This window comes from Triturus cristatus, chromosome 6 (genome assembly GCF_964204655.1).
Source record: "Triturus cristatus chromosome 6, aTriCri1.1, whole genome shotgun sequence".
NCBI lineage: Eukaryota > Metazoa > Chordata > Amphibia > Caudata > Salamandridae > Triturus > Triturus cristatus.
Window position 1 is genome coordinate 970,704,061 of NC_140589.1, and position 72,089 is coordinate 970,776,149.

Consider the following 72,089-nt stretch of genomic DNA (forward strand, 5'->3'; position numbering starts at 1 on the left):
GGCCGGGGGCGGGGTGCTGGCAGCGGGAGCGGCCGGGACGGTGTCTCTTCCTCGTCCCTGGCCTCCTCCACCTCCTCGGGGACGGTGCTGACCTTGGTGGTTCCGGTTCTGTTCGTGTGGCCCTCTCCGGCCCACTCGGGTGCTTTCCCACCGGTCAGCTTCGGCGGCGAGTTGCCGTGGGTCAGTCAATTTACTGTCGAGGAGGTGCTGCCTGAGCTCGACGAAGCAGTTGTTAGAGAGGTGCTCCCACACCATGAGATTAAAAAGTTGCTCGTAGGTCGTTACGTGGCTTCCCTTGATCCAACCCTCGAAGGCTCGGCTGAAATAGTTGACATATTCCACCCAAGTTGTACCCGGGATCCGGGTGCAGTCTCGAAACCTCTGGCGGTACATTTCGGGTGTGAGCCCATATCGGGTGAGTAGGGCAGCCTTCATGTGGTCATAGGATGACATCTGATGGTCTGGGAGCTGTAGCAGGGCATCGCGGCCTTCGTTGACGAACCTCCCCCACAGGCCGGCTCCCCAGTCACTTCGATCGATCCGGTGGGAGGTCATGGCGATCTCGTAGGCCTTGAACCACTGTTGTATGTCGTCCTCTCGGACATATTCTCGAATGACATCCTTGGGGATGTGGACTTTCTTTTCTGTCGCTCCCGGGGTGCGCGGTCGCTCGGGCACCTCCGGTTCTTTGTTCTGCTTCCGTAGGTCTATTTCTGCCAGTTTGCGCTCGTGTTCGTATGCTAACCTCTTTTCTTCGAGCTCTCTCTGTCTCTGTTTTTCTTCCCGTTCCTCTCGGAGCCGCAGATGTTCTAGGTTCAGTTTTTGTTCGGCTAATTTTAGTTCACCGTCCATTTTGAGCCGTGCCATTTCTAACTCATGTAGCCTGTTTTTCTCTCTTTCTTGGATCTCTTCCTGCGAGAGGCTCGTTCCTCGCTCCTCGGGAGCCGTGGCGTTCCTCTCAGATGCGGCCATGTTTCGGTCTGGGGATCTGGCGACCCCGGTTTCTGCCCACGACTCAATGGCGTGCTTGAAATCGTCCTTGGTACTCAGGCCGGTGGTAGCAATGCCTAGTTCCATGCAGAATTGTTTCAGTTCACGATGGCTGTATTCTTCCAATTTCTCCATCTGGAATTTCTCGGTGGATCCGCTCTCTTTGGTTGACATTGTGGTTTTGTCGTGGGGTGAGCTACTCTCTGTACGATTACGCGTTGATTCGGATCGCGCCGCTGGCCACCAATGTTAGACGGACCGGGAGGGTCGGCCGAGGACAAGGGGAGAGGTCTCCGGGGAGAGCCGTCTCCAGCGATCGTACAGACGAGTAACTTCCCCCCCACAGATGTACACCACACAAGGATAGGATTTAACGTTCTTTATAAGCAGTTTCTTAAGGTACGGTGGAATGGTACAAGGAGGTCTGGACTCAGGGGTCCCCTCGATACTAGTCTCTTGGTTTGGGAAAGGGGGGTAGCGGGACAGTCTGGTTACCAATCTGGTAGATGCGATGATGAATAGCTCACAATCCTCGAGCTTGGTGTTCTAGCTGAGATGGGCCGCGGCAGCGCCAGCAGGTCCCGGTGAAGATGGTCGTTACACGGTCCGCGGCAGCGCCAGCAGGTCCTGATGAAGATGGTCGGTACACGGTCCGCGGCAGCGCCAGCAGGTCCCGATGAAGATGGTCGGTACACGGTCCGCGGCAGCGCCAGCAGGTCCCGATGAAGGTGGTGGTTACAACGGTCCGCGGCAGCGCCAGCAGGTCCCAACAAAGGTAGTAGTTACAACGGTCCGCGGCAGCGCCAGCAGGTCCCAACGAGTATGGAGGATGTAGAAGGCCGCGGCAGCGCCAGCAGGCAGGACGACAGTTCACAAGGCAGGGCTACGGCAGCGCCGGTAGTCCGTCAAGGATGAGTTCTTCTCTGTGTCTCTCGACTCCAGGATACAACTGCCTTCCTGCTCTGGAGCTGCCCTAGTTATAGGTCTGGCGCCCTTTGATGTCCGGACCCTCGCACTTGGAGGTCGGGAGGTCCGGGATGAGGGAGTCCAGACACCCAGCAGGGGGGTGGAGCCAGCGCCCGGGGGAGCTGGAGGGCGATCGGCACCTGGCGGGGGAGAGCCATCGACACTTCTTTCTCCCATCGACCTGCCAAGTGGTCCGTTCACCTCCTGGGTGGATGGTGGTGCCGGGATGTCGGGGCCTGGCCAGGCCCAGGGTTAGGGTCGAGCTGAGGCCATGCGGCCTCGTGGTGCAGTGTCCAAGATGGCGGCTGGTCCGGCCGGGGGAGCCGGTAGTGGTTCGGCCCCATGATACATAGATGTCCGGGGGCAGGAGTTCCGTCGGGAGACGGGGTGCGGGTGATTTCTGTGGGTAACACCTGGAGGGCCGGGGCTTGGGCCCTGTCATGCAGGGAGGAAGCAAGCCCTTCATGTGGCCTGTCCAACAGGGATGGTGGGTTGAGTCGCCCGGGGTGTGGCATTAATTCATTCTTTCATCCATTATTCAGTCTTTCACCATTCATTCTGTCCTTCCATCTGTGTGCCCATCCATATCCAAACCTTTTCAACCATTTCCAAACCTATCCATCATCTATCCTTCCATCCATCATTTCACTCATCCATTCCTCCATCCACCCTTTCACTCATTCATCCATCATTCATCCATCTTCTCACCCATCCATCCATTCACTCATCCAACCGTTTACCCTCTCACCCATCCAGCCATCCTTTCACTTACTCATCCATCCATTCACCCAGTCACTCATCTGTCCATTCGTCCACCCATTCACCATTTCACTCATACATCCACCCTTTTATCCAACCATCTACCCTTTTACACATACACCCACCATTCCACCCATAAATCTAATTATTTACCCTTTCTCTCATGCATCCTTCCACTTGCTCATCCATCCATACTTTCTCTCATTATCCATACATTCACCCTTTCACTTACCCAATCATCCCTTCACTAATCCATCCAGCCATTTACCCATTCCTTCACTTACCTGCTCACCCCCCATTTCCCATTAATTATGAGCTGAGCCTATGTCTGCAGAGTTGCAGGCAAAAGAGGCCCATCAGAAAACTTCACCCTTGCTGTTGTTCCCAAAGCAAGACTAGGGCGGGTTCACTATGCCCCTGCACATGAATATATAAGTTTAGTACGCATGCTTTACATCGCATGCCATTACAACTACAGCAAGTCATTGTAATGATGTTCGATGTAATGGTTTGTGTTATAACACCACGGTCGTTGTAACGACCGCGTTGTAATGGCATGTGATGTAAAGCATATGATCTAAAGGCTTTTCGGCAATCTGAAAACATGGAAGTCATGCATGATGCCCAGTGCTGAGACCTGAGGTGACTGTGACATGATGCTGTTTCCAGGGCTTTAAGTGGTTTGAAAAAAACGAGGGGGTCTCTCCAAAGGGCATGTCTGATGTAATTAAGGGCGTGGCTTAAAACAGGTAGCTAAAAATCTTCGCTTAGCATAGTGTGCTGCCCAACTGGTATTCTGCTACTTCTGTTATTGAATCCAGATATATAATACATCACACCTACAACAAGCCAGGACTATTGTCTTTGTCAATGGCTGTTAGTTGCATAAAATAAAAAAACAGCAACTATGGCTTTGTTGTATATATAAAATTGAAAATGCTTCAGTTCTAAAATGATGAGACTGTGAAAGGCCCATAACCCCTTCTTTTTAACTTCTTTTGCTTGCTTCTTTACATGAACTGGATTCTGTAGATTACTTTCATTTCGTGAGGTGCAACATTTTTCTTTATGTACTGTTAAAACAGACTGCCCTTCCCTAGACCGAGGCAGGAGGAGGCCAACACATGCTTTAACAGCCCAGACTGGCCCATTGTCATTCTGTATGTGACAATCAGTCGGAAGACAGAATGACAATGGGCAGGGTGGGGCTGCTCATGTGCTCCGAGGATGTGTGCGAGGTGGCCCCATCAGGGAGCTGAGGCTTCTCGCAGGGGAACAGTGCTGCTCCCCCAATGCCCAAAATTACAGACAAAAGGCGTCTGTAAAAGGGATCATCACGGACAACGGACGTGAGATCCAAATCACGGATGGTGCGTGAAATTTATGGACAGTTGGTCACCCTACTTGAAGGTCATGCTGGCAGGCGGCAGCTGACGGGGGTTGGGGGTGCTGAAGCCTGTTCTGCCCAATGGGTGTTGCGCGCCTGATGTGTCCTCATGTAAGTAGTTTCTCAGACGCAGGGCATTTTTCAGTACCGCAATAGAAAGTTGTGCCTGTTGGAGAACTTTGATAACCTGTAAATCTGGTTCTCTGGTATTGGACTGAGAGCCTTGAATGCTAGCGCTCTTGCAGCGAGTGGCAGGCTTTATTGTGTTCCAATCTACACCAGTGCTAAAATAACAATTTCAGGCAGGCTTGAATCACACTAAAGGGTCGTCATTGTTGAGGCACCCCAATAAACAGAACACATGCACATCTTAAATAAATGAGATTAAATGGAGAAATGTTTACATCTAATAGGTTTGGGCACCAATTCTAAATGTTCCTCCAAATTTCGCAGATTTTTGGCTGCAGAGTCAACACGTTTTGATAGTAGTGCTTGATTAAATTGGTAATTTGTGTCCTCCTCAATTGGCTGCAAAACACACTGTATTTCATTCTTCAGTGCTGGGGTTACACTAGCGTTGAGACTGGAATGATTTACATTATGGACAAGCATCCAGTCCTCGTTAATAAAATTAGATAAAATGAGTTAATTAGAGGTTGCCTATAGATGCTGTTCCATGCTAGTGATTTCGTCATTGATAGCCCCTTTCAACGTCAGCAAGAAAATTGTCAAGCCATGAATAACACCTCAGCTTTTTACCGGTACCCAACACAGGGAGAGTTGCAACTTTCCTCATGGCTAAAAGAAGTGAAAAGCCAGATGAAAGAGGCCAAGCCCAGCCTCTTCCGGCCATTGACAGGCTGCGAACGACCGTTTCTTGGTTCGGGCACATCCCAGCCAGCAGGTATTGTTGGCACTATATGTAGCGCATTGATAGGCGAGTCTCCTTTCCTACTCCTCTGCTTGTGGGACACTGGTAAACGGAATGTCCAGGCAGCACCCCGCCAGATAAAAGCGCGCAGAGGGTGTCATTGGTGCTATATGTAGCACGTTGGTAGGAGAGTGGTCCATTCCCCGACCTCAGCTCAAGGGACACTGGTAAATTGAGCCGCAGGCAATCTAGCAGACAAGTGCCCATCCCCTTTAATGGATGTCATTGGTGCTACATGTAACGCATTGGTAGGGGAGTGATATTCCCCCCTTGTCCTCTGCCCGAATAACACTTGTAAATTGAGACCCAAGGCAGTCTACCAGCAGGCAAATGTGTGACCCAGGCAGTGGGCGTCATTGGGGCTAGAATAGGCAGGTTGGTAGGGCAGTGGTCCGCTTCCCCTTTCCTCTGGCCAAGGTACAGTGGTAAATGGAGTTGCAAAGCAGCCGCCTACAGACAGATGTGTGTACTCCTAGGAGACTCGCCTAGCCAGTGCTGGGGTTTTCTATAGCGCCAGCAGGAGGCAACAGTCCCCACCCCCCCACATTAGCATGCATGTTCTTACGCATAAATAAAACACACCACACACATTATTGTTTGGGTAAGAATCTGCTGCAGGTTTATTACATACCCCGATATGTAATATGGTGGGTTATCTTACGGGCGATCCAAGGGCAGGCAACCAACTGGGCCGCCTGCCTGCCTGATGAGCCAAGCAGCACTGGGGCGAACCCCGTCTGTGCTGCCCCTTCGGTGATCCTCTTCCCAGATCACGGTCCCTTATTACTCATGCCCCTTTCAGGTCGGAGCGTAGCAAGACAAGCCCCCGGTTGTTCAGGCCCACAACCGCCCGAAGGACTAACGGGGCGCCGACACGGTTTTCCAGGAACCTCCCATGAGGCTCCTGGCTCTGGCACCCCCTATGGTGCCGCGCAGAGGTACCCTTCGGTACCCATTTGCTTCCAAATCGCCCTGTAACTCCGCCTGCAACGAAAAAAAGAACAACATTACAACATTCTATGCCTCCCTCGCTGCTTCCACGCCGGGTAAGTGGTAGGGTGGGAGATGGCGTGTCCAGGGCGCCAAAAGAGGAAGGTAAGAGGGTGGGGGAGGCCTATATATCCCCCTGTTCCTCCCGCCCCAGAAGTGACGCGCCCTGCACGCCGCAGCCACTGGCTGCAGAGATGGGGGACTCCTCCCCCAAGGGGTGCCCTAGTAGAAGGGGGGTGGGCTGGTGCCTTCCTGGCACTAGAGGCCCGCCCTTCTAGGGCACCTTGCGAGCGCCAGGGCAGCAGCATTTTTTTCTCTTCCCTACTGCAGCTTCATCTGCATTCACCATCCTGTCAGTGGGGAGCTATGAGTAGTCGTCTGAAGAGTTCTCTCCATGACTGGCAGAGTCACATTTAAGGGAACATGTATTCCTGTCCTGTGCCAAGTACTGTCTGTATGAACACCCCTTAACTTTAGCCCTAAATCGTTTTCAGTGTTGTAGGAGAAACACTAGACTCTTGCAGTGAAAAATTACTTATTTGATGAAGCACTTTAGTAAAAATAGATTTTACGACCAACCAGACATATGAATGCATTTACTTGGAATCACTTTTCAATAACAACACATCACTAGTGTACAAACTTCCCCTCTCTGTACATCATGAATAGGAGGGGTGGCCCAGCTCTAGCCCAACTGACCTCTTACCCTTTAAATAGGACACAGAATCAGCCTATAACCTAAAAAAAGATTGTTAAATACATTGGGCCGTACAATTGCATCCATGAACACCCTATACTTGTGAAGATTGTTAGGATTCCTTCTTGTAGATAGATTTCTATGTGGTGGAGATCAAGTGTAACAATAAGGCAAAGATCTGCACGACAAAGAATATGCATGTGGAGAATACCAAAAGACAACAAAAGCTCAGTGATTAGAGCTTAAAAACACAACTACAAATAAATCCAGTCCTCATAACACATCATCAATTTACACAAAAGTATGTATAGGCTTTTGCACACCTGATGGTTCACATGTAGGCAGAAACAACTACAACAACGAAGTACAAAGGAAAATAACGGAATCATGAGCACTGTGCACAGGCAAATTACCTCACAACCACATACAGGGTAGTCATTACTTCAGTAATAAACAACATAGTTCAGGTAAGTCAGAAGAGGGTGACAACCATGAAGTCAGCCCTATGGTACTCTGCAGAGCTAAATTATGAAAGGAAATCTACAGGGTCAAATAAATATAAATAGCACCAAAACCCTCCTATATCTCCGCTATATAACATGCACGCAGGAGATTGTTCGTGGCCAATACACCAATCACAAATAAATTATCTGAGACAATACTCTCCCAAAAATTTGTTTTGAAACTGTCAACTAAGTAACAAACACACTACTTTATGAATCATCTCAGAACCCCATGGCAAATGTGCTTCCTAAGATTTTATGAAATGCTAAGGTGCCACCATAGAAACAAGCATTAACAACACCAATAGAACTTGCTTTTGGAACCTATTGGCTTTCCCTATGGTTTGTAGTTATGCTGGACGTCATTATTGAAGCTGTGTACTATAGCTAAAGAATAAAAATATAATCCTTTGCCTCGGACACCCACTTCATTATGCAGACACGTCACACGTGCACCAAGCATGCGCGTGCCTAAACAAGCATTTGCAATGCAATCGGTCTGGCATTTGCGAGAGTTTAAGCTATTGGCATTGTAAATGACAATGCCATTTATTTATCTGTTTTGATAATTAAAACGTAAATAAAAGGAATTGTCATTTACAATGCCAATAGCTCAAAAAAGCATTGGAAAAACCAATAGGTTGGCTTTTTAGAGCCAAGACCTATTGGCTTTGCCAATACTTGCTTTGTATTGAAATAATTTCCTTCTGGCGCATGATGTTTTTTAATAAATTAAATGCTGAACGTCAACTCGGCCTCTTTTTTTCTACTTACCGAATGTTAATGGCACTATCTCTACAAAAGGCCATGTCAGTGTGTTCTACAATCCTGTGATGTCACTTTAGAAAATAACATATTCATATCAGCACGCATGAGAACGTAGTGAAACCCTATAGGTATAATAACGTGCTTCCATTTTAACTAACCAAACCATAAGAAGGAGACAAAGTTGGAATGAGACCGCTCGTGGGTCCTGACACTCTACCCACCTGCTAAGGAGTCTTGCTTATTCGGAGCCCACTGACCTGTGGGGAAGTCGCTGCTGTTGTACGTGCTGGGGCGCTGGACGCTAAGGGAGACAGTTTGCCGGGACTGCGAGGACCAGGGTGCAGTCGGCGGACATCGCTGGGCGCACCTGGAAGCTCTTCTCGGCCCCGCCTCCCTCATTGATTGACACTGACACTCCCATATAGACACTTTCCCACCCGCGCTAGCGGGACGCGCACCGGGGCGAAGACCGGGCAAAGAGCGGGCCGTTTTAGGCCGTTAGAGGCCGGCAGAGACCGGACCGGGCCCCCTCTCTAACGTTGTCTTTGTCCCAAGGCTCATTTCCTTACTCCATCAGCCTGTGGCTTTGACTGTCCCGCTCGCCATGGCCACTAGAGTATCCAGGAGTAAGGCTGCCCAACAGTGCTCTAGCACACTGGACAAATTCTTTCCTAAGACTATTGCCGCGGCTAGTAAAGGCCGCACACCATCAGTCACTCTCCCTGAGGTAAATTTGGAAAATGTGTCAGTCTCAATGGTCCCCTCGGACTCTTCATCCATTGATATTAGTACTCCAACACCATTTGACGCCACCCATCTATCTCTCATGGATAGTATCGATCAGACAATCGAGACAGTCCTCCAACAACTTAGGACCCCGTCCAATCTATTGAGGGATAGTGAGTCTCTGTGCCCCTCGGGGGTGGTGGAGACCACTCCGTATATCAACTGTGCGGAAATGTCTAAGGTGCAGGATGAAGGGCAGGTTGCAGCGCCAACAGATCCCGTAGGCAGGAGAGTCTACCACCCTTCGAAAAGGAAAAGGTTAAGGAAACTAAGAGGGGCAAAAAGGGCCAAAGTGGATAAAATCAACCCAACATTAGATGCTAGCTCTGGCATTCCGGCTTCTCCCGTGGTTACCTCTCCGGGAATTGGCTCTGATCATTCAGACTCGCCATTAGCCAAAGTGGTACCTGGGTGTTCTGGCCCGTTTGTATTCGGTGGAAATCCTCTAAATGCAACAGAGGCTCTGATTGGCTCTTTTAGGGATATCCTTGGGAGCCTGTTGGAGCCTCTGTCTGCAAAATTGGATTCCATAGTTGCTAGACTTAAAGCTATAGAAGATGCATATAATAGGAATAGTCCTAGCAGGGGGTTGGGTCCAGGTGCACAGACGGCTCCCCGGGATTCTGCAGGGTTTAGACTGTCTACTGCTGGAACAAGCATACAGGTCCCGGTTGGGGCACAAGATAGTGTTACAGGTAGTCATGCTCCCCCACTGCCCCCTTTACAAATGTCTAGGCCCCCTGTCCCGGCACCCAGAAGATCTAAACAACCAACACCACCCCTCCCAATGAGTGGGGGGCGAGCCAATAATGAATATACTGATCGCCCCATGAGTCCTAACAGCAGGCGTAGGGTGGTTAATTTGCCCCCCGAGGCTGTGCCTTACACAGCGATTATGGTGGGAGTCCCTGAGCTCACTGGTGACATCAGAGAGCCACAGGACTCACTTCGTAATAAAGTAATTAGTTGGCTTAATATTAATAGGCCCCTCCCTTCTAACATCAAAGGTGATGTGCTGATGGTCAGAAGGATCCCATGGATTGGAATTACCCCCAAAAATAGGGCAGGGGACTGTATCATAATTAGTTTTAAAAGCCCACTAGTTGCCCCTTACATTTGCAACTGGCTGGTAAGGCCGGATAAATCCAACATAGACGTAGTGTCTCTCTCGCATTTCTATCCAAATGTTCCCAATTTAGGAGTGGGGAGGGAACAGAGTTGGACTAGAGTGGGCTTTGCCGTAGACGGTTCACGGTACAGACCCAAGTATAATTCATTGCCTGTCCATGGTAATTTTGTCCTTCAGAATAGATACTCCTGTCTGGACCTAGTAGATTGACCAATAAGGGGGGTCATTCCGCAACACCTGATAAATTCTGCCTATGGGTCTACATTCAGGGGGGAAGGTACGTCCGTTCCCGTAAACAAAAAAAGGTCCCTGGCCCCTGCAAAAGACGGAGGGACCACATTGGGAAGCACTCAAGTGTTAGATGAGGAGCCACCAAATACATTAACTGTTGCTGCAACGCAATTGGTGGAGCTTGTTGAACCACCCACTCGGACGCCCATTACCACTGGCTTGGGTGACTTGGGTAATTCTGCATATGACATTCCGTCTGCACTAAGTGAAGTTGGTCCCCAATTCCAAGGTCCAGGTTTGACCATCCTGTCCTGGAATGTAGCTGGCATTTCAAGTAAGGTGGATACCCCAGAGTGGGAAACTTTGGTTAACAAAAGTGACATACTCCTCTTTCAAGAGACATGGGCTAGGGCACCACAGGTCAGGAGGGGATATGACATTTTTGAAATCGCGGCAAAGTCGAATGGGAGAGGGAGACCCTCGGGAGGTTTGGCAATCTGGGTGGCGAGCCACATTGGGTGTCAGGTGGTTGGTATGGATACACTTTCACCGGACATTCAGTGTGTGCTCCTCAGATGGCCTGACAAAAGTGTGTGGGCTATTGTTAATGTCTACTCTCGACCAGTCGCTGTGGGTAAAGAATCTCCCACCCTAGCTGATCTCTCATCTTTTCTAGGGCAATTGACAGGTAACCTGAAAATAGTGATGGGAGGAGATTTTAACTGCCACTTTGAACCCCTGGAGGGCCTAATGGAGGGTGCTTTTACTGCCGAGGATGACCATTGGGGAGTCCCTCCTTCTTCATCACCTCACCCCAAAACTTGGTCCCCGTTGGCAGTACAACTTACTTCTCTCACCCTGAATTTTGCACTGAGGGCGTGTAATGGGCGCACCCCTTCTGACACTCCTTCGGTGTGCACCTTCAACAAAAAGGGCCATGAGTCAAGGCTGGACTACATTTTTATAGATATTTCCCTGTGGCCCAAAGTTCTAGATTTTAGAGTGATCCCGAGGATAGACAGTGACCACAATGCCCTTTCCTTGGAGATCCAGCACCCAGCCCCTGCCTTAGGGACGCCAACTACCGATTTTGTAACCGACCAGGGAGACATATTACTCACCACAAGCAGGCGCCGAGTGAAATGGGGGAAGCTAGTTGAGAAAGAAGAAGCTTTAAAAAACCTTTATGGTATAGCACTCCCTAGGTTCCAGGAGGTGGATGCCCTCATCAACCAATCTAGACCCTCAGATTACAATGAGAGACTATCTGGCATTCACCAGGCCCTAGCAAGGGACCTTGCAGATGTCTTCAATCCGGCCCTGCCTATTAGAAGGAAAAAGATTCGTGCTCCGACTTGGTACACCTCCACTTGTAGGAAAACTAAGTCTGAGCTTCTTTCTGCAATTAAAGAGGGTAGTGATAAGGTGAAGATCGCTGCCCTTAGGAGGGGGTACAAGGTAGCATTGGCCAACGCAAGGGCAGAGTGGGATTGGAACCACTGGCATGACCTGTCTGGAGCCCTTAAATCTAAAGACTTTAGAAAATGTTGGGCTCTGGTAAACAATGGAACCGGGGATCTGTTGTCTGCAGTAGAACCCAATATTGCCCCCTCTGTTTGGGAGGCTCATTTTGGGTCACTATATCAAGAATCCACTCTCTGGCCGGAAGGGATGGTGGTAGAGTCCCCCTGCCTGCCAGATGTGGCCTTGAAATTTTCTTTGGGGGAGGTGAAGCTGGCACTGGAGGGCTTAGCGCTGGGGAAGGCACCGGGGCTGGACAAGCTACCCGGTGATTTGTTCAGATATCACCCTGACATTTGGGCCCCGTACTTTCTTGTCCTTTTCAATGCCATTTTGGGAGGTATGGCGATCCCTTCCTCTTGGTTAGGGGCTGAAATAGTTCCGATTTATAAGAAAGGGTCCCCCTTGAGTCCTGCAAATTATAGGCCTATCAGCCTGATAGATGTTCCCCAAAAGCTTTTTGCGCGCCTTATTTTGAACCATCTATTAGACTGGGTGGAGGAAAATGACATCTTGAGTCCCCTGCAGGCTGGCTTCAGGAGAAACACATCGACCATGGACCAGATCTTCCGCCTAGTTCTCCTCTACTGGAAGACGGTGAGGATCGAGGGCGGGAGATTGTACATGGTCTTCGTGGATCTGAGGTCAGCCTTTGACCTAGTCCCGCGCAGGAAACTCTGGGAGGTATTGGAAAAGTTAGGAATTCCCCCCCAGCTACTTAACATCTTGGCCAGGCTGCATGAGAACAACTATGCGCAAGTTAGGTGTGGGAAGGACGGTAGACTTTCATCCAGGTTTCCTGTGCGCCGAGGTGTGAGGCAGGGTTGTGTCTTGGCACCGACCCTGTTTTGTTTATTCATCAATAATGTCATCTCACATCTGGAAAACGTCAAGGACAACGACGCCCCCTGTTTGGCAGGTAGGAGGGTACCGGCAATCATGTTCGCCGATGATACCCTCCTCCTTTCAAAATCCCCAATGGGGATCCAGAGGATCCTGGATGGTTTTGGTCTCTTCTGCCATCAGCATGGGTTGGAGGTGAATACAGAAAAGACCAAGTTTATGATCTTCAACCCACCAACTAAAACTAGGCCTAATCCTACCCTGGGGACCGCTAGCCTTGAGAGGGTGTCCACCTTCATATATCTGGGGGTTACACTGCAGGAAAACTTGGCATGGGATCGACAGATAGTACGATCCAAGGCCAAACTATCCCAACTCTCGGGTGCAATCCTGAAAGTGGCTAACACTTCTTCCTTTAAGCCCATAAGCCCGGCCCTTGAAACCTACAAGACCCAGGCCAAGGCTGCGGCCATGTATGGTAGTGAGCTATGGGGACATAAAACGGTGAAGGGCCTATCAATAGTGGAAAATAGCTTTCTAAGGCGCCTTCTAGCCCTTCCAAGTGCCACGCCACTCCAGCCTCTGAGAATGGACATGGGTCTCCCCCCTATTGCAGAGGAGCTTGTGTCAAAGCCAGTGAAGTTCTGGCACAGGCTCTGGTCTACGGACGAACTCCATCATTATAGGGAGGATCTCACCCATGTCATGAGCTTAAACTCTAGCGGTAAAATCCCCTGGCTCACCTTTGTGGAAAACGAACTGTCTGCCATTAATCTCCGTGTCCTGTGGGAGGACCCTGCACGAGGCTGCCGTGCAATCTCGCGCAGGGCTCTGGCACAAATCTACAAAGCCAGGTCCCTTGCACATTTGACGGCTGCTCAAAATAGTGGCACCTTAACCTTGCAATTTTTAGAATCCAAAAATTCTTATGTTTTTGAACCTTTCATGGATTTTATTTTTCCCATCCTGGCAAGGAAACTGTATGTTCAACGGAGGTATAGCACACTACCTATCAATTCATACACTTCGAAGTGGACAAATGGGGGCGACAAAATATGTCCCTGCTGTAACAACCATGTGGAAGACGACCCCCATATCTTGTTTGTGTGCCCTGCATACCAAAGGCCCAGAAAATATTGGATAGCGCCACTCTGTAAGAACCTGGGGTTCAGAGAGTATGCACAAGCATACAGGATTTTGAAAACTAGTACCTTGGGCCACATTGTGTTTGCTGTTTCCAAATTTCTTATGGCCATATGGCTGATTAGAAGAAAAAAAATTGTTGTCTGAAGCTCCTTGAACTTTTTAAAGAACTTTCTAAATGCAATTTTAACCCATTCCTCGCTGGGAGAGTCGTTTTTATTCAAATGTATTTTAATAATGTTTTAATGTCTGTAATGTTTTCATTGCATCTTTTATGGTCTATACGACCGAAATAAAGAATTTTTGGAATTGGAATTGGAATTGGAATGAGACAAAGTTGAAATTGTTGAGCAAGACGTTCTCCCAAACAAACAGGAACGTATTATTAACATACCCTAATGCAAAGTATTGAACAACAGTTCAAAGTATTGTGTTCACCTGTGATTTGGCAAAGGCAGGGAAATACAGACACCAATATTGGCATAGATTAGTTGAATAATGTGTTTATATAGCGCATAATTTTTCCAATCATTGTAAATAACATATGTTATTATTATGCAATGTAATGGCATGCTCTTGGCTGGAAGTGCCCCCCCCCTGTCAGATATCGTACCCTCGCGCGTCATGTCACAGCAGATATCAAAAGCAACCTTAAGATTAAACTTTATGTTTAAGCAAATGATGATGAAATCAAAAATCTGGCCTAATTTTCATGTGAGAAATGAATGCCATTCATTTATCACCAGTAATAAGAAACAGGCTTCATTCAGCGGCGTAATCTAAAATGATGGGGCCCCCTGCAGAATGTGAGAAGGGCCCTTGTTTCTCCTATAGCTCACAGATATTCATTGGCCTTGGGCAGAACGGGGCCACTCCAAAGGGTTTCCGGCCCATGAAGGGTCGCCTTCTTCCCCTACACCACAGCGGCAGCAGGTGCCTTCATTAAGCCCCGGGCTTCATTCCTTTGTTGCGATAATTCATTGCAGTGACTTGTGATGTCATTGAGTGTACAAGTGGAACCTGAAAGACTGATCTTGGCGCAGCTGCTGCAAATAAAGGGATAAGGAGACCTTTACGCAGCATCTTTAGCTCTTGCACTGCTGGAGTTCAAGTATTCCTAACAGAGGCTGCCCCCGAAGGGGTCCTCGAGGGCCGGCGCCATAACGGCCGCCCGAGCCCGCAAAGAACGGATCCAGTTTGCGCTGGTTAGCACCTCCGAGAATTGCAGCGGGGCTAAAAGCGCCCGAGACCCTCTCCGCCCCCTCCCCAGGAACAAAGGGAAGAAGGAATGGGGGAGGGGATATAAGGCGACGCTCCCCCAGGGCAGATCACCTTTTACATCAGGGAGCTGGGGGAGCGGCACCAACTTTTTTTTAGTCCGACCCACCCACACCTACAACAGCAGCGTCGCAGTGCTGACAGGGACGAGAAGAACTAAGGGTGCAACGATTGGCAACGGTGTGAGGGAGTAAACCCACTCACTTTTGGATGCCGCACAACTGAGTGAAGTGACGGCGCCGCTCACTTTGGGATGCCTCACGGTTGAGTGAAGTGGTCAAACAAAAGGGGGTAGCAAACGGTGACGGCACTCGCAGCCCAGCCCCCGTCAGACGGCAGGGCACAAAAGAGTCCAACATGGTAGCAAGCTGAGGCCTAACTCCGGGAAGAGGCTACAACATTGTAGCGAGCTGAGGCCTAACTCCGGGAAGAGGCTACCCCCATGGGATGACAGCGCACAGAGAGCGCAAAACCAACCAAAAGGGGCAGAGACAAAGGTGTATTGGTTTGGTTATGGAAACACACCGACAGGGCAGTGTGTAGAAGGAGGGCCACTCACTCTGGGATGCCTTATGGCTGGGTGAGTACGCCTGACAAAAATCGGGGTAGCAAACGGAGATGGCACTCGCAGCCCAGCCCCCGCCAGACGGCAGGGCGCAGGAGAGACTAGCAAGGTAGCGAGTTGTGGCCTGGCTCCGGGAAATGCTAGCCCCCACACGCAAAGGGGCGTGGAAAACAACAAAGAACAAGCTACAAGCTGTCAGGGTGATTTATGACCCTAGGATATGCAAATGAGCAAAAGACAAACCATTGATTTATGGCAAGCCAATGATTTATGGCTGATGAGTTATGATGCCCATGCAGAATGATTTATGACAACCAAATGACGACAGATTTGTGACAGAATGATTTATGACATCCCGATGATTTATGACCATGATTTATGGCTGCTGATTTATGATGATCAAGCATATGACAACAGAATGATGACAGATTTGTGTCAGAATGATTTATGATACCCGATGATTTATGACCCATGATTTATGATGTCCAAATGACACTGAGTGATAACCAATTGTGATAATGTATGATAATGATTTATGACCCCAGCACGAGAAGGTGTCCAGGGGAGTTGTACAAATATGACGTATGTAATGAGTAATAAAACTGCGGCCAACAACCACCACAAAAACAATGTCTGTTGGCTGTGTGTAGTATTACAGATACACAGGAATGGTACAGTTCCTGGAATGGGCGCAGTGCGGCGGTTAATGAAAACAGGAATATTTTTGCCTGTTACAGCAGACTCTAACCCAAGGCCAGCTTTGAAAGTTATGTACTTCAACTTGGGTTGTTTTCAAGAGCCGTGACCTGGGCAGGTAAGAGCTGTGGAGCAGTGGGGCAGTTTTCAAAAAATTAAAAACGCTCTATAAGCATGTGTTTAAGTTTACAGAACAGTGTATACATTTTACGTTTACTCCACATAACTGCAGATGATCTCTTTCATGAGGAGGAAGAGTCCGAGGGTTCAAAGGACATAGGTTTGGGGGACAGTTGATTTCTGTCGATGTAATACAGAGAATTACATACCCACTACCACATTGAAAGACACCTCCGAGTTCTGTGGCCTTGTAACTCAACTCCTCGGTCACTTGGAGTATTCCTATGATGGAATGCACTTTTAACCCACTGAGGATATCTGTTGACACATTGACACCCAAGACTGAAGGTTGGCTGATGATTACGTCACTAAACCCTAGAGACCACACTGCCAGCAATATACTACAATGTATATAATGAATGTTATAGATTTTGTGTATAGTACAGGTGTTTTTTCTTCTTATTTTATAAGATAGTTTTTACAGATACAATGTCATCCCTTTAATTGCCAATTCAAAACATTGCCAAAGGTAAAATACTTTTTTGGGGGGGAATGTAGTATGTAAATGCCAGTCACTCAGTCACTCTGTGCAACCATTAGCTGGGTTGTGGATGGCAGAGACAGAAATAGCATCAACCAAGTATGGGTGCATCTTAGGATGGTTTGCAGTCAGCAAAAATCAATTCACTTCATTCAAGTCAGCTGAATACCATGAAATGAAGTCACAAAGCATCCATGATGAGAACAAAAGGAACGTAGATAAAGAGAGCGAAGTGGTGCGTGAAATCAAGTCATGCCAGCCAGGATGCTGCCGAGAGAGTTCAGCGGCTGGGAGAGTGGAACTGCAACGTGTAATGATGATACGACCTCAGCCACTAGTCCCTTCTCTACTTCCATAGCCCACAGGGCTGAGGTCAAACGTGTCTTATCTCTACATTATAGGCGACACCTCAATCCGCAGCCATAACGTGACAGGAGTCATATCGCCTTTGTGTGTCATTCACTCAGGAGCGACAGTGCTCACTAACGTAGAACTCTGCAGTGGAAGCGCTGCTTGCACTGGCAGAAAGCAGCTGATAGCCCTGCCGCTGGTTGATGGCTTAGCAAAAAAAGAAAAACACGTTAGCTATGCCGTTCCGTTTACCCTTCATCGTAAGAGCTATGTTCCACGTTCACCTGTCTTCCAGTCTCATGGGCGCCTGACTTCCGGGTCGCGCTGTTTTCTCCAGTTCCAAAGTACGGGGTGGGCTCCCTCCTTAAGGCACACAAAATGTGGGGTGGGCTCCTGCTCAACCACAATGCGAGGTAGGCTCCCTCTGACAGAGTGGTACAAAGTGCGAGGTGGGCGTGCTTGTCACTGCGCACTACTTTAAAACAAGCATCTGCAATGCAACGGGAGTGGAGGGGATGATGGGGGGCGAGAAGTGACGAACTACGGGAGGGGGTGGGGGGGGACACAAGGCAGAAAATAGTGTTGGAGTAAAGGGGCCAATAGCCAGGGAAGGATACAAATGACGAGATGGCCATCAGGAGGAGGGACTAACAAGCCAAAAACCAATCAGAAGCCAATCCAAAAGATGGGCGGACAGTGGGTAGAGCTTAAACAAAGCTTCCCCCCCTATAGTGTATACTGCATGCCTTGCAAAGCGATTGCAGTGCATTCACGCTGCAACGCTAGGCGAGACCTAAAAAATTACCCAGGTGCTTTTTTTTTCTGTTTAGTTACCGATCTGAGTTGATAAGGTAACTAAAAAGAAATGACGTTTCATGAAAATCAGTGAATTGCTTATTCCAAGTAGTGATCCTTTATACTCAATGAATAGTGTGTTGTTGGGTTGTCACTTTCTTATAGTCGAGGCAATGTTATATCATTAGTTCGCACTATTCTTCTCCTGGGATAGTGTCATCCGCAGCACTACCTTTTGCCCTAAATCAGTTTTTCATATCCTTGTCTCTTTTTGCTTCAATTTGTTTAATCCTTCATTAAACATTTTTATCCTCAATGAACAATAAATAATCCAAAATTAATTTCCTTAATATTTCACGTTTATTCATATTCTTGAAAATGTATCCTTAAACAAGCATGTTAAATATCTATTTCATAATAAAAACATATGCAGATTCCCAATGCATTTTGGGCGTAACTGGGTCCTTAATCACTGGATTATTCTCTGTAAAACAAAAGGAACAAAATAAAACGCTATATCATCATGTTTCAATCATCCAATTGCTCATTAATTTTTTTGTAACCTATTAAAGCAATTACAATGATATCTATCATCACTGTACTTAATAACCACAATTCTTGTTTAAATAAAGTAGTCTAAGTTGAGTTCCTCATTGTCTCTGTGTGATCATATGCCAACATCCGGACTGTGGGTCATAACTATACAAATACTGTGGTATTTGTATTTTGAATGTTTCATAATCTGTTTGATTTCAATTTTAGCCAAACATTCCCCTGTTATACATCAGACAAGTGACTCTACCCGTGTTGACGTCGTCATTTATGTTTATAGATCTAAAATATCATTCGGGATCATTCATGTGAAAAAAAAGCATGAATGCTGTAAATAAGTGCTGAAAATATAGCTAGAAATAGGCGCGGATAGTAAAAACTTCTTTCAAATTGACCGAGATTAATGGAGGTTAGTAAGAGTTTACCCTGTTATGTATGCTGGGGTAAACAAGATGGTTTGCATAGTACGTTGCCACCATGTTTATTGCCTATTTATGTCCCAAGGAATCTTAGTCATCAAAAGAGGAGTAACCAATTGGCGGGTTTTATTGTGATTGTTGGTTTTCTATGTATGTGGTATAATTGTAGATTATAAAATGTTATTAGTCGTGGCCGAATGTATACGATTGGATTATGTTGCTGCTGTAGTGTCACTGGGCGCATTTTCTTTTCTAACTTTATCTCTTTACACTACACCTCAGAGTCATTTAGTTGGTCCTCTGATGAATCTTTTAACAGTCCCGAAAGGGGTCGGATATACGGAATCCAAACCAGTAATACAATGAGGAACAGAAATTTGATAACTAACCTACAGACCGGTAATTAAATTCATGTATATAACTCTCCAGACTAGGCTATACAAATCCAGAATTTTCACAGCTAGACCTAATTTCCTGAAATAATTCAGACAGACTAGAATCGTGCAAACCAATAATTCAGTTAGAACTATGCAAAATAGTAACATTAGTATCTGCTGACCAGAGATCTCTCTATTCGAATTCCCATCCCTCATTAATACTCTGCTTGAAATGCACAAGCCATAACTGGAGACAAGTCATAGAGATACTGAAACAGGATTTAAGGATGGTTACATTTTATTAGGAAATTAAGAAGCAAATACATCAATATCAGGCATTTGAATTTAGAAGTGCAGAGTAATTAAAATAACATCTTCATGCCCATCTATTACCAAAGTTCTAGCAGAAGAGTTCAGGAAAGGGCACAAATCATCTCAGCTCAAAGGCTCTCTCCCAAGAGGGAAAGAAGTCTGGGAAAAGGGCACACAGGGTGTCAGCAAGTCCTCAAAGGAGCAAAGTCTTCTGTGGAAATGTGGCAGCAAATGGCGAAAGAGAGTGGCTTATCATCAATCCAACATGTGATATAGTTTCCCAAGTTCCGGGTTGACACCTCCTAGGTCACCTTATCTGGTCAGACCACTCAGTCCATTGGTCAGTCCATATAGTATGATCGTCAAGCAACATAAAGAAGACACATTTTATGGGAAATAGGTAGTGATCATCACATAAACTGTCAAACCATTCAAACATGCAAGATGCGAACAATAGTGCTTTAGCTTGCGCTCATGAGTGAATTAAAGAGGACAGTTTCTCACAGCAGATGTTCTTAATGTAACAATATAATAACAAGTAGTCCTAGCATGAGAATGGGAACTCATTCTGTGAAACCCAGTTTTGTCTCACATCGCAATTTTGTACAGTCCTTCTATGAGAACGTAATTAAGCAATAGAAATAATTTTGTTCAGGAAGTACACAATATAAAATAATGGAAATATGCATTTCATGTAGCGATACTAAAATACACACATAATGTCATTTGAATTACATTAGTTTTATACATTTTTCACATTTATCTTTGTTTAAAGGAGAATGGTTAACATAATCTCTATAACACGTGAGTCATCCCATTCACATTTCTATTCCACGTTAAAAGAATACACCATTGTAATTTAGGAAACAAGAACCTATGTTATCCAACATGTAACTCCGTCTACTCTACATTCTTCTGCATGCTTTTACAACGCAGAAACTAAGTCTTTTCATAAACAAATGTTCATGATTCCACAACACATAGTGAGCAAAAATTGTGCACGTTTGTCATTTTTCTCTCAAAATGGTGTCAAAATCGGTTTTATGTGTCAACTAGGGATTCAGCAGCTTATCTGAAATATTTGTTTTCATGGATGCTACAATTAGGGAAATAAAAATGAAACAGTATGTAGATTTTTAAAAGTGTATCAAGAGTGATTGCCATATTAGAATTGTCATTTATCAAAGTGTACATGTCTATCTCCTGCTGTAAGGTGTGGTTACAAGCAATTCAAAACATACATATGCATCCAAATACAAACTTAAAATATGTGTACACTTTTCCTCACTGGGAATAGTCAATTTAAACTGATGATGATCATGATATAGATTAGAATAACTGTTAATCCGGGACCATTGAGGATATTCAACAGTTGTCTTCAATTTACAAAAAAGTGCTCAATCAGCAAACACTGCTACCCTCCTGTATTTTGCCCATCCATATCTTTTGATGTATATGCCTGTTCCTCAATTCAAGTCACTAGTTCCATCCTGACATTCCAATTACTTAGATGTTATTATAATGTCTACTAAAGCAATATGGTTAAATTATATCTCTGTGTAAAAATCTATAAGAAGCAACTATATGCAATCCGATCATTCAATCCTGTTGGAACCAAAGTATCCAGTTTCTTTATCCAACAAAGTTCTTTACATAATAGTTATTTTCTGTTATTAGTCATTTTGAATTTTCACTGTCTCTAATACAGTGAATCTTAGTTGACTGAAGTTGTTCCCATAAGACACTGCTACTATTGGCTTTTCATTCTTTGTCTTACTGTTGCTTTTATGTTCGGTTATTCTTTTTATTCGATCTTACCCACAGAATCTGAGCCACATGGGCATTTTAACATATAGATTGCATTTTTCGATTCACCAGTTGCATTGGGTTTCAATCAGATTTTTGATACTTTAGAATGGTGAGTTATCTCCCTTAATTTAGTAATGTTGTTACAATGGTTACAATTGAAACATGTTTTGGTGCCTTTATATTCACTCTCCATGCCAACTTCTTCATTATTATCCGTCTTCAGTTATAAAAATTCTTTCAAATTTCTTGATTGTTCATGTGTGGACAACAGTGGTTGCTCAAAGCAAAAATAAAAAAATCTGGTTCCATATGTAACATTGGCCAATGTTTCGAAATGATTCTTTTGATGCTAGAACTTCTTGTAGAGCAATTGGATACAACTACCATTGTTGATGAATTACATTTTTGTTTCTTTCCCTCTAAAAAACTCACCCTATTCTTTCTGTTCTCTCTCGTGATTGATTCTTGGATGATGCAATCCAGATATTATCTTTCTTGGATTTTGGTGCTTGCTGCTAAGATCCCAGTGATTTGGGTGGGGATTGGGCCCTCCCTTGCCGAGGGTCCCAGAGGAGCAACTGCTGGGTCTGGCCCCCCCACAAGTCTTTGATTGGGATGCTGGGTATTCCGCCAAAACGACCTGGTCCCCGGGACAGCGCTGGCTGCAGCCCTGTGCAAGTGGAGTGGGCTGCAGCTCCATGAGACCAAGTAAGTGCGGGCCCCACTGCTGCTGCATGAGACTTTTGTAGGTTTCTTGATTACTTTGCCCCTCCACTGCATGGGCCCTTTCGGGGTCACCGGAGTTCTGTGGGGATGCAGGAACAGTGGAGCACCCACTACCTGCATGATAGGGGCCCGGGTGACATGGGAGGCTGGACCGGGGTAGAGAGGGAGAACAGGCCCTCCAGACAGCTTAAGGGGTTGGTTCAATTCCTCCTGGAACTAGGGGAGCCACTTGACCACCAGCTACTCCTTGCCCGGGGGTCCTGGTGATGATGGCTCTTAGGAGACGAAGCTTGGGCAAAGTGACGACAGCAACATCAGTGGTGGAGCCTTGCACATTTAGGGGCCCCAGGCATGAATGCCCCTGGGGAGTGTACTATGGCAGGGCCCTCAGCTGTAGAAGCCACCCGGAGACTCAAACTATTGCTCATGGAGGACACTGTGATGTGGACAGAGGGGAATGGGACTCTGAGACCTCTCCTCCATGGCGCAAGCTGGAGGTGCCTGAGGGGGCCCCATACACTCCCAAAGACTTGGGCAGTAGCCTGCTGGCCACTTGTTGAAACATGAACAGACAGGTGTGAGATCCACAGTGGGAAGGCCCCTGAGATACTCGCATGCCAAGTCTGCAAGCGGGGGCACGTAGATCACCCGGGGAGATAAAGCCACAAAACACACTTTTGCTGCAGGACCCTCATGCTGGGTGCGGGTGTCCCATGCAGGGCACTGGGATAGTGAGGTGCAACGTGCGACGAAGTCTATGGTGAGACTTTCTCCCCTGGGAAAAAGCAGCCCAGGACCACTGGACCGGCAGCACGAGCATCAGGATGAACCTGGATTGCAGTCAGTGGTGTTGGAGGGAGGGTAGATTGGGAGCGGAGGGAGAAGGGTTAGCCAGGAGAGCTACTTCGACCACAATACAGTCTTGTTAGCCCAATTACCCAGTGTGACACTTCTGACTCGGGTGGAACCTCAGGTTTGAAGAGATTATGTTTTGGTTTATGTTTCTTATTATACCTTTAAGGATACACTCTAGATTCCAGCACACTTGGGGCTTGCCCAAGAGGGTGGAGGGTAAGTCAGACAGATGTTTTCTTTCTCCTGTATCCCCAATGATTGTTTAAAGATTGTCATTCTCAATGTGAATGGGCTTAAAAATCCAACCAAGCTACAGGCTATCCTGTCATACTTGGAGGGGATAGGGGCAGATCTATGTCCCCTGCAGGAGAACCATTTAGTCTACGACAATTTTCACAGGATGAAGTCACACACCTTTCCATAACAGTCTTCCTCTCCCACCTCTAGAACAGCGTGAGTGGCCATACTGGTCTCCCACTCCTTTCGAGGCTCCAAGCTAGTAGAGATTGGGGGACACCTACTGGCATATTCCGCAACCGTGGGAGACCACATTTTTACACTGCCCTCTTTATACACCCACAACGAGGGTCAAGAGTGCTTCCTGAAGCGAGCACTGCCAGAGGTGATGTCCACACAGAATGGAGCTGATCAGGGGAGACTTGAACTTGGTGTTTGACAATAACCTAGACCGGGTAGCACACCGATTTGGACACACAGGGGACCTATCCATGGAAGGGGCCCAATGGTTGCAAAAGATGGAACTGAGGGACCTATGGCAGGCACAACACCCCATACTCAAGATTATACATTTTACTCACATGCCCATAAGACAGACACATGTCGAGACCACTTTTTGGGAACAAAAGAGCTCCGACTCTTGGTTGCAGACACAGAGATAGAACCACGATCGCTCTCACCTAACTCAGTGGTGTCCTTCACTTTAGTCCGCACTCCCAGGCGCCATCCCTCTCGGTCATGGATAATGCAAGAGATACTACTCAATAAGCCAGTAGTGGTGAAGAAAATTATTCAAGCGATAGGAGACTATCTCGTCACTGCTGTTAGGTCACCACACTCCCCGAACAGCAGTCATTTGGGGGAGCTGATCGCCCTGTCATCGGTGGATAACAAATAACAGGCCAAAGGGAGCACCTCCACAAACAGGTGCAGGATCTAGAACACATGCACAAGTGCAAAAGGGGTTCCAAGGGTTTGGACACAGCTGGAGGTGGCATGGATACAGTTAGTGGGACTATACATTCACTAGGTCGATTATGCGCTGCTTCGGCTCCAACACTCCTTTTATTTAGGGGGTGATAGATGCGGCAGGTTGTTGGCCAATAGACATAGAGTGAAGCAACAGGCTGCTGGAGTAGACTTCCTGCTGACTAAGGACAGTGACAAAGTTGTGGGGGATGACCCTGTAGCATCTACCTTCTGGAATTTCTATGAGGAGCTTTATACTTGGCAGACTCTTATGCTCAGGAAACCAGGCCTAACCCTCAACAAGGCGCACGTGCCGCGACTGACGTGGGAGCAGGCTGACAGTCTTTAGATTAGCCCAATTGGAATAGAGGATGTTGTCTCCTCAATAGCCCGCAAGAAAACCCTTAAGCCACCCGAACCAGATGATTTCCTGCCTCTCTTTCACAAAACATTTTGCTGCATCCTCGTTTCAATTCTTTCCCAGCTCTTAAACTTAATCACAGGACGGGGTGCAGTACCCCACGATGTTGGACACCTCCATAGTGGTCATTCCAAAACCAGGGAAGGACAAAAAGCAATGCGGCTTGTATCATCTGATTTCTCTTCTGAACGTGGACATAAATTGTTCGCTAGCATTCTGGCAGTGCTTTTAAGACCACTTATGAGAGGATTGATTGCCCCAGTTCTAGCAGTCACAGACAATGCAGTGATAATACAAAACGCGTACTTCATCTAGATGGCAAGGCCAAGCACTCTACCAGCGAAATCATGCTCCTGGACATGGACACTGACAAGGTGTTTGATCGGGTGCATTGATCCTACGTGGAGCCAAGCTAAACCACTTTGGTAATTGTTTTAGTACATGGGTCCTTAGCAACTATGGGCAACCACAAGCAATGGTTCGAGTAAATGAGCTGTCTTCGGCTCCCTTTCCTATCCACAGAGGTAGTAGTCGGGGATGCCCGCCTGCACTCCCTGTTAGTCACTCTTTACATGGAGCGATTAATCTAGCGTATACATGACAATATCACAGGGATCTCCTTCAAAGGAATGGAGCACACCATGAGCCTTTTTGAATGAGATTGAGGGTTTTAGTATAGTGCAGGTTTTCACATTAATATCCAAAAATCCCAAGCCCTTAACCTGTCGGTCTCCCTGGCAATGTTAGAGCAACACACTTGTCAATATCCTATCCTATGGCGACCACGACTATCCTTTCCTTAGGAGTCTAGATTGTGCCTACAGTAAAAGAAACCGCTTCTTTAAATTACAGTACACTATTCCTGCAAATAAGGTATGATTTGTCCCAATGGCTGCAGAATTAGCTGTCCTGGCTTGGCCCGAGTAGCCACCCTAAAGATGACTGTTCTTCCCAAACTATAATTTTTTCCCGTAGACTCTCCCAATAGAACCTCCCACAGGTATGATACAGACTCTGCAAGGAGAGTTGAACCACTGTGCCTGGTCGGACCAGAGACCTAGAATGCGACGCGAACAGTGTTACAGACCTCCGTGAGAGGGGGGTCTGGGTATTCCAAATTTACATTATTACCAGGCGACCGAACTCCACTATTTGGTGCAGTGGACCAGGGAGGAATATGTGCGGTCGCAGGCTTGCTCATGTTGAATGTTCCATTTCTTCTTAAGTCACAGCACCCATGGGGGTCTGTATTTGTCATCAATCACTAATGCCATGCTCATGGTGTGGGATTGGGTGGCAACACACAGAGGCTTATTGTTGTTTCCCTCACCCTTAACACTGCTAATAGACAACACTGACTTTACACCGGGACTTGACCAAAGGACGTATCAGCTATTGCAACTCTAGTGCCGCTCTATTGGTCATTTCTTCGACAAAGAGGGCCCTCTCCTCTTCAAACAGCTGTGTATAGACTATGCACTGAAGGAGAGGATGCACTACTTGCAGTACAACACTGGCTGACTCATCCAACAAAACACACTGGGACACAGAGGCCCCTCACCCCCTTCGATAGGAGGGTAGTGAGGAAGACCGCAGACAAACGACTCATCACGGACTTGTATGAACTATTGCAGCAGGCCATCCCACAGACTAAGACAGCGGGACAGAGGTGATGGGAGATGGATTTGGAACGGCCCCTGTCACAGAAAGAATTGGAGGAAATATACTATAGGACACAATACATGGCGCAGAACGCAGCTAGTAGTGAGACTGCCACCAAAAGAATGACCTATTGGTATCTTACACCAGTGCACCTTCATAGAGGCAACTCTACAAGAAGTGTGGATTGCTGGAGGAGATATGGGTCCCCTAGGACTCTGCTCCACTTGCTCTGGGATTGCCCCAAAGTGACGCGATATTCAGACGGGATCTTATCTGACATAGATACACACCTCAACCTGCAGCTTCCAGGATTCCCCTCATATATCATTCAAAGGCTGCTTAACGCCCTTACATTTCCGCATAAATCCTGTAGGGGGCGCCATATATGTCTTGAGTTGGTAGCCGCCCTTCAGAATATCTTAACACATTGGGGTACTGATAAAATCCCAATACAGATGGGTTGGATTCCCCGTTTATGGCATGTACTAGGCATGGAGAGACTCACCCTCACCACCAGAGATGACCTGTATAGGGAGTTGTGGCCCCCATTCATTACACTATTATCCATGGGAGTTAGAGATCTAACATGCCCTAGATACCTTTGCCTAATGAGTTTAACAGAGGTAGTGGTCACACAAAGGCTGACACTACCGACCAGAGCGAAGCCACCAATGTAAAGTTGAGGAACCTAAAGGAATAAAAGCAAGGGTATCTGCATTCGGGCATGTCTTAACCGTGGTTTAGCTGTAAGCAGATTAATAGGTGTAGCAAGGAGTTGACTGCGGGTTATATCTGGGATCCCTAACAAGATTATCTGATAAAGTTACTTCTATAGTATACTTTTTAGTAACATTTAGATGGTTATTCAAAGACAGAATAGTAGACTGACTTGCAGAAAGTCTAGATAGATCACTATTAAAATAAGACTTAATCAATGGTCCAAGAATAATCAAAAAGTGCTCCAAAGAGGATGCTGCAGAAGATGACTGGCAATTCTTAGCAAGTTTATACCCACAAGTAGCTTCAGTCTAGGATTGGATCTACTTAGATGTTCCTTCTCTACTTCCTCTTCTTAGCAAGAGGAGAAGCCCAGTGAAAATCATGAGGTGGGCAATATCAGGTAGACCATGAATAATGGCTTCTATTGACAAAGGTTTGTTCTAACACACGTGTTGGTAATTCATTCAATGCCGTTAGAGGTGCCCAAGGGCAAAGTACTAGTGCCATTCTTGCTAGCTAAGTTGCCAGCGAAATTATGGCAACCTCTATATTGCTGTTCAGCCCTAAATATTTGTTAATGGCGCTCATAGTGCTCGTTACATTTTTTTATGTTAAAGGCAGTAATAGAATGGTCCTCTCCAGTTATAGTCGAAATGGGAGATTTTCTTTTTTCTCCATTTAAAAAGTGCATGAGCCAAGAGGGGTCCCGACCCTGCCTCTTCTGGATGCCAATGGGCACAGGTAGGTCCAGTCTTGACAAGGGCACAGGTCTGCGCAGCTTTAAATTAGTGCACTTATTAATAAGTTGAAGCAGCGGGGGGGTAGAGGCCTCCTTCCCTCACCCAGGATTCTGGTCTCTCAAGTCCAACAATACTCAGTCAGCACATACGAAACATCAAGCCAGTAATGACTAGTGGCTAGACGTTGCTCATGTCATTATGGACCTCTTTTGATGGTTTCCAGGACTTCTGCACAGAAGTGATGCAGACAACCTTGAGCTTGACACTTTAAGGACACCAGGGGGCAGGTGCATCAAGCCTATTTACATTCGCCATCAGCCTGATCTGCAGAATCAGGTCATTTGTGAATGCAAAAAGACATTTTGATAGGTATTAATCCCAAATTGCTTTTCAGTAACATGTTACCGAATCACTATTTGGAATTGAGAATGCATACTGACTGGGTATTAGGATGGTGTGTGTTTAGAACTTCCCTTCCAAATACTGAATTGGAATAGTATGTATTGTTGTTTTGTGACCCAATTCAGGTCGCAAAACAGTAATACTTTACCACCGATTCCATGTTGATGGTAACCCATTCTTACATGGGAAGGGGTTGCTATGGGACCCCTTCCTTTTTGAAAATGTAAAAAATTTAGGGGCAGATTTACAAGCCCCTTGCGCCTCTTTTACGTCGCCGTTGCGTCACTTTTGTGACACAGCGGCGGCGCAAAACAAGCGCCATGCTGTGGGGTATTTACAACGTGACGCATCTGGGAGATGCGCCATGTTGTAAAGCCCTGCGCCAGAAGCAGGCGTTCCTGTGCAGGGACACCTCCTAAAAGTGGCTGAGTGAAATCTACAAGATTTCACTCAGTCACTTTTGAGCCCATGCTGCGTCAAAACCCTGCGCCTGCTTGAAGCAGGCGTAAGGATTTATTTATTTTTTTTATCTTTTTTTATTGAAAATCTTGTGTCAGAGTTACAATTTGACAATAACATAAGTTGGCAAACAGAGAATAAAAATATAAATTGGCAAGCAGAAAGTAAAAATACAGAATAACATAGAGAAAATAATTTACGAAATACGAAAATCAACCATTACACAAAGTAAAGACTCCAAATTCTATTAAACTTCATAATCCCACCTATTCGCTGTGCATATCGCATTTCAGTCTTTCTAACATTCCTAATTTTTTGCAGCCAGGCATTAAAAAGAGGGACTTGAGCTGACTTCCAGTTCTGCAGGACTAATGACCTTGCAACTGCCATTGCAATAAATAATAGTTTAACCCGCTGTTCTGTCAAGCCAAGATCGGAATCGTATCCATACAATATTAATTTAACATTATAAGTAATCAGAATCCCACAATACTTTTGCAAATATTCGAATATCTCATTCCAAAAAGGCATAATTTTAACACAGTTAGCTATAGTGTGGGACCAGTTTGCAGGAGTATATTGCTGGCATCTAAAACAGGTGGCAGTAGTGTTAGGAAACATTTTAGCAATGGCAGCAGGAGTACGATACAGAAGCCATTTACTGAAGAATAGCATTCTTCTCCAATTAGATCCTCGAAGAACACTAAAATTCAGTTTATTTATAATTTTCCAAGTATTAATAGTAAGTACATGATTCTCCTGTTCTTGCCATTTTTTAATTGCTTTTTGGCTAAGATCGTCCACAGTATATTCTGCTAAAACACGTTTCCATACCCCTGGCTTCCTCGTCCTAGAAGTCGTAAACAAATCGTCCCATAGCTGATTGGAGGAACCAATGCTTATTGGTTCAACTTGTACCAACGTTTTAAAGATAGAAACATACGAACCAAGTAACATAAAGTTCCCAGGAATAATAAGCTGCATCTCTCCAGGTAACAGCCATGTCCCCTCCCTCAAGAAATCTAACAAAGAATGAAATCCCGAAAGTGCCCATTGTAGTACAGTGTCAACTCCAATTTTCATTCCCAAAAAAAAGAGAGCATTTCTTAAGGGGGTTCTAATATTAAATTGCGGGAGAGAATATCTTTTGAGAAAGACATCCTGACGCTTAAAGAACCAAAGCATCGTCTTATAACGAGTAAGTTTCGGTAATTTAGAAATATGTAACGGAGAAGGAATCTGAACCTCATGACAAATTCTATTAAAAAGAAAATTAATAAACACAGTTGGGGTCTGCGTTCCAGATTGAAACCGCTCTAAATATTGGGCAAAATATGCGCTATAGTAATCTTTAATATTGGGTACAGCTAAACCTCCCAATTCTGTATCGGCGTAAAGAATCCGCATTGCGATACTGGGACTTTTTTTTGCCCATATAAACCCTGTGAATAATGATTTTACTTTTGAGAAGAAACCACTGGGCAAAAAACAGGGAATGGCAGAAAATAAAAAATTAAATAACGGAAGAATAGACATTTTTATAAGTGCCACTCGCCCTAGGATGGAAAATGGCAACGAGTCCCATCTATTGAATAAAGATTGAACCTTGCGTAGAAGAGGATCAAACTTTAACATAACTAAATCGGAAACCAAAACAGAGTACATAACTCCTAAATACCTCTTCGGTCTTGGATTAATACAGCCGAGTAAATCAGTGTGTAGCTCAACCTCACCCCCACCACAAACTAGTATTTCAGTTTTTTTTTTATTAATTCGATAACCACCCAGATGTTCGAATTCCTCAAAAAGCTGAAGAGCGGCAGTTTGAGATTGAATATCCGACTTAATCAGTAACAAAATATCGTCGGCATATAGTTTGATTTTTGCCATAGAAGGAATAGGAGGAGAGATATTTACGGATTCCCGAATAGCTGTGGCTAATGGTTCAATAAAAAATGCAAAAAGAATAGGGGACAAGGGGCAGCCTTGCCTGGTGCCCCGTTGAACCGATACTTTACCAACCATAACTGAATTAATGATTATATTGGCTTTGGCACCCGTGTACAAATTTTGAATTAAACTAATAATCTGTGGAGGAATTCCAAAGTGGTTTAAAATAACAAATAAAGTTGTCCATACCACTAAATCAAAAGCTTTTTCCGCGTCTAATAATAAAATTAAAGCGGAAATTTTATTTGTCTGAAAATAATCTAAAGCCTCAGTAAGAAAATGTGTATTTGTAGCTAATTGTCGGCCTGCCACAAAGCCATTCTGATCTGGGTGAATAAGATCCTTGGCAATGTGATTAAAACGTATTGATAATAATTTAGTGAGGATCTTATAATCAGTGTTAAGTAATGTAATAGGCCTATATGAATTGGGATCTTTGGGATCTTTGCCTTTTTTAAGAAAACTAACAACTGTGCCCTCCCCAAAAGAATCTGGAACTTGCCCACCCATTAACATATAATTAACTAATTGTAGTAAAAAATCAGAAAAGGCGCAGAAGAAAACCTTAAAAAATTCAGCGGGGAGGCCATCCGGGCCACAGGCCTTACCAATGGGGAGGTTCTTTACCACTAATTCCAGCTCTGACTTTGAAAATAAACTCATCATTGCTCCACTGTCTGCCTGAGATAGAGAAGGCATATCATATCTTGCTAAAAAATTTAAGAGCCTAGAATGGTCTATTTCCTGATGATGACTATATATCTGTTTATAGTGAGAAAGCATTATAGTACCAATAGCATCAGGCTGTGATGTGTCTATCAAAGTGATAGGAGACTTCAAAGTACGAATTAAATTTGCAGCAGCTTGCTCCTTAGCCTGCCACGCAAGGAGTTTGCCAGAAAAATTACTCTCCTCATAGCTCCTTTGAGATTGTATAAGAAATTGCTGTTCACTCTGTGTAGCAAAAAGCGTACTTAGTTCACGTTTGGCCTCATTTAATTTTTTTTGCGCAAGACTAGAGAAATTAGATTGTCGAAGCCGAGTTAGGGAACAGATTCTTTGGTAGAGTAAGGTCCTAGTCTGTTTAATAGTACGCCATTCTTCTGCGTCTTTGGCGATAATAATACCGCGAACAAAAGCTTTTAGTGAGTCCCAGATAATATGTAATGGAGCCGTGTATGAATTACGAGCAATAAAGTCAACAATTTCTGATTTTAGAAAGGAAACCCAATTACTATCTTGTAGGTACATTTTATTAAATATCCATCTCTTGGGGGACTTAATTTCTTCCCCTACTTTAAACTCAATTACCAGCATTGCGTGGTCTGAAAAGCCATTATGCAAAAATTTCTGGTATGAAAATTTTAATGAACCAGAGGCCAAAAAAAAGTCAATACGAGAGGAGGATCTATGTCTTCCCGACCAATAAGTAAATTCTTGTTTATGAGGAAATTTTAATCGCCATGGGTCACAAAGATCGAGTAATGCGGAGTTCCTCATAATGGACCTTAATGACTTTGGTTTAGATTGTTTCTTTAAGAGACCAGTAGAATCTAGTTTTATATCAATAAGAATATTAAAATCCCCGCCTATAACTATATCTCCTCTGACCATTAGTAGTGATTGAAATAACTCCTCATAGATGGGGGCACGATCTTCCACTGGGGCATAATAACTAACAAAGGTAATCGGCCTATTCCTGTTTTTAATTACACAAGTAGCCCAACACCACCGCCCTGCTCCTCCATCTTCAAACTGGATAATTTCTGCATCTAAATTACGATTAATAAACAGCGCGACTCCCCTTTGAGATTCTTGAGCACATGAGAACCCACGATATGAAGACCAATTTTTAAACATTGAAAAAGAGTTAATTTTATCCACAGAAATATGAGTTTCTTGCAGCATCACAACTGCTGGGCGCTCTGTTTTAATCCAGAGCTCGATAGTGCGCATTTTTTTTTTATTATTCAATCCATTGACATTGAAAGAGACAACTCTAACCCCTCCAATAGACATTAATTATTAAGAATAACTTCTTGCCAACAAAATTTTTCATCGCGAACCACAAGAATTTCCATTTTCCATTTTTACCCCCCATCCCCCTCCACCCAAGTGCTCTTCCCTCTACCCAGGTGCTCCCCCCCCTAGACCTAGTCCCGTGGCCCTGTACTACCCCTGTATCTCCCTCCCACGCTGGCCACATGGCACTAACCCCGCTCATAAGAGCACCTTGGTAGTGCGCCCCCATTCCCATGACCCCCGAGTTCCCAGCTGCACCCCCCGCCCCCTAATTAAAATATGCGAGAAGAGAGAAAAAAAAGGAAAAGAGAAAAGGAACAAAAAAGGGAAAGGAGAGTCTTCAGTACCCATCTGGACAAATCAAAACATAATCCAACTTTAGCCTAACCCTGAGCCAACTTATCAAGCATCTCCCGAGCCTCATCAACATCTGTAAACAAATAGAATTTGCCCTTAATCAAAACTTTTAACTTTGACTGCTGTGCAATCGATGCTTGAGCTCCTTTGTCCTTAAATAACTGAAGAATCTTTACAAAGTCCTTTCTCCGTCTAGCAGCAGCAGCCGACATATCGGAAAAAATCCGACACTTAGTGGTAGGATTAACATGAAATTGTCTTTGCTTAAAGGCCTGAGATAGGATTATTTCTTTAACCCGAAAATCGGCAAAGTTGATAATGATAGTCCGAGGAAACGGAGAGTTAGGGAATGGACAAGCTGGGACTCGATGCGCCCTAGTAATTGTTAAGTCTCCCTTAAACTCAGGGACGACCTCTTGAGAAAAAAAAGAAGTGATCCATTTTGTCATGTCCGACCCCTCGATATTCTCAGGTACACCTACTATTCGAAGGTTTGACCTTCTATTATAATTCTCTAACTCATCCAATTTAGATTCGAAAGCCTTCGAAGATTTAGAAACAGTGATGATCTCTTTCTGTGCGATGATCAGATTGTCCTCCACCCTAGAAATTCTGGTCTCAGACTCTTGCAAGCGATTAGAAAATGAAGCCATAGAGTCTTCAATTTTGTCCAGACGCTTACAAATCACCTCCATTTCCATCTTTTGCATTTGCTTCATCTCTCTGATTTCTTGGAGGATTAAATTCAGCATGTCCTTAACTGAGATCTGAAAGTCCCCAGTAGTTTCAGTATCTATCCCCATAATCGGACTCTGAGACAAAGTAACCTCACTGGAAATAATCGAGGAAGTACTTGGACCAGCAGTTGAAGCGAGATTTTCAACGGGAGGGATAACTATTGGAGAAGTAGAGAGGTTTGAGGGAGTTGGAGCACCTGAAGATACTGCACGAGTACCAGCTATGTTATTGGGGTCGTATCTTGCTGCTTTTCGCTCAAATAACGGGAATTGTTTAGAAGCCTTGAAAGCAGAAACTGATGTGGCCTCTTTGGACGGCTGTGGATCGAATAAGGCCGCTGGATTAAGGCTCTGAGTTATCTCAGGTAATTTAGCTTCTGAACCTAATAGAGCCACGGCTATTCCCCCCACGGGTGACTCAATTACCTCCTTGGCCGCACTAACAGTGGATTTACAAGGACTCTGATGGATAACCTGGGTCGGGCTGCCGCCTGAGAGACCGTCCTCACCTTCTCCGGAGCTCTCAGAATTTTCAACAGAGGAGATTTCTCTCTCCGCGGCCGACCCAGCCCGCTTGGCCCTTTCGGAATTCTCTTTTAATTGTTGGCGTCGTATTTTGGCCTTGGCCTTGGCCTTGGCTGTCAATTGCTTACCCATTATTAAGACTGGTAATAGCGAAATAACTTTTCACCGGTGAATATGAGTAGCAGCAGTGCGACAAGTTACAGTAGAAGCGAAGTCCAGCCAATCAAAAAGTACTGAGGCCGAAAATCTAACCCACACAGCGGCTGCAGTACAAGATATAAAAGTGCAGCAGCGGGGCAGACAACTCTAGCAGCGTGGACTAACACCTCACTCTGTCCAACTATATTAGGATGGGCGTAGAAAGTCAGTAATCTACCAATTGAATCACTGCTGCAATAAACTCCACATTTCCATTTCCTAGATCCATCAAAATGAAAACTGGGACTTGAAATTTTGACACACCTCGCACACTTCGACTGCTATCAGGAGCGGAAAAGTTTACACCAGTCTTCACAAACAGGTATACAATGTAGCCAAGGACCGGCCACAGCAGCGGAGGCAGCAGGAATCTCTTACCGAGATAAGTGAAGAATTACTGCATCAGTAGCTTTACTCCAAGAAGTGTGAACCTCGGCGTTTATTAGTAGAGGCAGGTCACCGTGCTGATAGCTTCGACGTGAAGACAAACTGTGGAGCTTCGCGGAAAATCACCGAAGAGACAGCCTTGCAGCCTTGCAGTGAAGAACTCAGCCCAGCACAGAACACCGCTGTGAATCACGTCTCTCCCAGTAGACCGGATAATGAAAACCAGCTACATTAGAGGATTCAGCCCGACAGCTTTACCCCCGATCCTGCACCAATTATCGTTGTCCCGTTATCCCGCTGCTAATCTCTGAAGACAAACTCCGAAGGAGCGCAGAGACACGAAGAAAACCGCATAGTTGCAGCATGGAGCAGCAAACGCCTAACGGCCGCCATCATCGACCGCGAGCTCGCAGGGGGGGAGGGGCAGCAGTAGGGTTATCAGGTGCTACGTGGAGGCGTGGAACTCCACCGTAGCGGGCCCACGCGCGGCAGTGAGCTCCTCCACTTGAGATGCCGCAGGCGTAAGGATTGACGCAGCATTGTGCAGATAGGACACCACAGAGCCTCGCTGGAGCTGCCTCGCGCTTGCGACACAACTCCAGCAATGCGCTGCATTTACGGCACAGATGCGTCACGCATCTGTCCGTTTTTGCCCCATGGTGCGCCGCATTGTAAATGCGGCGCATCCATGGTGGCGGAGCCGTGACGTACAATAACTGGCGCATCCCTGCTGATATGCAGGGATGCGCCAGTTATTGTAAATCTGCCCCATATTTTTTAAGAGCAGGCAGACATTTTAAGAGCAACCCCATACAGAACACAGCAAGCAATTTTATTCAGGCACAATGCACAGCCATAACATTATGCACTACTAAGCTTTAAGAGGTTGTGGAGAGAGATTTAGAAGGCTGCCTGAGATTTACAGTTGCAGCAGTACACTACATTTAATAATGTACACCTGAACTCTGATTAGTCCACCCTTATATTGACAGTATGATTGACATCCTGGTTATATAGCCTTAACATTCATTTGGCTCACAGCAACGCTATGGATGTCCATTCATCAAAAAGCCAGGAGAAGCAAAAGGAAAATATTACTTTGACCCTCTTGACGACATTGCACAGTTGACCCAGTGCTCGTTCCTGAACCCCAACAATTTCCTCTATGAGATACTACAGGAAGTGCAGGATGTAAAATTTTCAACCCTGCTACCGCTTCTGTGACCTCTGGGGCCAAGGACAATGCAAGGGGTGCCCATGGACAAGCCAAGCCAGGCGAAGGAGCTTCCACTGGTGACCCCAAGTGAACACTGTGCAGAAACATAAGCAGACGTCAAAGCTAACAACGCTGGTTTTATTTCTCTATATAATAATCCACTCCAGTGTCTGGAGTAGTCTAGTGAGCCAGTTTTTTCTTTTCAACTCTCCTTAAAAAGGTACATTCTTACTTGTGGCTGTCTATAAATCACACATTGTTCCTATCATAACGTTTGTTTCATGGCTAACAGTAAGAAAATGAAACGCTATCATCTATTTCACAATCCTCTCGCTGGGCCTGTCTTCGGTTTTCGAGTTCTAAGAATTCGTTTCATGCCCCTTTTATTAGGAATTTGGCGAGTGTGTTCAACTTTTTCCAGAGATGCCTTTGAATGTATTCCAATTGCTAACTCTGTACGAAAAAATAAAGAATGTCAAAATTGTATTTTTAATGCACAGATGTGTACAAAATAGCAGTTGCAGAAATAGATCGAAAGGAACAAGTTAAATAAGTAGGCCTGTGCGCCTCCTGCTGAGTCATTGCCTGGAAAAATCCAGGTTTTTGTCTAACTGTACTAACTTTTTCATTAAGCTCCTTGACTCTTCCAATAAAACCAATGCTTTCCCTTTTTGAGTGCTTGTGCGTCGTGGAAGCAGTAGATATATTCAAAATGCGATAGTATCTGTTGTTTATGTAAAGCAGGCACCGACCTTGTTAGGTACACCTATGGCCCCTCCTCGATTGCACTTGTGAATAGCAACATGAAGAATATTGACATACAAGAATATAGAGGACAAAACATGGAAAGTTAAGTGCATGTAATGTAGAGCAGGGCCCTAGGCCCTCATGCACGCTAGAATAAGTACACACACCGACACAGTACTTGGTGGGTAGATCTGGCCACGGGCATGTGCGCCCGGCCCATTTTATTGCCAGGGTCACCTGACCAGTGACGCCTGTGCTGGATGGGTGTGGAGTGAGGTGTAAGCCAGCCCTTGAGGAGTGGGGCTGGTACTAAAACAACTAGAACAGTGATCAGCAGATCACTACATCTCTCCCAAACTTTATTCAAACTGGAAACAATAAAGTCCAGCCTCTGGGTGAGAATAAACAAAATGAAACACAATAACAGAAACCTCCAATGAGTCTCTTCAGCTGCTTGCAAAATAAAGACGATGGTATAACAGCAGCTTGGACCACCAGTTCACTTTGGCACAGTTCATGGGTGCTCTGTGGGTCCAGTCTCCATTCGACTCCGTGCATGGAAGTTGGTCTTACAGTCTTTCTTGGCATCGCTCTTGTGGTGACGAAACAGAGTTATGGTGGATCAGATAGATGCTGCTTTCCACCAAACAATCCTGGTTGTCGTGGTTTCTCCTCACCGGCAGCATGGCTTCTCTCGCAAATGGTTGAGTAGTTGCAAGACATCCATCTCACTAGGATGCCCCCCTCGCAGGTGTTCCCCTCTCATGGGAGGTCCTGGAGGCCCTCCTCACCAGGCTTCCACTGGACTGGTGCACTTCGCCGTGTAGCTCCAGGGCACCCTCATGATGTGTGGAGGAATCGCTACTAGTCACACCTTTACGTCCTGAGCTCCACCTGAATAGTAGTTGTTAGCTCCTGCCATTTCGCATGGGATCTTCATCCCCCTGGGACCTGCAGCAGAGCGGCTGTGGATCCATCTCTCGTGGCGGTACCCTCTCTCACCGGCATCCCTGAGGCCTTTGCCCTTTGGATATCCACGGTCTGATGCGGAGTGTTCAGATCCTCTTCTCCAGGACGTCCGAGCACTCTCGCCATCCAGTCTCCCATTCAGTCCCAAAGGTGGGTATTACCAATGGTCCAGCCTTCTAGCCTATGCCATCACCAGGTGTTCTGAAGACTCGTAGTTAGGTGTTTTCTTCAATTGCCACCAATGTTTCCACGCCCTTTGGTCCATATGCTCCGATGTTCTTGCACTTGTCACCTTCGTCTTCTGGGTTACGAGTTGGTAGATCACACACTCCTATTGTCTTCTCTCTTCCTTCCTTTCACGGTGGTGTCATGGCACACAATTTTCTCCTTCTTGCTCTTCCACTTTGCTACGCGGTCTAGTCCCATCGACTTGCTCATCTTCACTGACCACGCCTCCCCATGTGACGGGCCCTATGCGCGGGTATCCCTGGTCTTGTCCTACCCCTAGGACAATGCCTTCTCTTCGCTTGGCGACCAGACCTGTTGTCGCAACCTTCTTCCGTTCATTACTTCTGCCTTCAGGTCACTATTGTCAGACCTCTTCTCGGTCCCATTCACAGACCTCTTCTGGACCCTCTTGTTCGACCTCTCCTCAGTCACATTCTCAGACTACTTCTCAGGTCTCTTCTCTCTGACCTCTTCTCAGGTCACTTCGCTCTGACCTCTTCTCAGGTCACTTCCCTCTGATCTCTTCTCATGTCCCTTCTCTCTGGCCTCTTCTCAGGTCACTACTTCATAGGAGGATGAGTCACATCCTGTGACCACCTCGCTTCCTCGCTCTCGAGTTCCAGTCTGTACCATCCACGTCTGGGGTACATCTTCTGTGCAATAACACTCCTTGCACTCCTTGCTCGTGGCAAATTTCCAGTGACCTTGCTTGCTGCGCATATCTGTCTTGGCTAGTTTGAATTTCTTCTTCCACGCACCACTCAGAGCCTTCTCTGCTTCTCCTTAGCAGCCAGTAGTTTAGGGCCACCATGTTCCTGTTCACGCTGTTCCAGGGCTATCCTTGCTGCTGCATTGACTACCTATGACCACTAGCCACCACGACACTGACCTCACCAGCCATGGCAGCCTTTGTTCTCCACTAGCTGGCTCTGGGTGCTCCACGTCCTAGCCACATTAATCTTGCACACTGCACACTGCCTTTGCCTCATTGCACATCTGAGTGGTGCTTCTTTTCTCTTGTGTTCCCACTATCTTCCACTTTTCTCCTCCTGGAGAGGAAGAGGTTTCTTCTCCTCACCAGCCCTGGCACTGATCTCAGGCAGACCTCAGCACTCAGTTGTCCATTCCCTGAAGGCCTGTCTATGCAAAAAAGTTGGTCTTTTCCCACACACGTGGTGCCGCAAATAACCACTAGGTGGCAGTGTTGCAAGGTTCCTAGGCCTCAGCAGTTTTCTTATTGCTGCAGACCTCCTCACTTTCTCTTTTCCGTTTCACTGTGGCCCCAGCAGCCATTCCGTTTGAGGTGTTGTACACTTACTTATTTTTCCCAAATTGCTATCGCTAGGTGCGGTGCCCTGCTCACCGATTTGCTGCTGCAAGGGTGCTGCTGTGTCCCCCTTGTACTGTCCCTTTCAGACTTTTGCTTCCACCATGGAAGATTGTGGTGCCTCTCACTGCCTCTAGGTGGCACTGCCACCATTTCCTCATCTCTGCTTGGCTGGGCTGCCGGGGGGCATCTGTTGCGGATGCTCAGAGGCGCGGTGCCTCCCAAGTACAGACAGCAGTCCACACTCGGCTACAGTACCTCCCCAGGACTCGTGGACAAGACACACCTCCCATCGCTGCCGCCGAACCACACTCCATGGGCCTCCTGCCCTGCAGCAGGACCTTCTGTCATCCCCCGGTAAGTCTTCACTTTCAAATACAGGCAGTGTGAGGGGGAGGGAGACATGCACAGGCTCCCTCTGAGTCCTCTAGTGTACTGCTTAACTTCTCTCCATTATTTACTGCAACGGCCAGCCCTCAATGCTTTCTTCATCGCTCCCGCCCCTCGCAGCAGGCACTCTATTGTACTCTTACATGAAGACACTGGTAGCCATGTTGTAGTTTCTAATTTCTCTTTATTAGTTCAAGTTCAGGTTGTATCAGACTTAGTTCATCCAGCTCTAGATAGGTACAAGTCATGTACCAGCTCCTACATCAGCCCCCAATTCAGCCCCACCAGGAGCAGCCTGCCTAGCTGCTCAGCCCATCTCCAACTGTCATCACTCATCCACACAGGCACCCAGGCATTCCATTCATCACAGTCACACCAACATTCCGTTACCATCTCTCACTCTGGCTGAGCAGCTAGGAAGACCTAGGCTAATTACAATCAATGTAAAACTCAGGATAACACACTCTATCCTCATGGGCTGCGCTGGGGGACCGGAGCTGCTACCCGGCAATCTCCGATGCTTGTAGGCACTGCCTTGGTTCTTCCGTTCTCTCCGGGTTGCCAGGTGTCAACGAACCAGTCTCTCCTTCCTCCACCCCACCGGCGCAGCATCACTCGCTTCACTCGCTGCGTGGGATGGGGGGCTGGAGCTGGCACCGGAGACTGCATGCTCCCTTATAGGGCAGAGTACGTCTTCTTCGCGTGGGTGGTGAAATGTGCCGCCACTCCACTCTCTGTCCTCCCCACAGTAGGCTCTCTTCGCTGCCCCTTATGTTCCGCACTCCGGGCTCACCTTCCGCCCGATGTCAGCTCAGGCTTCCTCCACCTCATGGCAGTCTGCGGCGCTGGCCGGCATCTTGGCAGTCCGGCCTCACTCGCATTGCATCTCTGCCATCACAGGGTTCACTTCACCTTCTTCGATGGCTCAACAGCAGGCTCTTCGATGCGTGGTGGGCTCCCGCTGCCTCATCTTCACCGCGGGGCTCTTCAAATGCCCCACAGGTCCACTGTTAATTCTTCACCTGATGCTGTGGGTGCCCTCGACATGGGCAATACACATTCCCCCTTCCACCACCAACAAGGTGGCTGCACATCCGTTTAAGTCCCGCTCGTCACCAATGTAATGTAGCTCAGGGCCCTAGGCCCTCATGCACGCTTGAATAAGTATACACACCGACACAGTACTGAGTGGGTAGAACTGGCCAAGGGCACGTGTGCCAGGTCCCTTTTATTGCCAGGGTCACCTGACCAGTGACACCTGTGCATGATGACTGTGGGGGGAGGTGTAAGCCAGCCCTCGGGGAGTGGCTGGTACTAGAATAACTAAAACAGCGATCAGCAGATCACTACATCGCAGAAAGGGAAGTACTGATTTACTATTCATAACACCACATTTACATATGTTAAAGATATATGTACCTTGTAGCTACGTAAATATGGAGTTGGGTATAAAATAATCTAGATTTACTTATAGTCAATATTCTTTTTTGATATTTAGTACCAATGATAGCCTGACTTCGATATTTAGTATGCATAACCCTTCCTCTTACTTAACAGCGACCCCAAGATCACACAGCATGTTTTACTTTAGTTGGGGAAACTAATGAGAGAGATTCCAGGGTTCAGCTGAGGCAACAAATATATGACTTTGTGGTTCAAAGCTTTTTTTGTCAATTTGAAAGTTACCAGAAGTTAATGATAACCCCTTTCAGTAGCCACACTGTGGGGCATATTTACAAAGAAGTGGTGGAGTGTGTTGTTAGCCTCAACATGCTCCACCTCTTCTGAAGTGCAAGGCTGCACCATATTTACAATTATATGGTGCAGCCCTGTGTTTCCCCCTGCGCTGGCCCTAAGTTTAGCAGCCTAGTGCCAACACAGGCACCCTTCCCCCTTAGTGCAAGGGTGTCTGCATTCAGGGGAAGAATGTTTATGTACAGGAAGATCCCCCTTCCTACATATAAACAGTCTTTAAATGCTGCTTTGTAATTTCTATGTGTGCTGCTTAATGCAGCATACACAGAAGTTGCACAACAGCATTTTTTTAAGATGATTGTTTATGTGCAGGAAGGGGGACCTTCCTGTACATAAACAATCATTCGACTTTTGCTCTTTCTATGTGTGCTGCTCAATGGAGCACAAGTGAAAACAGCAAAAACTAGGAGAAGTTAAACATTTCTCCTCATTGCGCCAGGGTAAGACAACGTTTCCCTCGTCTTAATTCTGGCACTGCCTCCTATTTACGCTTCCCTAGTAAATAGGAGACAGTGTCAGAATCATTGGGTGTTGCGGTGGAACACCCACAGCAACACCCATTGCCCTCCGCTTTCACGCTAAGCATAGCGTGAAAGGGGCCTTATTTACAAGGCAGAGTTATGCCACGTTAAGTGTAAAGAAGGCGAGGCCCCTATCGCCATTACAACATCACTGAAAGTGCCGTTGTGATGGTGATAGGGGCTTGTAAATGTACCCCTGTGTGTTCAAATTATAACATCGGTAAAAGAGAAGGTACCCACTGAAAAGCAGTTTCAGACTATTCTAGGCAAACCTTCAAAAGGTTGAGTTCCAATTGCAGAATTGTTCTTGCAAATCTCTCAAATGAAGTAATAACAAGATCAGAGTTTTCAGAAGTGGAATAAAACTGGTGCTGACAGTGCTGGAGAATAACTGGACCTTGCAGAGCTCGACACAGAATGGATTTATTAAGCACTGGTCTGCTGGTCAGAGATCCTTTATATATTGGCGGTACAGAATCTACCTGACAACAGAACAGGAATCACAATCAAACGAAGGAAAAATAAAAGCGGGTGGGCTATATTTAACGAGGTCCAGTAAACAGGCCCTGAAGTAGTTATACGAGAAGGGTATACAGTTCCTCTAGTTGTACAGAAGTGTGAAGAGTACACTGATCCTTGGGATCGAGACAAAGTGGGGAGCAATGTCTAGTTAGCCTGGGAGTTTATAGCATGTGTTGGATGGGGGAACCCAGATTGGTGGAACTAAAACCCTCACACACCCAGCAAGCTAGGTGTCATGCTTCATCATCTGGGTTTTGCTCCTCGTCGGGTCGGCGCTGCAATTCCCGACGGGCACCCAAAGATGGGGCTCTTTAGCGGAGATCTTTTGTTCCTTGCCGAAGGTGAGTGCAAGTGAGGGCCAGGTAGGTGTAGACGTTGGTGAGTGTATTTTAAAACAGGGTTGGTTAGTCTGAATAATGAATTTTATTCGGTCAGTAAACCACCCTATTAAAAACGGAATGAGAGGCGGTGGTCTGGACACAATGGGTCAGGGACTACTCTGCTCTACTCAGATGGTCAACATGTTTCTTGCCTCAAGGTCAGGGGGATCCAGCGGCAATTCATCAGGACCGGTGAAAGGTGAACTATCTACAAATTGTGAGGGTGTGCAAAAAAATTTTTTTATTTACGGTGGTGTCTGGATAAAACTACCCTAGGGAAGTGTCAGGAAAACTAAACACTTCCGTATTGGAACGGCCTAACGTTATAGAAAGTGCCGCTCCAGTCGGTACATGGCGAGCCTCTTGGGATGGCGTGTTAGCCTAAGTTCTGTCGCCCAAGGGTGGTCTGCAAACCTACCCCGCTCCGCCGATTCCCGGTTTCGGCGGGAATCGGCGGAGCGGGGTAGGTTAGGCCATTCCAATACGGAAGTGTTTAGTTTTCCTGACACTTCCCTAGGGTAGTTTTATCCAGACACCACCGTAAATAAAAATTTTTGCACACCCTCACAATTTGTAGATAGTTCACCTTTCACCGGTCCTGATGAATTGCCGCTGGATCCCCCTGACCTTGAGGCAAGAAACATGTTGACCATCTGAGTAGAGCAGAGTAGTCCCTGACCCATTGTGTCCAGACCACCGCCTCTCATTCCGTTTTTAATAGGGTGGTTTACTGACCGAATAAAATTCATTATTCAGACTAACCAACCCTGTTTTAAAATACACTCACCAACATCTACACCTACCTGGCCCTCACTTGCACTCACCTTCGGCAAGGAACAAAAGATCTCCGCTAAAGAGCCCCATCTTTGGGTGCCCGTCGGGAATTGCAGCGCCGACCCGACGAGGAGCAAAACCCAGATGATGAAGCATGACACCTAGCTTGCTGGGTGTGTGAGGGTTTTAGTTCCACCAATGTGGGTTCCCCCATCCAACACATGCTATAAACTCCCAGGCTAACTAGACATTGCTCCCCACTTTGTCTCGATCCCAAGGATTAGTGTACTCTTCACACTTCTGTACAACTAGAGGAACTGTATACCCTTCTCGTATAAATAACAGAACAGGAATCCCTTGACACCAAAAGGCTGCTTTGAGAACACAGACTACTTGAGAAGTAAGAATTGGTTTTAGAGATAAGCATATGGAATGTTCTGAGTTTTTTATCGCCATTTTGACATTGAATACTACTAAAAGTGAGTTCTATGATACTTCCTGGCTGCAGCCATGTCTGAAGCTGTTTTGACTCATAACAAGATTGTGGCACCCTTTCCTTTTTCTTAAAAAGTGAGGGCCCTGGGGGACGGGGTGCCCAGGGACTTTTAGAGGCTGGAGGACAAGGGCTGAGTGCCACCCTTAAAAAAATGTTTGCTCCCCTCCTCCGCCCCCGGGTGAAGGAGTCCTCAGGGCCGAACACAACTCCAGGGGAGAGGCCTCGTGAAGGCCCCAGAGGATGCAGTCCCCAAGGCCGAATACGGCTCGGTGTGGGGCTGCACGACCCCTCCCCATATTAATAAATTGGTCTCTGGGAGTTTGGGTCTCTGGGGACAAATATGCCTCAGGGAGGGGGGGGCCTGCGCCCCCACTCCTTAATTAAACAATGTGGTCCCGGACATTATTTTAGGCTAATTTTTGATGTGATCCTGCATGGCTCCCACATGATCGCAGCAAAAATGGCCAATTTTTGTTTAATTTTGGCAACAGAGGGTCTCTCTAGGGTCCCTTCCAAGGGCCTTGGAGGCAGGATATCTCTGGTGGCGGAAGCCTATATTGCAGCCAACTTTTGGAGGACCAGCGAGGGGGGTGCCCTTCGTTATAGAAAAGTGGGCCATTTTTTACCTGGGAAGTGGTCAATCAGTGTGTGCTCTCACCCTTACATAATGGGATCTTTTAGAGATCATGAGTACTCTAAATTCTATGAGAGGAAGAGGAATGGCCACCCAAGCGATGCCGTTTACCTGCTTAGGTTGACAGAATCCTCTCCCAGATTATTTCAACGGCGTTGTCCCCTCTTCAGGATCCGATCAACAAAATCGCAGAACAGATTCCCAGGCCTGTCAGAGAACCCAGGCTAATGATAGGGCGGCCTAGTGGGCTCACGTCCATGATAAGCAAGAAGGCCTACAAGCATGACGCGTGCACCTTCAAGGCCTTGGAAGACTTCACAAAGCCTTCCATAAGAGTGTGCGCATGCTTAGAAATGTACCCTACCGGGAGGATGCATTAATCAAGGAAACCAGCAATTTCATCACACCAAAATGATGAACCCAGTCCTGGGTTTCCCAGTAAAAGGGAGGGTGATTCTGAGGATGATGAATCATCTGAGGATGAACCAGGCTACAATAGGCCTTGGCAGCTTGGCTCTAACGCATCTGATTCAGAGAACGGGGACCCTGGCCAGTCAGACATGTGTGAAACCAAGGGCATTTACCATCCCCTCTCCTTGGAATGGTTACCGGAACAGAAAGTGGAAGATTACGTTGCTAAAACCCTTAGAGAAGAAAGTGGGGCCTATCTTCTGGCTGACTGCCCCAGACCTTCTCTTGGGGGAAAGTGGCCTTTACTCCGGTGATTAACGGCAATATGTGCACTTCTTTGGGAAGTACATTAAAGATTCCAAGAAGGGCATCGACCAATCATGGCGAGCTTGCCAAGATAAGCTCCTGGATGTGGAGGGCCCTCTCATGAAGATTGTAGACTTGGTGGAGCAGGCCAAATCCTGGGGTCACCCATGCCCATGAACATCGTAGCTGGCTGGGCTCAGAGAGCCATGTGTCTTTTGGGAAATGCCAACTTTGCCCTGTCATCTGAACGACGCAGATCACTCCTGATCAAAACTGACCCCAAGCTAGGGGAATTGGTGACTTCAGAGGCAGGTGTCATTATGCAAGGGAGTCTAGAACCCTTTGTTAAAGAACTTGGAAATTTGTAGCGACTGTCTCCTCTCTGGATAAGGTGTAATCACCCATCAAAAAGGTCTTCCCAGGGAAGGTTTTTGCCGGGGCGGGATGAGGCAGGAGCTGCCTCTCCCGCTGTTTCCTTCAGCAAGGTTTCCTTCGAGGGCACAATAAGTGAAGAAACGGATGGCATGACGAGAGACAGTCAGGGAGCTTCTTCCCCAGTAGAGGCTCTGTCAGATGCAGCAGGACAAGCAGAGGGACAGCAAACGCCCCAGGGGGCTTCACCGTAAGCACTGCGATTTCTTTCCCTCTAAACCTAGGGATGAAGCTCAGGTGGTTTGTACACAAATGGAGGAAGATTTACCTCAGAACAATGGGTTCTAGAAACTGTACAGGGGTTTCACCTAATATTCCTGGGCTCCCCTCTGCAGGTAGTACGTCCAAGGCCCTTAATTGTTTCAGCTGAATAGGTGTGTCTTATAGAAAGGGAGGTCACCGACCTCCTGGCCAAAATTAGCGGGTTTGTATGACACCCGAAAGGGTTTTTTAATCAAAATGTTCTTAGTGGACAAAAAGTACCAGGGCATCCGGCCCGTCATAAGTTTGAGGGAGTTCAACGAGTGGCTGGTGTATCGCCACTTCAAAATGGAGGGTACTCACCTCCTGAGAGATATATTCTCCTGACTGGACTGGATGGTAAGGTTAGACTTAAAGGATGCCTCAACGGTTGTGGGAGATGTTGTTAAACATTGAAATTCCTGAGGACTTTTTGGTCATCATACAAGAGCTCCATAGGAACAATTGGGCACAGGTCATCCTGGACACAGATGGGACACTGTCGAAGAAGATACCAATTGAAAACAGGTTAAGACAAGGGTGTGTCTTGGCCCCCTTGCCTTTCTCTTTGTTCACAGCCGACTTACCAGTCATATTAATGAAGGTACGGGTGCTATCCCTAAATTAGATGGGAAACACATTGCTTGCCTACTTTATGCAGACGACCTGGTAATTTTAGATCGAACAGAGATAGGTTTGCAGAGGAAGCTGATTGTGTTTGATGAATATTGCAATCAGAGAAACCTTGTTGTAAATTTAGACACAACCAACGTTTTGAGCTTTGGTAAGAAAAGGAAAAAATTCAGTTGGTTTCTGGCCTCCACCAAAGTCGAAGAAGTGAATGAGTATAAATATTTAGGTATATGATTTTGAAAGGTCCCTAAAATGGAAAACTCATCTGAATGCATTAAGAATACGAGCGCAGGCCTCAGTCAGTGGGTTGAAAAAATGTAATAGGAATTATGGAGAAAGGTCAGCTAGACCTGTCTTGAAAAGTTCTATGGCCATGATACTGCGTCAGTTCCAATCTGGAGCCGAAATATTGTATATGAGTGGCAAAAGAAGGTGGGATATTGAAGAGGGAAAATGTACAAAAAATGTACTATCCCTACCTAGATCCTCTATGATACAGGCAGTAAGAATAGAAACAGGCATGCGATCTTGGGAGGTAATGGCACATATGGCATTATTAAAATTTCGGCCATTGCCTAGTAAAATGGGGAGGAGCAAAAAATAACAGAATGGTGCAAAAAGGGAAATTTTGCAGAGTGATTTGAAATGGGCATCATGGTTAGGAATAAGTTAGAGACAGTATGTAGGGAACTAGGAGTTAAACTGAACCCTCAGGACTTAAAAATTGATGTTGCAAAACGAGAATTGAGGGTGTTGGGGAAGGAAGGGTCTCGAGATCAGGATTGCCAGTACCTGGAGGGGAAGAAATCAGTGAGTTTTATGATTAAATCATGGAAATCTGATCAATAATACCCGTATATAGATATACCACCCAACCGCTACTTTAGAAATGAAGTTTTAAGATTATGAATAGGAATTAAGCCTTGCTATATGAATGATGCGATAAAAGAGGTTATGATGGATCCTGAAGCAAATTGCACCTGCAACGTAGGCACGAAATGCGATATTTTGCACATATTATTAGATTGTCTTAAGGTCCTTGACACACGGAAATTGTTTTTACAACCAAGATTTGTAAAATATGGTATAAAGAACTATGCAGAGGCAGCAGAATTGTTTGAACATAGCATATACACTGTGGAGATTTATGCTTGAGGTTAAAAAAGTTTTTAGTGTATATAAAACTGGGATTTTATTAATTTCATTTCAGGATAACAGGAACTAGATTAGGAAATGAAATAACTATGTATTATGGTATTGTAATTTTATTGCGCATAAACGAATAATGATATTGTATTATGGATTGACGGAAATGTTCTTTTTATTTTATGTTTAAGGACCGAAGGTCTAAATAAAAATTACCTTTGACTTGACTTGACTTGACTTAATGGATGCATTTCTTGCAGTCCCGATCTTTCCTCCTCACAGGTGATTCTTGTAGTTCCCTTGGAAAGGATAAGTGTACGAGTTCCAAGCTCTCCCCTTTGGTCTCTCCTCAGTACCGTGGTGTTTCACCAAACTTCTGCGCCCGGTGGTAGAAATTCTGAGGACAAGAGGGATGAGAATGATCATCTATCTGGACGACATACTTTTGATGGACCAATCTCAGACACAACTAGTCGACAATCTGAACATGACTACTGTGCTCCTCCAAGACCTGGGGTTCGTAATCAATTACAAAAATCTGAATTGACTTCAGCTCAAACAATGTCCTTTGTAGGGATCATTATAGACTTGAAAGTGGTTACCATGGGTCTCCAGGTGATGAAGGTTTCCAAAATAAAGAAGGAATTGAAGAAGGTCTTGAGGAGAGACAGGATTTCATTGAGATAGCTAGCCAGGATTGTGGGGTTACTGTCTTCTTCAATCCCGGCTATCTTCCCAGGTCCTATGCATTACAGAGCTCTGCAACTCCTTAAGGCAGCACACTTCAGTAAGGGGCTAATGTACTCAGAACTAGTTCCCCTCAGCTATGTGGACAAGACAGAGCTGCAGTGCTGGATAGACCCAATAGAAGCCTGGAATGGTCAGGCAATTTTTGGATTGAGACCCAGTCACAGTATAGGATGCCAGCTGCCGGGGCTTGGAAGCCAGATGCAGAGACATCTCCTTGGGGGGGCAGATGGATGAAGGAAGAATTGACACTCTATATCAACTGCCTGGAACTGCTGGCAGAGTCCTTTGCCATCAAGTCCCTGACCAGGGACCAATTCTCCTGCTGCATCCTCTAGAGGATGGACAACATGTCAGTAGTTCAATATATCAACTGTTCGGGGGGCACGAGGATGAAGGCCCTATCAGATCTGGCAAAGGACTTCTGACACTATTGCCTTCAACTGCAGATCTCTGTAACACTTCCGGGGGTACAGACGGAGGTAGGAGACTGGAATACCAGGTGTATCACAGATAACAGCAGCTGGCGATTTAATCACAAGATTTTCACAGCAGTCATGGACAGATGTTGACCTTGCCACAAGAATCTCTTTGCATACAAACTGAACTATCAACTGTCCAGATACGTCAGTTGGAGACCGTATCCAGGGGCAACAGCAGTGGGCTCTTTCCTGCAGTATTAGTCAACAGGGCAGATGTACAATTTCTCTCCTTGTCTGATGATTCTCAGAGTAGCAGCACAAGTCAGCCATCAGAAGGCATTGTTGGTCTTGGTGACTCCAATCTGGAGATCACAGGCATGGTTTCAGACACTGGTGGAACTGACGTGGGACCTGCCAATATAATTGTCGTTCTTCCATTCGATGTTGCACGGGTACCCAGTTTTCCCTCATCCTCTGGGATTGCAGGGTCATCATAGACTCATGGAGTGGAGGGTTCCCAGTAACATTGGCAAAACAACCGGCTTTCAGCAGATGCGGCAGGATTCATCCTGTAGGCTTGAACCTTGAGAACAATCAAAAGGTATAGTTCAGCATGGAACAGATTGAATCGTTGGTGTTTAGACAGACATATGGATCCCATGAGAGCAGAAGTTACAGATATCTTAATTTTTGGGTCTCACTTACCGCTAGCTGAATTCTTTCAGAGCAGCCATTTCAGTAGGTCATCCCCCTCTGAACGATATTCTGGTGAGTGAACATCCATGGATTTGTAAATTGATGAAACAGATCAGGTTAACAAATCCCCGGAGCCTAGATATTCAGGATTAAGGGATGTTAGTATTGTACTACGTTTCCCTATGGGTTGGCAGGATAAGCAGTTCCTCCCTCAGAAGGAATTATCTGGCAAAATGACAATGCTTTTGTGCCTGGTTTCCTGCAAAAGGGTCTCAGACGCGAGGTCACTGAATGTCTCGGCTAGAGTCTTTACTCCAGAGGGAGTGACTTTTATTGTCTCTAGGAGGACAAAAATGACTATCATGTTGATATGCTATCCTGCTTTTAATGACACGCGCAAACTTGTGTGGTCAAATTCCTTAAGGCATTCAAGGAGAAGACAGTACAGGTATGGCCGGCTGGAGAGAGACAACTGCTGATTGCACTAAAGAAACTCTTCAGGGTGGTATCACCTCCTTCTATAACCAGGTAGGTAAGATAGATCATGATGGAGGCAGGAACAAATGTACAGAAGTTTTGCAACTATTCCACTAAGGAGGCCATGGCATCTAAAGCCATTTGAGTAGGTGGCAGATTGGAGGGTATTGTGAATGTCACAGATTGGTTCTCCGAGTCCACTTTAAAAAATTCTATTTCAAACCAATCTTGGAGGCAGCGGATTTGGTGATGAGTTAGCTTTAAACATGCATAATCCTTGGCTTCGGTCCTGACACAGAATGAAAAAGTTCCTAGCTAAGGTGAAGGACAGCTTCAATTCTATTAAGAACATGGAGGCGAGGATCATTCCTCCCAGAATTCTGCAGTTCACAGACCTTGTTCTCACCCGAAATTAATCTGTTTAACGGTAGGCATATTTTGGTAATAAAAGGCATGGTATGGCATAAAGTTGTTTGCAATCTCTGTTGCTGGTATATTATGTTTACTTACACTTGCTTGGCTTTGATAATATTGTGCATAACATGTCCCATTTCAGTAAGGAGTTTCTAGAGGGAGCTGGATAACGTTACTGTTTTCTATAACCTAGGTAATGACAAAAAAAATGAATAGGGTGTGTTCCAAAGGTTAACCTCCTCCCTGAAGAAGAGGAACAGAAAGGGATGTTATGGACATACATATATATATAAATATGAACATAGAATGTCACATGATTGGAGGACTGTTGTTATGGACACTTTCACCCTATTGGTTGAAGGGAGTTGTAGTTTTGGTTGTGTTTAATTTTTATTAAAGATGTTCTTTGAAAGTGACCACGATATAATTAAAGTGAAGAAAGAAATGCATAATCCTCGCCTTTGTGTACTTAACAGAATTTAAAATTTCCTTCTCCTTAGCTAGGACATTTTTCTTTGTGGGGTATTTTAAGGTAATTTTACCCTGTGAAAAATGCTGACCCTCTGCTAAAATTTCATGAATCATGTTTGAGAGAAAACTGTTTTCTCATGATTTTCTTATAGAGGTTATAGAACCTGCGCCAGAGCTGAAATGAGAGCATAGTCTCTGTAAATTCACACTATCTTTCTCAGCCATGTGAAAATAAAGTCAGGAATTCTTAGTAAAACATGTACTTGCAATAGCCTGTCAGTTGATTCCCCTGTGTTCTACTGCAGCCTCCCACAGTGTTCTAAATAACAACTAGAGTGCTAACAGTCTTACTTATGACAAAAGCGTGGCAGTCCTGAAGCCATCTTGATTGAATCAAACTGCTAAAATTTAAATCATTAAGGGCCATATGTATGTAGAAACGAATTTGCGATTCTCAAATTGCGTTTTTTGGCGAATCGCAATTTCGGAATTGCAAATTCCGATGTAGGTATTTTTTCGCTATTATTTAGCGATTCCCAAAAATTTGCAGAATAATATTGCGATTACCCAAATAGCGAGTCCTTAATTGCGAAATCGCAAATAAGGAATCGCAAATCCGGGAATCTGCAATTCAGGTGCAGAATGATGACATCACACCCAGGAAGTGTGACTGCCCATGCTGCACCTGATTGCCAGCAGCTGTGATTGAGCCAGTAGCTGTGTGAGAGCCTGTGTGGAGAGGAGAACAGTTTTGCTCAGCTTTTGGAAACAAGCCAAATGGAGTCCCAGGGGCCTGAGAAGCAGCATGATGAACCAGCAAGGAAGAGGAAACATAAATTCAGTGACAGGGAGCTGGAGGTCCTCACACAGGAGGTTGTCACCAGGCATGATCTCCTTTTTGGGAAAAGTTCCCTACGAGTTCCAGAGGCCAGAAAGAGCAAGATATGGAGTGACATCCAAGAGAAAGTCAATGCCATTGGTGTCACACACCGCAATGTCGAGGACCTACGAAAAAGGTGGTATGACATGCGGCAGAGGTCAAAGGAGAGGGTGGCCACAAGACTTGCAGATGCCCAAAAAAATGGTGGGGGGCCTTCCACTGCAACAGAACCAACGCCCCTGGAGGAGCTGGTGGAGGGCACACTGCAGCCTGAGAGTGTGAGTGGAGTGGCTGACCTGGACAGCTCAGAACACACAGACACCAGACAAGGTAAGATGCATGCCAAAACCCCCTGATATATCCCCAACCCACCCACAACCCCCAAAAGGCAACCTGACTGCAACTCCAGTAAATGTCACAGCACACCCAGAAATGCATTATGGGAGACGTAGTCACATGCACTGATAACTGTGCCAGTGAGACACAGCCAGGTGGAATAGGGAGGACTCCATCATGCAGATAGTGAAAAAGACAGATAGTACCCATGTGAATTTATTGTGTGAAACTAATGCATTACAAATGCCAGACAGGACACAGAACTAATGTGTGCCATTCAATCCACAGCACCACCACCAAACACAGGATAGTGAGGCTGAATGCGAGGCAACAGCTGAGATGGTGGACGAGGCAGGCCAGGAGGAGCAGGGCGAAGCCAGAACTGCAGGCACAGCACCATGCAGGCGCCGCAATATTGTACCACCAATACCACTATTGGAGGCACAGGCACCAGACACAGCAGAGGAGCAACAGCCAGTGCACAGGCAGCGTGCAGAACAGCACCAAACACAGTCCCCTGAACACTCCAGAGTAGGGAGAGGGATGAGACGCAGGGCACGCCCGTCCACCAGCACTGCTCCTGGTGAAGAGGACATGGTGTTCTCGGGCCTCGAGGGCAGCATGCTCAAGCAACAGCGCCTTCAAGTAAAGGGGATACGGTCAATCCAACGGCAACTGGCTGCACATAACCACAACATGACCGAGTTGCGCGCAGGTGTAATGGCCATGACTGGTGCATTGGAGGGCCTGTGCAGGGAGATTGCGAGGGACAGGGCAGCCCGGCGCCGGGAGAGACATCGCCTACACACACGGCTGGACCTATACACCAGGGCAGTGAACCGCCAGTCAACCGCCACATCTCTGCTGGCCAGAAGATGTGTCAGCATGCAGCGCGAGATGGCCCACTGCTGCCAGGACGTTGACAGTGTCCTGGTGCAAGTTACACATGCGGTGGACCAGATGCGCGCAACTGCCACAGGTGGCATAGGCACACTTGGTGCCATGGACACTGATGAACAATCAAGCAGGAGCAGCATCACTCCCCCAATTCCACAGGACAGACGCCGGAGTGCACGCCAGGGCAGAGTGAATGATGACTCCAGGGAGGGCACTGTGCAGACACAGTGAGGCTCAAAAGGCCATGCACGTAGGAGGTGAAGGGACACAAGGGACTAATGGCCATGTGTGATGCAACACAGTCCATGATGACTCAGTGGCTGATGGTAGTTATTGCACTGTGACACAAACATGTGCATGCAGGGACTATAAAGTCACAATGTAAGATACCTTCATTCCTGAAGATAAGGAAATAAACATCCCTGTAAGAAACCAATCAGTCGCATTGTGTCCTCATTACTCACTTAGAAGTAGTTTTGTGTGATCTCATCTCGTCTCATGCATCCGGCAGCAGCACCATCACCACCTGCCGGACCGCGATGTGGTGCTGGTCCATCCTCATCTGATGATTCAGAGTCTGTCAGGTCCACTGGGGTTCCTTTTTTGGTAGCGATGTTGTGTAGCATTGCACAGGCAACCACAATTTTGCAACATGTCTCAGGGCTGTACTGTAGCGCTCCTCCACTTTTATGGAGGCATCGAAAACGGCTCTTTAGGATTCCAAAGGTCCTCTCAATGGCACAGCGTGTGGCTCTGTGTGCGCTGTTGTACCTCCTCTCAGCTGCAGTTGCTGGATTCAGGTACGGTGTGAGGATGTAGTCTCGTACAGCATACACACTGTCACCTGCGGGGCATAAGCAGATTCAGGTTCAATAGTGTCCTGCCACTGCATCACTCTACTGCCTCTGTGTGTGTTTGGCATGCATTTACCTAGCAGGTAGCCCTCTCCAAAATCGCCATTTGTGAGTCTTCGATGTAATGCACAGTGGTGAAACATAAATGAGTCGTGTGTGCTTCCAGGGTATTTGGCCACAATATCAGTGATTATATGTTGGGCATTGCACACTACCTGGATGTTCAGGGAATGATATGACTTTCTGTTGCGAAATACATACTCATTCTGTGATGGGGAGAGATTGCGACATGGGTCCCATCTACGCAGCCAATGACATGGGGGAATTGGGCAATTTGGTAGAAATCCTGCTTGGTCTGATCTAGTGCCTGTGGTGTGCTTGGAAATGGTATGTGGTGATGCAGCCTCTGTACCATTGCATCCAGGAAAGCATGGAGGAAGCGCAACAGTGCACTTTGCGAGACACCTCCTGCTGTGGCAATGACCCCCTGAAAACTCCCTGATGCCAGGAGGTGCAGTGAGCACAGCACCTGAACATGGGTGGGAATGGAGTGTGCCCTGCGTGTGGGGTGTTGAAGTATGGGTGACAGCTCCTCTATTAAATCCAGATGCTGTGTGGGTGCAGCCTGTAGTTCACATGGATCTCCTCATCGGTCAGTTAGAAGAGGGTGATGCGTGCTCTGTAGATCCTTTCCTGGCGTCTCCTTCTCTGCATGGCATCCCTGATTCGCAGCCTCCTGGCTATCACGTACAGCCCAGCCATGGTGGGAAGTCCCTGTGGCATTGTGGGCCTGTTTAAATAGGTTGCACTTGGTTACCACCTGCTCAGAGTTGGTGGTAATTGAGAAGTGCTAAACTGCGATTATTGATGAATCGCTATTTGCGAATTTTTTGAAAATCTGATTTAGCGAATTCGCAATTTGCGATGTCGGTAATTGCGATTTCCGCAAATACTGGGACGCAGACTGCGATTACGCTAAAATATTCGCAGAATCAGCTTTACGCTAAATTGCTAATTGCTAAATTAGCGAATCGCTATTTTATGCTGTGGACACCTCTCCTACATAGGTGAAGTCAGTTTTGCGATCGCAAACACCCACATTCTTGCGATTCGCAGTGTTTGCGATCATCGCAAGAGTGTTTCCTACATATGGCCCTTAATTTAGAAAGGAACAAAATGAGAGGGTTCATTTTGTTATACAAATTTGGTTAGTTTTGTAGAAACCAAAATTAGGACACATTTTAAATGAGTTCTCAAGTATCTTCCTCTTCTATTTCATAAAAAAATTCTGACATGCAGACTGACACATGCACTCACAACACCAACAGTAGACTGCAAGTTAACTCCCTGTTGATCAGCAGCTTTATCACAGTGTTAAAACAAGCAACTAGCATGCTAAAAGTCTGAATTTTTGTCAAAAGTGTGGCATATCTGAATTCCAGCTTGATGGAACTGAGGTAAAAAACTGAAAGCATTTTCTACTGAGGATACTGCAGTAAATGAGGAAATTTGTACACTTCATACCAAAAATGCCTCCCAAAATGGCCATCAGAGCCCAAATGTAGCATAGATAATCACCCAAATGTAGCCCACGTATAGCCCAATAACAGAAGTGTGCAAAATGCTTAATTTCTTTTTTTGGTGCATTTTTATCTAGCATGGAATTGCAGTGCTTTACATGAACATCAGTTACACTAGATAAGGACACATTTATTTTGGTTTCAGGCAAGGGGAGTTAAAGCAATTTGGCCATAAACAGAACCTAGTTCCCCAGTTGCAAAGTTAGCACCTCAGGCCATAATGCCACACCCTCTTCCCTAAGTGCAACAAATAATCACAATATCAACTGGATAAAATATATAAATATAGCAAATAATTTTGAAGCGCTTTGTCACTATTTGAGAACTCACAAAATGTGTCTTCATTTTCGTTTTTAGAGCACTAACTGGAGAGGTTATGTAATGAAAGTAATGACATCAGTAGAACATGGAATTTTGAAATGACAGTTGGAGAAATAAGTTACTTAAAGGGCGTGGCATGCTTCATCGCATAATAAAGGAGCATATCTAACTTCCATTTGTGTAGCGTCTTACTGCACAAAATTTTGGATGAGTTGCAACCAAGCCTTATTCACGAACCAACGTATTCCCAGCCGGTGCTTTCCGGAGAACTTTGATTTTGACGAAGAACTTTGAAGGGGCGTCTTTCTATTATGTGGCTCAAGAGATTTTGAAAGCTGGTGTCCCGTTGAGAAGACCCTTTTTAGTGGTGACTCCTTCCCGTGATCTGCAGGGGAGCTACGAGTAGAGCTGCAGGGGAGCTGCGAAGCTAGTGCGGTTGACAGAGCAATGTGTGCCCCCCCTTCAGAAACTGCAGCATGGAGCTATCAGAGGTTCTTTTTCCTAGCGCAGCCTATACATTGAGGCGTTTTGGGATGGGGAGTACAAAGGGGAGTTGGAGGAGTTTAGGTGCTGTGGCAGTCCATTTTACTTCAGCACACGATTTTCCTTTTGTGTGACTGTGCTGTCTTGGGCTGAGGCAGGTAACAGTGGGGCACATACGCACTGTGCTTTGAAAGGCATTGACCGCCATATCGGAACAAACTCTATAGTTAACAATTTTAAGCTATGAGTGTTAATACTTATAATGTTAATAATTTGTAACAATATTTAAGTAAAAGTCACCAGTGACAAGCAGATATTGTTACACATCATAAGTCAGGTTAAACTGCATAATTGAAACAAATTGCACAAGCTAGTATTAAATTAATTCTGCACTACTGAAGTGTATGTTCCAGACTGTGTGCTGTATTATCCTTACACTGGTACCTTAAGAAAAGTGGTGAAGGAATTCAAAGCCACACTCCACTCCTAACATGGCTAAGATTATGGTATACCCTCCTAAAGATTTTTGTGTGTAGCCCAGGTGAACCTCCTTTACTGTGGCTACAATGGGTGGAGTATTTTTTAAATTACATAGTGAGTATTGATTTTCAGGCTAAATTGACATTCAAAAGTTTATTACTACTTTCATTGTTTCCTGAAAAATTAAGAGTTTATGGACAACTTCATAGGGAAATGATGAGGGAGTTGGTAATGTGTTTTTTAAAGCCATAACACAATTGGACAAGTATTTTTCTCCCAAGGTGTGCATATGTGCCACCAGATACAAATTTTTTCACAGGAAACAACAAAAGAAAGACACTACAGATGAATACTTTTAAAAATTTAGGAAACTATCATTAGATTACAGGTTTGGAGGTAGTAATGCATGTGTAGGATTCAACAATACAAGAAAGTTTGTGGATTAATGGTGATGTAGAGTTAAAAGATGTATTGTCTAGAGTGCGTAAGGCGGAAATATCAGGAAGGTGTGCTAAAGCGGTAAATAAAACTACTGACCCCAAGTCTGTGGTAGTAGCCAAAGTTGCCGGCGACAAGACTGGAAACAAGTCATATAAAAAAAGGGACAAATCTTGGATAGTCAATGAAAAACTAAAATGTTACAGGTGTGACAGTACCCCCCACATTACAAATTGGAAAACCTATCCTGCACTAAAACCAAAATGTAGTAGATGTGGGAAAATTGGCCACTATATGCATGTCTGCAAGATGAAAAAAGATAAATGTGATAAACTCAAATGTTTTGAGATGGAGGGTACTAGTATGGATGGTTGCTAGTGCATCTAGTGAAGAAGAAAGTGAGACCATCTTGAATGTTAAAGAAAGACTCGTTCTAAATGTCTCAGATTAAAACAGTAGAAACAAACCTATATATTTCATGAAGTTGGGGGTGTAGCTATAGTTATAGCAGCAGCTTTGCGTTCACCCTGCACTGTTGTGAACAAAAAAGTATGGAAGAAAAACTTTGTAAAGAAATTAGGATATTTTCTGGAGAAATATGATATTGCCCCAGAAAGTTACACGAGTGAGACAACTGACATGATTGGATATAGAAGATTGATTTTCCAATTCAAGAATAGGAAGGCTTGTGGAAAATTATATGGAGCAAAGAAGGGTCCATCAGTCCTTGGGTGGTTGGATTAAAAGAATTTACATATAATATTAGACCCCAACAGTAAAGAACAGGTTTTAATTGCGGACGAAGGAGAAGTAATGGGAAAGTCAATGTTGAAGAAATTTCCCAATGTGTTCAATGGAAAAATTGGAAGGTTGAAATATTTTGAACACAAAATCATAGTCAAAGACAAAGCTATTCCTGAAGCCCACAAATCAGAAGAATGAACCAATGGCAGTCAGGGGTGAAGTCAATGAAGAGTTAACCCGAATAGTTGATGCTGGAATCAAACAGCCAGTAGAAGCAGCGGAGTAGTTAGCCCCATTAGTGGTTGTGCGCAAAGCCAAGGGTAAAGTGAGGCTATGCATTGATCTACGTGATCCAAATGATAACATTGTTGTATATCAGTTCCCTTTACCCAAGATCAGTGACATGCTGACATGCCAAAGTATATGAAAGTATTTTCCACCCTGATCTATCTACGCCTACCACCAAATACCTCTTCATAAAGAGAGCAAAAAATACATGGCATTTGTTACTCAAGTAGGGTGCTACCAGTTTAGCATCAGTGGTGACAGTGTACCAATGCCTTATGTTTAAACTGTTTAGAAAGAGTTTTCATTTCCCAATGTTAGTTATGGGAAAGGAAAAAGAGGGCCATGACCAGAAACTAGAATAAGTTCTGGAAGTTCTAGAAATTCAATTTCTTACAGTTGAATACGCCAAATGTAAATTTACTAAGAAACATGTAACTTAGCTCTTCATTGTGATGCAGGTTGATGAGTGTCTGACCTCCATCACATCAGGTATTGAGACGGCCCGACAAGTAGTCGGCAGTCCCACTTGCCATATTTTGTTAAGACCGCCATGTAAGTAGTCTGAAACTGCATTTTTCTACTGCAGCTTGTGCTGCGGCCCAGAAAAGGGTTGCAACACAAGTTGCAGTAGAAAAAAGTATGTTTTCAAACATCCATGTGGTGTGCCAGGCACCATGTGGTGCCTGGCACACAGAGCATGGATGTTTGAGGGTTATTACATGTGCTCTCCTGGCCACTTAACAATGGCCTGTGGGGGCCCTGCATGTGGCCCCCAAAGTCCCTTTCCGACAGCCTTTTTATTGTGGTGGAACCGCCATGAAAAGGCAGTGGGAAATGAACACCCTAATCCCGATGGCAGTGCCTGCATAGGCACGGGCTCCATTTTAGGGATTAGTGTCTGACCGCTGCTCCGACAGGCTCAAGGAGCCTGTCGGAGGCATTGGTCTGTCCCCAGACTGCTGCGGTCTGACCGGCCGCATCATAATGCTGCGGATTGGACCGAAGGCCTGGATGTTGGTGGGACCGCCACCGATGGTCTGTCAGTGGTGGTCCCACCGACTTCATAATGAGTCCCTTACTTTGCTCATTAGATTCACGGATGTGGAGTCAAACCTAAGAAAGGTTTGTTACTAGCTAATAAAGAGGCCTCACATCCACAAAATTAAGATGACTTAGGGTCATTTTTGGGGTTAGTGAATTCTTTTTTAAAGTTGTATGGATTTTTTCCCTGAAAACATTCCAAGTAAGGAGGTTGCTAAAAACAAATGTTAAGTTTCTGTTGTCAGATGAATGTAAGCAAGAAAGTGATATTACCAAGGAGGCAATTTGCCCTGCACCCGCTCTACAAGGGGTTAATCCCAAGTGTACTAGCATACTGACTACAGATGCCAGTAGCAATGGTCTGGGGGCAGGTTTGTCTCAAAGAAATAGTGCAGGAGTTGGCATAATTATTGCATTTGTTTCATAAGCATTATCACCGTCAGAGAAGAACTATGCAGTGATAGGCCATCGTTTTCAGGGGCTGGCTGAATTGTTCCCTAGAGCCAGTTAATATCCTTGATCTTGAAGGATGTGAGGTGGGGTATTTTAAAACTAAAACCAACCTCACACAGACTCTGGTAGGGCTGCTTGTCAATCACCCTCCTGGCCTAAAAAAGCAGTTCATTCTGAACTGGAACCAGGTGCTCGAACCCTTCATCTCCAGTAGTAATTTTACTGTTTTAGTGGATTTTAATCTCCATTTGATTTGGAAGAGAAAGGCGATCTTAGATCTTATGAACAATTTTGGTTTCTCTCAATAGCCTAATTCCAGCACCCCCACAGGCGTTCACATGTTGGATGGGATATTAACCAACCAGCATGCTCTGGAAGACTCTCTTCATTCAAGAAGGTCCAATCACCACATGGTGAAGTTCCGAGTGCACAGGGAGATGGCGGAGAAGAGAACACAGGGCAATTTCAGTCAGGTCAGAAAGTGGAGCAAAATCTCAGAAAAGGAAATAGCTGAAACCCTTACCAAATCTCAGTAAAGTGTTGCAGGTAGCAGAGAGTTTTACTGGTTGGGTATCATCAGATATTGAGGAAGTTGCTCCTGTTAGAACTAAATCTAATGATAGAGGAAAACCTCTGCTCCATGGTTTTCAGAAGCACTTAAAGATCTCCAAAGGCAACGTCAGAGACAGGAACAGAGATGGAGAATGGATCCTAAATTGAAAGAAAAGAACATACATAAGGAGGTAATTCAGAAATATAAAAGTACCATTTAGAAAGTGGAATCGTCTTTTCCTCTTAGAAAATAAGATCTGCTTTTCATACCCCAAAGGAATTTTTCAAGACGGTTAGCAATCTCATGTTCCCCTTGGTCCAACAGGCCTTGAAAAATTCCCAAGGTGGCCAGATTCTTTGGGGACAAAATCATGAAGATTTTCACAGATTTTCAGGAGCATTTTGACAGGCCAGATGCTTCTTCTTTTTAAGGTGATACCGCTAGACTGGCTTCTAATAGCTGCTAAGCCAGGTTCTCTCCCTTGCCTTTGACTAAAATTAAAACCCTTTCAGGGCAAACTACTTCAGGATCACTGGATGAAACTTGTCCACCTAGAGTGCTTCAAATGGCCCCAGATTAAAATTGCTTAATATTTAGAAAAAGTTCCTTCTCAGGTTCTGGAATCTGGAGTGTACCCTCAGTGCTAGAAGGAAATGATTGTCAACCCTAAAGAAAAAAACTGAATGGAGATCTGGGAGATTTAAAAATCTTATTTCAATCAAAAAGAACGGGCTCATATAGACATCATTTATTTAGTCAGATTACTGATTTATGTGAGAAAAACCAGTAGGTTTTTTAGAAAAATAAATCTAAAATACCTACTGGTTTTCCTCACATAAATCAGTAATCTGACTAAATAAATAATGTTCTATATGGGCCCGTTCTTTTTGATTGAAATAAGTTCACCCAGGGGAAAGGAATGAGCTGCTCCTACTTTCCTTGCTCTCTTTTTGATAATTAACAAGATTTAAAAAATCTCCATCCAATTTCTTTGCTGCCTGCCCAGCTAAAATCCTGGAGAAGCATATCAACCAGTAATTAGTGCAGTTCGTTATTGATCACAAACTCCTGGACCCTTTTCAAAACGGGTTTAGGAGGAACTACAGCACTGAATCGGCTCTACTGTTGGTATCTGATTCGATTCACCATCGAGTGGATCAGGATGGTGTGGTCATTTTGGTCATGCTCGACCTGTCTGCAGTCTTTGACACCACATCTCCATTTCTGTTGTTGCAAAGGCTACAACAGGAAGAGCTGCGGGATGGTGCCTTAGACCTGCTGGAGTCCTTTCTTATGTCACTGATAGGCAGCTGCAGGTATTTTAGGGCTAAACCTTTTCAGCTCCCCTGTAGAGTTCCAAAGAATTTTTCCCTCAGTCATACCTTATTTAACCAGAATTTCGCCCCTCCGGCAAAACTGTTACATTTCTAAAGTTTCCAGGTGCCGTCCCATGCGGATGACACTCAAATCATCATCTTCATCTCCAAAGATTGGGATGAGGTGGCAGACAGATTCAGGTCCTCTATGGCCAAAGTGAGCATTTGGATGAGGGAGAACTCGCTGAAAATGAACGGGGAGAAGACAGAGATTGTGATGTTTGGAGCAGAAAACTTGATCTGGACTGATCGTTGGTAGCTGATAACCTGTGGTATGCTCCCTGACCACTGCAAATAATCTGGGGGTGATATTTGACAATATGTTGACATTTGACTCCCAGATCAATAGAACTGTGAGCTTTTGTTTTTAGATTATTAAGATCTTGAAGAAAATTCTTCCCTTTCTTCCTGTTGAGCTTAGGGTTTCAGTGGTCATTGGTCTCATCAAATCTCGCCTTGACTACTGTAACGCTCTGTATCTAAATGCCAACCAGTATTGCTTGAACAAACTTCAGCTCATCCAGAATGCAGCGGATCGGCTGCTTCTAGGTCTGCCTAAACACATCTCTGTAAGAGCAGGCTTGAGGACTCTCCACTGGCTACCAGTGAAGGAGCGGGTGACTTTTAAAGCCCTGTGCCTGGTATCTAAGGCTCTGCGTCTGCATGGCTTATGTTATCTTAGGGCAGCCTTCAACTAGTATGTGCCCAGCAGACTTTAGAGATTGGCTGAACTTGGAAAGGTGATTGTCCCAAGGTTCTAGAAATCCAGATGGGGGAGCAAGATTCCTCAGTGGCAGCCTTCAGGCTGTGGAACACACTTCTAGAAAATATCATGATTCTAAACTTCTATTCAGGCTTTCGCATGCAGGTGAAAACCTTGTTATTCTGATATTTTTGACATTCGGGAACATCATGCTTTACTGCATCTTTTTTACTTGGGATTTTCCCCGGGTTTCTCTGGTGTCTTGCGTTGTTACAGAACTTTGATGCCTTTCAGTTTAATGGAAAATTCTAATTCATAAAGAGATGAGCACTAGCTTGCGTAATTGCTTCGGAACAATTTTGCTCATTTGTATTGGGAAAAGAGGTGATTGTTAGACGTGACCATAAACCTTTAGGGAAATCTTTGACCACCATGGGAATGTCAAGAGTATCATTTAAGTTAGCCTGGCTATAGGTTTAATAACTTTGTGTGCAAAGTTGAGTATTTACCCAGAATGAAAAATGCAGTAGCAGTTTTTTTAAATCTAGGGTGCCCACTATATGCTAGAAAATCAGGAGGATTTGTTGGAAAGTGAAAAAAACTGTGTGGGTGGTTCAAACAGGGGAACACTAAAAAAATCTGGATGAATGGCAAGCAGAGAGTGAGAAAGATCAAGAATTTAAATGAATTATTGACTTTGTGAAGGAGGAATGGCGCAAAAAAGGGAAATGGGAGACCTCAGAGCATTCTGGGAGGTATGCAGTGAACTAACAATTGTGGAAGGATTCTTAGTTTGAGCGGAAATATGATTACTTGTTAGAAATGGGATTTTTAGTAGGCTAGGGGCGGTCCAAAGCCAGGCAAAAACCACCACTCTAGTCAGGATAAGGGAGTTACACGTCTAAAATAACCCCTGCTCACCCCCTTGGTAGCTTGGCACGAGTTGCCAGACTTATCTTAGAAGCAGTGTGTAAAGCATTTGAACGTAACCAACAGTAATACAGTGTACGCACTACAAAATGACACCACACCAGTTTAGAAAAATATCCAGTATTTTTATGTAATTAACACAAGACCAAAAACGGAAAAAATCCACAATACTATACTTAAAAGTTCACAGTTCAAAAATACTTTGGTTAAAAAGAGTTCCTTGTGTGGCTAGCTCCGTCCGGGCTACCACGGCGTAGTGAACACACAAATCCAAAAACAGTTCGGGCTGACAGCTGGGTCACAGGCTAGCTACGGTGTCGGAAAGACCCACGAACAGTACCTTTCAGAGATGCAGGGCGATGGGGCCCTTGAAGTCACTTGCGTTGCAGGTTGAGCTCCGTTCTGATGGGATTAGGAGCGCTGGCGCCAACAGGCATCGGGTGCTGCAGTGCGAAGTGCAGCAGTGCGGCGTGCGGAGCCCCTAGGTTGTGGTGCGAGCAGCGGCTCGGTGGCGGCGTCGGTGAGACCAAGGTCACGGTGCGAGATGGAGGCGTGCTCGTCACGGTGCTAGCAGGTCACATGCAAGCAGCGGCGTTGTCGTTGCGAAGCGCTGTCGTCGGCGGACAACCTGGAGTCGATAACACTGGTGTCGGTGGGCCAAGGCTGCGGTGTGGGATGAGGGCGGTGCATCATGTAACTTACGAGTGGTGCCCCCGAACCACGGTGCAAGCAGCGGTGTCGATTTCAGTGGGAAGTGGTGGCATCAGGAAGGCACCGACGTTGTCGTGTAGCGAGGCCACAGGTTGCGGTGTGAGCAGCGACTCGGTGATGGCATCAGCAGGCATCGTCGGTGAGACCAGGGTCGTGGTGTGGGGTTGCGGCGGTGCCCTCTGCGGTGCCAAAGCTTCAGAGGGAAGCAAGGCAGTGTGGAGTGCGGTGCCCACAGGTCGCGGTGCAAGCAGTGGCTCGGTGATGGCGTCAGCAGGCGTCGTCGGTGAGACCGAGGTTGCGGTGCAGAGTTGCGGCAGTGCCTTCAGGACACGGGGTCGACAGGGTTGTTGTAGACGTCGTCGAGTGGTGTTCTTTGGGTTGCAGCACAAAACACACAGTCCCCAGTGCTGTGGGTCGAAGAACCTGAAGTCTTTGCTGTTCCTGAGACTTCATGAACAGGGGGCAAGCTCTACCTCAAGCCCTTGGAGAGTCACACCAATTCGGTTGCAGAAAGTCCAGTCCACTGCCCAAGACAGAAGCAGCCACTGCAGGTCAGTCCAGCAAAGCATTCGTTCCTTTTAGCAGCTTCTCCGGCTCTGCCTCTTGGCAGTCTTCTTGATCCAGATGAGTTCTAAAGTTCAGTGGTCTGGGCCCCAGTATTTGTACACAAAGATCCTTTGATTTTACTGGCAGAGGGTGTCTGTGTCTGGCCAGAACCAGTTGGGCCTTCTCTGGCGTGAATTCCTGACAGGAGGTGGAGACGGCTTTGTCAGAGGCAGACCAGGTCCTTTGAGGTGCAAAGAAATCTCCTCCCTTTTCCCCCATAGCAACCCAGGTCTATTTAGCCCTTTCCTGACCTACCTAGACTATGAGGAGCCACCCTACTTCCTAGCCATCTGTCGTCCAAAACCCAGGCAGGCAATCCACATTCCAGCAGAGGCACACGGGATGACCGAGAAAAATAATACCCACTTTCTAAAAGTGGCCTTTATGAACTCAGAATGAAAAGAGCACCCTCGCTAAAGGCTGCGTCTTTAGATGCTGAGTTTAGGCATACCAAACTTTATTCACTTATACCTTTTTCGGGCTACGTAAGTGGGTGGCACAATCCGTGCTGCAGGCCCGCGAGTAGCGGTTGACTCACAAGCCCCGGCACCCGCTGTGCTCTTTACTGGGGAATGACAAGTAAGTCAAACATTCAATCATAACACAATTTACCACAGGAGCACCAGCACTTTACCACTGAACAGCAGTGCGAAAAGCATGCAGAAACGTTACACCAGCAAAAACAGAGTCAAAACTGGGAGGGCATAAAGCAAAAACCCGGGTGAAACACGCCAAAAGATGCCAAGTCTAACATTACTCCTTCAGCTTTGAGAAAAAAATATTTCTGTGTGCCATGAGGGGTACCTAGGTATGATCAAAACTAAATTGGCACTGAAAATATTATATTGGGGCCAGGTATTGATAATGAGATAGAAAGGAAAGTGAGAAGATGCCATACATGCATGTTAGTTGATAAATCCTTGAAGACATTGAGACCTCCTATGAGCAATACATTAGAGTGCCCAAAAGCTCCTTGTGAAAAAGTGGCATTTGACATTATGAGGCCAATTGAGAATACTCAAAAATATATTGTGGTATTTATGGATGTATTTTCCTAGTGGCCTTACATCAAAATTGTTAACAAAATAAATATACTAGGGTTCCTTATACAAGGTTTTCCAGAATTAAGGGATACCCAGCATTTTACAGAGTGACAAGGGTGTACAATTCGTCGTAGAGAAAGCTAAGGAATATTTTTTTAATGTGGGGTGTGCCATAGGACAACATACCTTTACAATCCAAGTGGTAATAGAATAGTAGAATGCTTTAATAGAGTTCTCAAGGGGCCATTCAGTTAGCATTAAAAAACCATTCTTGTTGGGTAACACAGGGGCATATTCTCAAGGAGCTATCGCTGAGTTATCGGCACTTTAGCGCAGCCAAAGTCGCGATAAATTTACCGCCCCATTCATAAGCTGTGGATGACCCCGGCAACTATCGCTAATGAGATGCAGAGTAGGCGTTCCCGAGCAAAAAGGCGCAACAACACCACACCTCAACATTCTCAACGACCAGCCAGATCTGCGATAAGAACACAAAACAGGAGATAAGGTGTGTTAGCTACAGGAAACTAACACCTGTTCTGAGCTGGTGTAAAGTTAGACGACAATCGGCACCAGACAAGGGAGCACAGCCCAGAGCCACACATGAAGACCAACAGATGCCTTAGAGCCACTGATCATGCAGCACGGAGCCCTAACAGGCCCACAACACCCACCGCCACCACCCCCGGGACTGCCATCCCCCCAGCTCCGCCTGCACCCTTCCCGGACCACCACAGAGGCATCATAGACAAAGACAGCGGACCCTCAAAAAACGCACCAACCACATAGACCCAACACCAGATAATTTCATTGCCCACTACAGACTCAAAAGGACAACCACCCTCCGCATCCTGAACATCATCGCCCACAAGTTGACAGTACCAACACACTGGAAAACCAACATCCCACCTGCACCTGTTGGCCTCTGGTACCTCCCAAACAACTACCAGCAGAGTCGGAGGAGTCTCACAGCTAGCCCATCCAAGTCCATCACACCTGTCCTGGAAGGATCACTGACATAATATCGACAAGAAAAATATAGACTAGACATAATATCTACGCTAAAATATTGAAGTACAAAATATCGTCTCCCTATCTACAAACAGGTAAGTACAAAAAAATCAAAGACAAAATATCGTTGGTTAAAATACAGAAAGTAAAAATATAGAATTTGTAAAATATGTTAAAAGTAACATTAACTTAATTAAATAGTCAATATAATTAAGTAAAACATACCTAAAATTATTTAAAACATGTTAAAATTAATAAATAATATATGTAATCTCTTATTTTTTTGGATAGCAGGAGGGTCAAATTTACTATTCCCACTCCAGCGAATGGAACAGTAGGGAGAGCGTTGGATAGCGGGAGGGTAAAAGTTACTATTCCCAACCCAGAGAGTGCAACAGTAGGGAAAGCGTTGGATAGCGTAGGCGTAAAAATTACTATTCCCACTCCAGAGAGTGCAACAGTAGGGAAAGCATTGGATAGTGGGAGGGTAAAAATTACTGTTCCCACTCCAGAGAGTGCAACAGCAGGGAAAGCGTTGGAGAGCGGGAGGGTAAAAATGACTATTCCCACTCCAGTGAGTGCAACAGTAGGGAAAGCGTTGGATAGCGTAAGGGTAAAAATTAATATTCCAACTCCAGTGAGTGCAACAGTAGGGAAAATGTTGGATAGCGTAGGGGTAAAAACGTACTATTCCCACTCCAGTGAGTGCAACAGTAGGGAAAGCGTTGGGTAGCGTAGGGGTAAAAAATGACTATCCCCACTCCAGTGAGTGCAACAGTAGGGAAAGCGTTGGATAGCGTAGGGGTAAAAATTACTATTCCCACTCCAGTGAGTGCATCAGTAGGGAAAGCGTTGGATAGCGTAGGGGTAAAAATTACTATTCCCACACCAGAGAGTGCAACAGTAGAGAAAGCGTTGGCTAGCATAGGGGTAAAAATTACTATTCCCACTCCAGTGAGTGCAAAAGTAGGGGAAGCGTTGGATAGTGTAAGGGTAAAAATTACTATTCCCACTCCAGTGAGTGCAATAGTAGGGAAAGTAATAATTTAATATTTAAATAAAAATAAATTAATTATCAATACCAATAAAAAAAGTATTTAACATTAATTACAATTACAAACTATTTAATAATTAATTAATTGTAAATACCCAAAAAAATTATATATTAAACATTATTTACCTATTAATAATTAATTAACAACCAATTAACTTTCAGTTCCAAAATTATTATAAGTAATAAAAAAAAATACCAATTAACAATAAATTAATTGTCAATACACAAAAATAATTTCAATAATTACGTAATTACAATTAAATTATTTCCCATGCTATTCCCCTATAAACCCATAACCCGCTCTGAATATTAAATAATACAATTAACATAATTATAAATTAATCAATTAATAAAAATTAATTAATAATTAATAATTAATTAACAATAAATTAATTATTAATACTTATAAATAAAAATAAATATATACTTAATTACAATTAAATTACTTCCCACCCTATTCCCCTATAAACCCACAACCCGCTACTGAACTAAAACGCAAAATTAAATTAAAAATACTTAATAATTCCTAAAAATTAATATTTAATTTACTATAATTAAATTATTTCCCACCCTAATCCCCTATAAACCCACAACCCGCTACGGAAGTAAAATACGCAAACATTATTTTACATACATTTCTTAACTTTAAAAAATAATTAAACATACATTACAACAATAATATACACTTTTAACACATATACTAACATATTATTAAAAAATCGATATGTTTTAATGCCTATATTATGTACTTCGATATTTTGACAGTCGATATTACTTACCTGCATGTCGATATTATTAACCACTATATTATGTCCATTCGATATTATGTGCATTCTATATTTTGAATTCGATATTCTGTCCATTCTATATATTTTTTTCAATATTGTGTCTAGTTACTCTCCTGGATGCTATCATCAGCTTGGTACCCCAGTACCTATACCCCCCCTGCACAGGAACAGCTGTTGACCAAGCAAGGCGTCTATGCCATAGCTGGCTTTCCGCACGTTTTCAGGGGGCAATCGACTGCACACGTCCTACTTGTGCCCCCTGGTGACACTGCACACAACTACCTCAACAGAAAGCACACTCATTCCATCAATATGAAGGCAACAGTGGACCACCTGGGAATCGCCACCAACGTCGTTGCCAACTACCCAGGCAGTGTGCATGATTCCTATATCTACCGACAGTCCATCATCAACCAGCGCTAACAGGATGGCACCCAAGGAAATGCACTGCTCGTTGGCAAGTAAAAAGTAGACACACCACAACCCCCAAATCCACAATCCTGTAAATCACAACAACTCTGGGAATGCACACATCACAGACTCCCATTCAACATGCCAAACAACATGCCCACACACCAGACACAACAGCATAACTTACTGTGGCAACCTGGGCTAGCCATGTACATGAGCCATCAATGGCTTGGCACCTCAGCCACACAATAGCGGAATGTGAGGAGAGGTGGGAACCAGGCATGTGCGACGGAGGCAAGTGACACATGAATGAGAATGTACACAATGCCAAGTGTGGCAGAGATGTGCTGGACAGACTGCAGTATGCAGACCACAGACATATCCATGTCCACATACACTGATGGTGTATGGAGTGTACTAGACAGTGGATGCAGCCATGTCACCCCAGCCAGCGGGGAAGATCCCAGAAATGTAGCTTGTGATGTACCCCCCTGTAAGTGTGAGCAGAGTGGGCCGGACCAGCCTACCCCAGGCCAGCGTAGGGGTGTGAATAAAAAGCACGTTGCTCTGGGAGTGGTTCTCTTCCGGAATGCCCAAAGTCTCCGACAGGGCTGCTCCTCCCAGACGGCCACGAGGCCGATGCTGTTGCCGTGAGCGGTGTTGCCTGGGATCTTGTGCGCCTGCTGCACCCCAGGCTGCTGGTCCCCAACTCGTCATGCCTGGCCCTGTACAGCCAGGCCTCACTGCTCACCAGCCGACACCAGCGTGTGTCAAGGAGTGCCCTCCACATGCTGGCACAAGCCCCAAGCCTGAGAACTCGCCAGCATGGCAGCCTCCTCAGATCATCACAGCCTCTGTGACACAGGCCTGCAGTACTCCTTTTTCGTTTACGTACTCCACCAGCCGATACTGCTGTCAAGTAGGTCACACATTTGGAACTGAGTCTTGATTACACTATGGCAAAGAACATTAATTATGGCTGATTTTATGTCACTATACTCCCTTCGATGTGGGGCCACCAAGTCTGTGTATAGTATTCCAACCACAAGTGTCCGTGGGCCCTCACAGACTACAGCCCTCAGCACACACTGCGCTGGAGTAGGTCACACATTTGGAACTGAGTCTTGATTATACAATGTCCGAGTACTTTACTACTCCTAAACTGACAAAAATCCTCATTTTAAGACTTTTGGTATTCACAGAAGGCATTTAGGAGTCCTAAAGTTAGGACTCCTAACTTCTGTGAATACCGAAATGAGTAAGTGCCTTCTATGAATACCAAAATGAGTAAATGCCTTCTGTGAATACCACAATGGTAGTAAGTTTAGGATTTTGTCTTAAGTTAGTTCTGTGTATCGGGCCCAATGTGATCAAGGCCCGCGAGGGCCGTAATGCTTAATTACCTGCACTGATTCTGAGGTCCATGCCCGTTTGTGAGAGAAATGAGAAAAAACAACGGAGTATTTTGATATAAATATATGATATAAATATAGTTATAGTTAGTACCTTGTTTCTATTCAAAAAGAGTTATTTCTTTTGCAAATATGTTTGGCGCCGTTTGACAAATCTTCATGAAATTTTTAAAACAAACTCACTCTGGTCAGCTCCTGTCCTGGAAGTTTCGGGGTGATTCCTCAAGCGGGAGCTGAGAGAAAAGGGGAGACCCGAAACGCGTTTTCCCACTGTTAATTTCCATAGGAAATTTTGGAACAGGCTACAGCCCGAACTGGTGAACGGGTTTACACCATATTTGGCAAAAAGGTAGCTCTTGGTTTAGACGGTGACCTTTTTTTAAATGGTGTAAATCCGTTCAGTAGTTCCTGAGAAATTCAAAAAATATAAATGTACATATCTGAGCACCGAGGAGGAGTCGCGAACCCTCCCGGGCACGAGCTTCACTCTGATTGGCTGCCAACACACTAAACCAAAACATGTTGTTGGTAGCCATCTTGTGACTCGGTAACCGAGTCAAAAGAAATAGGTAAAGGAAAGATAAAAAACAAGAAAAGGGGGCAGGGTAGAAAAACCCTGACCACCTAGGACTGCTCAGGGGGTCCCACAACGATCCCCCAGGCCCCAGAAAAGCATTTTTTTTTTAAACGGCCAAATTCGCGCTGGGTGGTTGAATCTGGCCAGAAAAAAATAAAACACGGTGCTGGCTCCCACGCTTTGTTTTCTATAAGCCCCCGAGTGGGCAGGTCCCGGGTGCAATGCCTAATCAATCAGTAGGGGCCCCCCGTAGCCCCAGAGACCACCACCGTCCAAGGGCGTGAAAAATAATTGTGTGGGGGGTCCCAACCACCCCACACTGCCCTGGAGACCGCCACCTCCCCAGGGATTTGCACTTGAAGGGAGAGGGCCACACAGCGCCCCTCCTGGAGCCCTTGAAGCCCTTGATGGCCCTGGGGATCGCCACCCTCACCTCCTCCTGCAATGTCACGGGGTGCCCATCCCCGGGACATTGCCATTTGGAATGACAGGGTGCAAACACTGCTTTGCTTCTTGGGAGCAAGAGCAAGAAACCTGCTCTCGTTTCCAAGAAGCAAAGCAGTATTGCTTTTGGGCAAGGGGAGCTGCATGTTAGCAGCTCCTCTTGTCCAAAAGCAATGCCGGCTCCCGGGGAGTCGGAAGGGACCGTGGGGGCATTGGGGCTCCCCCCACGATTCCCAAAATATGGCCAGGCCCTGGGGGATGGGGTCCCCGGGGCCAGAAGTAGCATGGGAGTGGGGCCACTCAGCCCCCCTTCCTTTAATATTTAAAAAACATAAATAAATAAGGCCGGCCGCGGGGGATGTGGCCCAGGGAAAGGGGGCCCAAGGCCCTACTTCCCTGTTAATAAATAATTAAATGAAAAAAAATTAGGCCGGACCCAGGGGGTTGGACCTCCTGGTGTGTTCTAAGTTGGGGGATTAAGTCCGCTTGAATCCT